Here is a 69282-nt window from a genome sequence, read left to right on the forward strand (position 1 = left end):
CACTGTGCTAGTTCCTTGGACAACCTCCCTTTACCCAATTCTCACAACAGCCACCTTTTCCAGAAGAGATACAGGAAGGTTGCATAATTAAGTCGCACACAGAATAAAGCAAAGCCAAGTCTGTGCTGGTGGCACCAACTTTAATTTTGTATATTCCTTCCACGCAGCAAGCTCAGTAAAGATTGTGTTGAATGAATGCAGAGTAGATGAGTCATTTGGATGTACAATTTTTTTTTGGATGTAATGGATTTCATAAACATTTCTAAAAACTATGCTCCTCAAAGAATACCACTAAGTAAATGACTATCCAAGCTACAGACAGGAAAATATATTTTGTGAAACATCATACAGATGGGTATGCAATTTTTTTAAACTACAGCTATTACTTGATAATGATTTCTTGTAGTGTATCTGTGTTAGCACTAATTTTAATCAGTGCGATCGAAAAATAACAGACTGTTCTAGATTGCCTGCAAGAAAAGAACTCAGCTCTCTTGCCTGTGTCTAATAACCTTGACTAATATCTGGATAAAAAAAGCTTACTATGACTCCAGATGAATGGTAGTAGAACCCACCGAGCTTGATGAGTCATCAAGATTTTGCTAACTTTTTCATTTATCTCCCTCATTCTACTTAAAAAAAAGAAAAAAAATCCCCCAAACCAAAAAAACCCAACAAACTGGAGTATTTTAAAGCAAGCCCAGAGACTGATTTCATCATGAACATTTCTGTAATTGGAATAAAAAGGCTTTTGAGTGGCCTCGTGTTTCTTTCTTTAGATCTGCTCATAGGAAGCAGTGATGTGCGCGTCAGCCTGCTCCATGACCTGAAAGAGGCCCAGGAGCGGAGGGCACGTTCCTTCCAGGCTCTGCAACTTGTTTTGCTCCCAACCCAGGGCCCTCCTTTGCTGAAACTCCTCTGGCCTCAAGATTTATACTTTTTTTTTTTTTCAAATGCTGAAAATAAAAAATATCTGGCTTCCTCTAGCTAGAGACATCTGGGGAGTGTTACTTCTGAAAGTATTTTTGGCATGAAAACGTCACCCAAGTTGCTGGAAGTGATTTGGAAATTTTAAGGTATTGAAAGCATCTGACTAGTGTGGTGGTTGAGGCCGAGTGGGTAGAGGTTAATTATTACACTGGCTGGTCATTTCCCATTAGGATTCTTGCTCCCTGTGTTGTGTCTTTATTCTTAGGTCTTAAGGCTTTAGGTCAAGGATTGCTCCCCAGGCTGGTACATGGAAAGTGACAGAACAGGTACCTGGAGGGGACGAGTGGCCTGGGGGTCTGATAAAGGGGCGAACCCACTGCCATTGTTCCCCTAACCCTGCCTGGCTCCCTGGAAGTCCAGTATGTTGGGAGACCCACAGAGGGATCCTGGGGAATGCTAGGCTCCTGTGTTTGCTGATGGGCTCCCCCAGATAAGAGACGCAAGGTTCTGCCTCTCTGAGTGCCACGCAAGGTACCGGGGATCAGGCTAGACCAGCTGAGATGTTTCTCAGGATGAACCATTATACGAAGAACACAAGGAACGAGTGGGAATCGCAGCTAAGTAGGAAGCATCGGGGTCCAGCAAGCAGGTGCTGAGAATAGCCTAGGCCGGGGGGTGGGGGAGCAGGAGGCCATTGGGAACAGGCTGGGAAGGGGAGAAGAAGGCGAAGGTGAAGGCCAGTGGTTTGGACATTGCTTGGGGGTGGCGTGGTAGAGCAAAACATCCTCTGAACCAGGACCCATGGATTCTTGTTCTTATCCTGACTCTGCCACTTACCATTTGGGCACTCAACAACTCAATGATGCTGTTGCATTTGATCACAGGAGAATGCTGCCTAACCTTTGAAGTGTTGTATGTACGTGACCATCATGACCTCTGCCTACCTGCTCCCTGGGTGGAGACGATCTCATGGAGGAGATGCGAAAGTGCTTTGTGTTATGATGAAGTACATACATGAGCATGTGAGCCTCATGGGAATTAGCAGGAAGAGCATGGATACTGTGCTTCCTGATCTCTTGGAAATGTGTGCCATTTTGCAGTGACTCATGAAAGAAGCCACGTCTTCTCTGAGATGCCAAGTACAAGAGTGGGAGCAGGGGCTCAGATACAGCCTTCTTTTTCACCAGTTAGGAGACGAGCAAAGCAAAAGAGAGTGAGGTTCGGGGAGGTAATCAAACTCTTAGGGTCAGCTAGAAGGGCCTTCAAAAATGACCTTTCAGCCTTCTTGTTTTATAGATGGAAGTGAGCCCCAGAGAAAGGAAAAGAATTGCCCAAGAGCACACAGCGAGGTGTGGCTTCAACCCTAGGCGTGTGTGTTTTCCAGATCTGCACAATTCCCATGCTTGTTCCCAGCCAGGGACAGTCATGTTCCCCCCACACCCTTCACTGAACAGCAGGTCTGGCTCCCCCAGGCAGCCTGGAATGGGAGCCACGGGGCATGTAAGTTAACCTGCCACGCTGCCCTCATGTGTAGTGAGCAGATGGAGGAGGCATTCATTTCATCCTCGAGGTCAGAAGCCATTTTAGAAATCAGAGGCAGGGGTTATCTCCTGGTGGTGGGAGTATCAATGATTTTTATTTTATCCTTTATAATGTTCAGTTTATAATGATAACGTTTTATCCTTTATAATGTATAATATTTTATCCTTTATAATATCCTTTATAATGTTTTATCCTTTATAATGTTTATAATATAAAATATTACAACAAACATTTATAATTTTATAAACCCCACTCCCTCCAAATCTTATTATTTTTTTTAAAGATTTTATTTATTTATTTGATAGAGATCACAAGTAGGCAGAGGCAGGCAGAGAGAAGGAGGGGGAAGCAGACTCCCACCGAGCGGAGAGCCTGATGTGGGGCTTTATCCCAGGACCCTGAGATCATGACCTGAGGCGAAGGCACAGGCTTAACCCACTGAGCCACCCAGGCGCCCCATCCCTCCAAATCTTATATTGAAAAAGAAGGAAGTGGGAGGGCTGCGACATGCCCAGGTCTGGATTGAGGTCCGTTGGGCAAGGCCAACCAGTATCTGTCACACCAGTATCTGTTCCCCGAGCTGGGAGAGGTCCTGAGGTCATCCACCTCTCCAGCCTGGCACACAAGGCCAGCCAGGTAGCATCTCCCCACCTCCTGAAATGTCCTCCTCCCAACACCACTGCCAAACTGAACTCGTTAATAGGGTCCAACACAGTTCTGCTAGGTCCGTGAAGGTGTTTTAAAGCCCGCCTTCCCCCACTGGGACGAGCATCTTTCTCCCTCCTCTGACCACTAGTGGCACTTTCTTTGGATCCGTTTTGTCATCCTTATCTGCCTTGTCCTGGAGTCTTTTGTAACCAGGTCTGTCTCTCCTGCTGGGCTGAAGCCTCGAGGGTTGGGCCTGCATATCATTTATCTTTCTGCTTCCACGGATCTCCCCAGCCTGACACTGGGGCTCAGATCAATGTTTGCTGAACTGAAGCGAATTGAAAATACAGACTCCTAAAGGAGGATATGGCCATCCAGTGGTTTACAGCAGGGCTCCTCACCCTTGGTGCCCCTGCCCTTTGGGGTCCAATAATCCTATGTGGTGGGGAGCTATGGTTTAGTAGCGTCCTTGGCCTCTACCTACCCGATGCCAGCAGACACCCCCGGTTGTGACAAGGACATGGCTAAATGTCCCCTCGGAAGACAAAGTGCCTCCTGTTGAGAATCCCTGGATATGGTTGATACAGGGTGTTTCAGAAACAACCCCTTGGGGTAGGAATTCCCATTTAGCAGATGAGAAAGTCAAGGCTCACGCAGAGTTCGGATGGGGAGTAGAGTCTTGCCCATCCCACGACCCCGAGACCCCCACAGAACCCCAGTAAGGTCTTTAATTCTGTGCTTTGGCATGCCCACTCCACTCTCACCCTCCCACCCCCCTGTCCTGGGTTCCACCCTATCCCCTTCCCCGCTGCCTGTGCCAGGCTGTGACCTACTGGTTGACCCCGCTGGTCCATGCAGACTAGACCACAGGTGGAACCTCAGCCTGCACTCTCTTCTCCAGCACCTTGGCCTCCTCCCCATGCTTGAACACACTGATGGTGACCTGCCCCGTCTCAGAACCATACTTATTCTTGACGAAGACACCGTAGCGCCCACTGTCCTCACTGTTGACCCTTTCGATGGTGATGGTGACCTCCGAACCCCTCACTTCCATGCGGTAGCGGTCAAGGAAGGTGACAGGCTGGTCATTCTTCAGCCAAGAGATTTCAGGGGTGGGGTCTCCAGAGATGACACAGGTCAGGCACAGGGTCTGTTAGAAAAGACAGGAAGGGAATGCTCCATCTCACCTCCTTATAATCATACTTGGCATTCACCTTCACTCCCCCAGACAGCTCCCAGTACAAGTTGCTCCTGGTGATAAATTTATTATGTGAGTTCTATTATAACCCATAAAAGGATAACATTAAAGGGAGAGACATTTTATTTTAATCCCACATCCTCCATCCTCAAGATTTCTACAGGAATGCTTACTAGTTAGAATTTCCATCATTACCCTAGCAATCATCTGTCCCACACTGGCCTGAATTTTGCTTTATTGCTTTTTGTCGCATATATGCTGTTATGATTTTACTATGCAAATAAGACTATATTGCCTTAATAAGAAGATTTATGAACTGGGTTTGAAAATTCTCGAACAAGCTCTAACACAGAGCACTATAGTGTGGGGGTCGAACAGGCTCTGGAGCTGGGCACCGGCAGACTGACTCTCAGCTCTGTCCCTTCAAGCTGTGTGATCCTAGGAAAGTCTCTTGACCTCTCTGGGTCTCAGTTTGCTTCGCTATAAAGGGTGACTAATGGTAGTAATAATATTCTATTTCCTGTGGCTGCCTTGATGGTTAAACAGACTATAGTATGTACACATACAGGGAGCAGTGTCTGGCGCAAAGTAAGCACCATAGAGACATGAGCGATCATTTTCTAGAACACGAGACTTGCATACTTTCAGGTCAAGAGGGGCTTTTAGGGATCATGTAGTAGAACTCCTATGGGAATGGAAATGGAAGTTCATAGACAGAAGTCTGTGATGCCCAGGGCCACCTGTAGAGGTGGGGTGAGCACCCCCATGGGCCTGACCCCAGGCTCAGTGTTTCCTTGTGACCAACAAGGTGTGGTCACTTGGCCCGGCTCTGGCTCTTTCTGCCCTTGAATCCATGGTGCTACTTTGTACCATGATCTCTGATGGGTATAGAACAGTGGGAGTATAGGGTGGGCCGGCCGGCCGGCCAGCCACGGACTAGGGTCGCTCACTACCTTGTCTTCCATGATGGTGGCTACATCTGGCAGGCCCCTCACCACTTTGGCACGATCTGGAAGGGAAAAGAGAGACTCCAGTGATGAATGGTTTCCTGCCAGCTGCTTCCCAGAATCAGGTTCCACAGAGCTGGGGTTTACTTTTAAGCCACGTTTTCTTTTCTCCCTTTTCATCATTTTGGGTGGAAATCTTTAAATTTGCATTACGTGTTTCCTTGCCTTTCCCAACAGAAGATGGGGGACATACTGTGCTTGTGGTATGGACTTGAAGTGATCCTGGTAATGACTGGTACCTGGAAGGGACAGGGAGGTGCCCCTGCCCTCAAAAGTGGGGAAGGAGGAACTGGCTGGGGACACGTGATGAAGCTCAAGCAGGTGGATTTGGCGGGGGTGTTCCTGTTGCTCGAGGGCAAGCCAGGTCCCTCTGGGGTTGGGCCTGTGTCCCAGACCAGGTGAGGCCTCAGTGTCCCCACCAGCCAGAACCAGCTTCAGCTCAGAGGCTGTCCCTTCCCCAGACGTCATGCAGAGAGCCCGCCCAGCCTCATTCCTGTCTGCGCCCGGCTGCTGCCCTTGACCTTGTCCGTGAGCCTGCTCGGTCCACACCCACCATCTCCCTGATCCTTGGACCCTTATCCATCCATCATCTGCTTTTGGGCTGCTGCTGCTCACGGCTGCACAAACCCCATGGGGAACTAGGACTTTAGACGCCTGTTGGGAGGTAAACTCATGGGAAGGTGCCCCAAACCCAGACACGGAAACACCAGAAATACGAGGGGACTTACTCTTCTCAATGATGGCCAAGGCTCTGAAAAACAGAAATGGGTAAAAGTTTGAGTTCCATTCGTGAAAGATCAGGCCCGCCCCGGGCAGGGGTGAAGGGGTGACGAGGGAAAGGTGGAGCTGGCCCAGGCTCCCAGGAGGGGGTCCTGTACCCAGCTCGTGCCATACCCCCAGGGGCCTATGATTCACCCAAGAGATGCAGAGGGCACTTACTTCAGTCTCTGGTGCTCAGCCAAGGCGTCGTCAAAAGCTGCCAGAAGGAAAGAGGGGGAGGGGAGGGGAGGGTCAGCCCCTCAGCCCCTGTGACCTGCAGGAACAGGGCTTCATGATGACTGTTCCTCCGCTGCCCTCCCTGTCCTGTGTTCTCTCAGGGCACTGCCCGGACTGGGTGGGGAGACAGGAGTCCCCTTCCCCGCAAAGACATAGGATTCTCTAAGCAGGTTTCTCTGCGGACAGACAGGTGGCTGGCTCACCTTGTCCTGAGAGATCCGTTGAGAGCTGCCGGGTATCCTTCCCTGCGGCTATCTCCAGGGTGTATTTGCCCTTGTCTGAGTCTTTCGGGTCCAGGATGTGGAGCCAGATCTCATCCAGGGTGGTTCCAGCCCTTATCCGGTCACCGCTCTCCAGGCGCTTTTCTCTGGGTATGAGGACAAAGAAATGTGTGACTTGGCTCAGCTCATCGTGCTGGCTGGCTGTGGGGCTACAGGCACTCCCTGCCCCAAACTCCTCTCCTGGGGTTTCGTTTCCAGATCTGTGAGCTGGCCAACCATCCATCCATCCATCCATCCTTCCATCATTTATTCGTTGGTTCATTCATTTGTTTGTTCAGCAAATCTGTGGCACATCAGGTAAGTTCCAGTGCTGAGTCTACCTGTGACATGTCCTTCAGGCTCCCGGGTCAGTGCCTACCACCTCCCCCACCCTCAGGGGTCACTTCCCCACCTCTTCCTTCTCGGCAGCTTAAACCCTTCCAGCGTTTCTTTGAACAATCATCCTTCCCCAGCCCTTAAAAACCATAGAAACTCCCTTCTTTCTTTACTGAAATGTCATTCCTGGAGACACTTGGTCCATGTCTTCAGTGTTGGGTCACAGAGGTGACACCTCTGGTCTCGGTCACTAGGCTCAGTAACTCTAGTTGGGAAAGGAGCCCTCGGCTTTGGCTCTCACTCATTTGACAAACTTGACCAAGTCAGTCTAGCCTTTTCCATAGGGCAGGTGCAGTGATGTCTGCTCTGCGAGGCTGAGGCATGCAAATGACAAGCAGCCTGGGAAAAGAATGCTCTCAAGCTGTCTGTGGTCTCTTAGCTCCTAGCTGAGTCTCTGTGGATAACTTATCCATCCTGCCTTCATGCCCTGGCACTCAGTCAATCGTCAGCCCCACAGGTCCCTCTGCCTGCACCTCTCCTCTCAGCCTGGCTGCCTGAGTTGCCTGGGGCTGCAAAGACCCATAGGGGCACCGTGACTCCCCTGACCATCTGGTCTTCCTTTCCTCCCCCAGTTCCCAGATGCTGCTTTTAGACAATGATCCTTCTGTGGCCACGGATGTTCAGGAAAAATGGTTTTATCACTAGGGTTCTGACCTTTGCTGGGGAACCTCCCTTCTCTACCTTTAATTGCTGTTCCCTATCCCCAACTCCCTCTGCGGACAGCACGACTGGTGGGAGACCCTGTGTCTGCCAACCCCTTGGGACTGGGCTCTGGGGCAGATGCCCCCTGTCCTTCCCCACCCTCTACCTCCCTGGCCTGCAGGGAAAGGCCGACTTACTTATGGAACCAGGTGGTTCTCATATACTGGATGTCAAAGTACTTGACCTTACTGAAGATCCGGATCCCCTCCTCGGTCCCCTCGATCTTCAGTGGGGTCGCAGAGAGGGCTGGGGAGGCAAAGGAGAAGGCCAAGGTCCTTTGGGCAGAGCATTCTGGGGCCAGCCAGCTCAGCCCTGCTCTGGGGGTGTGGTGGAGGGAATGTGGCATTGCGAGGAGGCAGGGATTCTTTGAGGTTGGAAACGAAACCCAGGCCCAGTAGCCCAGGCTTGATGGAGGGGCCCTGGAAGCTCTTTGCCTCAGGACAGGGCTAGCGAAGCAGGGAGTGGGGCTTGCTTACCACCAATCCTGCCCAGCTCAGTGAAGATGGCATCCAGGGCTGGAGGAAGACGGAGAGAATGGTCAGCTGATGTGGGGACCTCCCAGGGATGTGCCTGGGTATGTCCCTGGGAAAGGCTGGTGGAACCATGAAGAGCTCAGCACACAGGGGGCACAGCAGGATGACTCCCATGGCTTGGGGGTGGAGGGGGTCTGGGGCACTCACTGATTGATGGGGCAGGGGCACACCATGGAGGGAGGACAAATGGGCCAGCCTGACCATTTTCTTGAGGCTGGGCCAACCAGCCTGATGAGGAGTCTGGGGCCCAGTGTGGGGCAGGGGAGCGAACTCTGGTTTTGGCTCACTGTGGTATACTACAGAGAACGAGGGTGTTGGTGTCACAGACCAGGCCGCTGCCACTGACCAGCTGTGCAGCCTTGGGCAGGTCACTTAGGCTCTCTGTTGCCTCCAAGTGATATGGGGATCCCATAAGTTTGACCCCACATCTTCTGAGTCCGTGTGATTCCCTGGGTCCCCGTGGCCCATGTCTTTCCTCGCCAACTCCTACCTTCCCCTGTGAGGTCCAGAATTGTGTCATCCTCCCCTCGGTCATCAGAAACCGTTGCTCTATAAATTCCCTTGTCCTCTTTGGACAGCTGGAAAGAAAGATGAGAGATGACATGGTGTCAGCATGGGTTCTGGAAGGAGTACCAACCAGCCTGGACTCCGGGCCTGCTCCTAACTCTGTATGATCTCAGGCAAAATTCCCCCCTTTCTCCTCTCTGGGCCTCAGTTTACCCATCTGGAATGGATGATTGCTGAGGCTCCTTCTAGCTCCAGAGCTCTTTGAATCAGGTTTGGGTCGTGTCTGGGCCTCGGGGTGGGGATGAGGGGGAACTGAGGGCAGAAGCAGACACCCCACATTTGGAGTCACAGGAAGCTGCGCCAACCAGAGCATATGATGAGCTCTCCTTGCAGTCCCCTGAGCTGGACTCCTCCTCCCTGGAGGTCCCTGGATGGAGGGACCGGGGGACCCCTCTGCCCTTGTCCAAAAGGAAGTGTGTTATCTTTGGCCCAGGACAAAGGGCTTCTTTCTGGCTTATGCTTGCCATCCCCAAATGAAGTCTGAACTAACACTCTGCCCAGCAAGAACTTGGGTTGGACTTTGAAGCCTTGGGAAGTGCTCTCTGCTTCCCTGTCCCCTCCAGGGGGCCCTCCCACTTTGTCTCTACGTAGTGTGTTTTGAGGCAGAATCCAAGGCAGAGACAGCTCTTAACCTGGGGACAGAAGGGCTGAGCCCCACTAACCCTCTCTTATGTCTCCCCACCCTTTCCCCAGGGAAGGTTCCAAAGTCCCAGCCGAACCTGGGGGGAGAATGATTGGAGTGACTTCTAAGCCCACTCTCTAGCCTTGTGTCTTGGTGTGTAAACCCTCGGGGCCTCCATTTACTCATCTTTAGAATGGTGGCATCATCCTTGCCTGGCTATGCACTGTAGTCGCTGTGGGGATCAAGGGAAGCTTGATCTGGGAAGCCGGTAAGTTCTGTGCCAGCTGGACAGACTGTTAGAACAAGCCTCAGTAGCTAGGAAGCACCTACTTGTTGATAATCTCTGTTTAAGGAGCATGCACTGTGGTGACAAAGGCCAAGTCCTGGCTGGGATTTGGGGGGAAAGACCTGAAATCATTATTTCCTTCCTAGTCAGCAAACCTGCATATGCTCCAGTCCTCCTGGACACCCCGTGAGGCCACAGAAACCAGCAGTGGGGCAGAAAAGCATTGAATGTTTGGGAACAAGCCTTGTGCTTCTACTGTAACCAGGCCACCCTCCTCTGGAGGCCAGGAGGAGACTGTGGGCTGGAGAACGGGCCTCCAGCCCTGCTTTGCTCTGCCCAGCCCTGCCCCACAGAGAGAGACTTCCTGTCCCGAATCCCAGACTGTTGACTGAGGTAGGACCAAACCTTTGAGAGACAGCATCCCTTCTGACCCAATTCATGTTATAGATGAAAACCAAGGTCACAGAAGGACAGTGACCAGCCCCAGGCCACACAGTGGCAGGCCCAGAAATGGAATCCAAATGAAAGGAAAAATCAGTATTACTGTTTCTGACTTTATTTGAAATTTTGCTATTTCCTCCTCCATGGGCTTTTTTTTTTTTTTTTTTCATTAATTTTGACTAAAAAAAAAAAATACTGCCTGAAATATTAACTTGATTACTGAGTTTTCAGTGCCCCCTTACATTTTGTGCTCGAGGTGAGCGCCTCACCTGCCTCCCCCTGGCCCTGCTCCTGACTCTGTGCCCAGAGCTCTGGGTGCTGTCAGGGGTGTGTGAGCCCTGAAGCGGGAGCTGTACTTTTTTTTACCTCCTCGATGCACAGAGTTCCCACTCCAGTCTCTGGGTCGTACTGACCGTCCGGTGTCTCTCTCTTCTGGAAGAACCACTGGAAGCGGGTTTCCTTCTTGGTGTTGGTCGCCTGAGGGGCGATCAGCGAAGAGGGCGATCAATGAAGAGAGACTCCCTCACGTTTTCTCACATTTTTAAGTAAAAACTCATCAGCTCTTTTTTTCCTCCCACAAACCTGACTCTCTCCCACCCCCGTACTCTTAGCTAATTCCTTCCTAGATCTCCGATAGTCCTTCCTCACACCGTATCTCCTCTGCTGGTTCCGCATTCTGGATTTTCACTAATGGTGTTCCCTCCGCCTTCTGCTCACTTCCCAACTCCATTTGTCCTTGTAAGTCCCTATGCATCTTAAGGAAGCAAGGAAGATGTCACCTCCTCCAAGAGGCCTTCCTTGAAGCACCCCAGAGTGCCTCAATCATGATTAACTGATTTCCTGCACATGCTGCATCACAGCAGGAGACATGCTGTTTTCTAAGGATCCTGCCTCAGACCCCTGGGCTCCGAGAGGCCCAAGGAGACCCCACTTCTTCGTCTTTGTATGCCCAGGGCCTTGGGGAGTGCTTGGGGATTCCCGGAGAGCACTTGCCCCTGCCCTTCCTGCCCTTCCCCAGTCGTCTGTAGAGGCTGCAGAGTGCTGAGAAGGAGCCCCAGCTTTGGAGTCAGACAGATCTAGACTCTTCCCGCTTGGGTGTGGTCTTGAGCTCTTTCTCTACTTGTTTTCGGATCCATGTCCATCTCACAGACGATCGCGAGGCGGATGAATCCCGAGCACAGGGTCTGGGAAGGCTACTAATAAACGTCAGGGAGTCCCCCTCAATCTATACACCCCTCACTTGTTCCCAGATGCCCACGCCCCACAGAACCCCTTTGCCGGAGCGGCGGGGAGATCTGGCTGGAGGCTGATCCAAACCACACTAATTCGGCTCCGTGGGCTCTTGCGGGGGTGGGGGGCGTAAATTTTGTTTCCCAGTTAAATGTGGTCTCCCTGGGGCTACTTCTCCTCCGGGTCAGCCAAGCACAGGAACTCGGGAAAGTGGGCAAGGACAGCCACCCGGACGAGCCACACGCGCCCCGCCCTGGGCCAGGGGGCGGGGCTGGAGGCGGGAGCGGGGATTTGCCTTGCAGGTCAGCAGCACTTGGCAGTCCTCGGTGACCTTCCACTGCAAGGGCTCCACGAAATGCGGACCTGGGAGCGCAGAACAAACACGCCCACCGTCAGGGCGCCACCTGGTGGCCAGGTGGGGCGCAGCTAGTGATTACAGGCCCCTCAGACTCGGCCCCCACCTCGGCAGGGACTGCGGCGACGCAAGGGGGGTGCGTAGGGCACGACATTTAAGGAGGTATTACTCTCAGGGTTGGATCGACTCTCGGGGGTGTCGCTCTCTGTTTTGTTCTTGCACGGGGACAGAAGTGGATTGCATTGCAGTCGCTCCCTCTGGGACCCGGCGGAGCTGAGGGATGGATTAGCCCACCTATCCAGCACCCAGCAGGTCCCCAGCACGGAACACTGGCCTCTTTTGAACTCCCCCGCCAGCAATTCTTACCCTGTTTTCTCTTCCAGTCTCTTCTCTGAGCCTCTGCTTTCCTCAGAAGTTTGTCAAAATCTGTGAACACAGAGGAGCGAACTGGCCTGAGTGGGAGGCGCGCGGGTCCGGAGAGGGGCAGCGGGAGGGACAGAAGGCCCCAGGCCAGAGAGCGGAGGGCTGAGGTCTGGCATGTGGGGGTTGGGCAGTGGGCGTGGCTGACCGTCATCCACCAGCGCTAGGGTGATCTGGTTTTTGGCTTTTCCATCCTGGAGCTGGGCGGTGTACGACCCTTTGTCATCCTCCGACAGATTCTGGATGATCACTTCCACCAGGCCCTTCTCTCGGACAAAATTGATTTTGCGGTTCTGGGGAGAATAAACCCGGAGAATCTTTTTTGCCCTTTTCCTGTCCCAGGGGATTTGTGCTGTGGGGCACAAATCAGAGTGTACTTGGACTTGGGGGGTGGTATGTGCAGAGTGACAAGCCTTCTGAGGCCGGGGCAGAGTCCTGGGAACACCTGTGGGGCCCAGCAGGCACAGGAAAGAGTCTTGGGTGCTTGAATTAATTGCAATGAATAATAAACCCCTGCCCCCCACAGTGCCACATTCTCTACTTCTTTCTACAAATCCCCATAAACGTATGAAGGATAATATGAAAAATGCCTGTGAACTTGCTCCCCAGAACTAACACTCACTTACATTTTGTTGTGTTCTAACAGTTTTTAAAAACTTTATTTTCCTCATTTAGGATTGTATTCCCTCTGGATTTATTTGTATGTATGATTTGAGGGAGGCAGCTAGGTTTATTTTATTCTTCTGTAGGGACGACCAATAGTCCCAATGCTGTGCATGGCAGACCGCAGACTTGGTCACACATCCTCTACCGTGTGCCAAAGTCATGATTAATCTTTACGCAGAACTTTTGGATCAGTTTTCTCATTTGCTTCTTCTGATTCTGGGACAACCCACTATCGCTGTACAGATACAGAAACTGAGGCACAAAGAAGTGAAGGGCACACGGCCCACAGGAGGTGGGTAGGAGTCCTGAGCTCCCTTTTCTCTTTTGGAACCAGTGCCCCTCTCTGTAACGCATATCCTCTGATGGTAACTTTGCCACCCAGAGATGGAATGTGCAAATAATCAGATGTCATGATTGATCTCTCCTGAAATCGAAATCGCCATGTTTGTAAAAACATGATTGATTATGGGCAGTTCATGGCTCAGTCTAATACAACCTACACACATGATTCCGCCCTCCCCCCCAGGAAAGCAATGTAATACCACAACTGTCAAATGAAGAAGAAATAAAAGCCAAATAAAATGTATTTCAATAGTAGCTGCTCAGACATAATTTCACTCATGTGCGCTGCTTTATAATGAACTGGTTTGAATTTAAGGGAAGTTAAGTAAAGCAAGAAGGTCAAAGTGATTTGTATGAGAAGTAGAGGAAAATGAATGAAAAAACATAAGTAAAGTGGCTTATAGGAAAAAGTCTCTGTTCGGTGTATATTAAAACTGTGCAGGAGCACCTGGGTGGCTCAGTCAGTCGAGCGTCTACCTTCGGCTCAGGTCATGATCTCAGGGTCCTGGAATCGAGCCCCACCTTGGGCTCCCTGCTCAGCGGGGCGTCGTTTTCTCTCTCTCCCTCTGCCCCTTCCCACAGATTGTGCTCTCTCTCTCTCTCAAATAAATAAAAATAAAATCTTTTAAAAACCCGCAAACTATGCAGAAGTCCTTTGTATTTATATTACCAGCTTAGGGTCTAGGCTTGGATAATTATGAGCATGAATGTAGGTTTTTAATCTTAAGAATGTCTGGTGGGGCATTCAAGAGTGGTGTGTCGGGGGGCATGGGGATTCTTTATCTGTGGGAGAGTCCCTTGCATTGGCGGGCATCTAGCCAGGAGCCTCCCCCACCACCAAAGGCCAGGTGTCCCCACCCTCAAGCCATCCCTAGGACAGCCAAAGCATGTGGCTGTTTCTGAAATGTCCACTAGGGGGCGGTGCTGGGCTGTGGCGAACCACCGCCCCTAGAGGCCACGTCCGACGCAGCGGAACCTCCCAGAAGCAGTCTGAACCCCCAGTTACCGGCGAGCTGAAGATCTCCTTCTCATTGAAGATGAGATGCAGCTCAGCAGCTGGAGATAATTTTTCTACTTCCAGCCACAGCCGCACCTCTCCTTGTTCAAGGATGTCGACGTTCCAGCCCGAGATGAGCTTGATCGCTGGGAGGCAGAGGACACGGAGGGGGTGGGTGGGGCACCGGTCTCCCCTCTGCACTCCCAACCAGCCCCACCTTGAGCACACCCTGGGCATTTAAAGGGCAAAGTGCCTGAGGCATCTGAAGGCCTTGCGGCTCACTCATGTTGCACTGATTTATAATGATCTGGTTTGAATTTAAGAGAAGTAAAGCAAGAAGATCAAGAGCTATTTTGCACAAGAAGAACGGGAAAGTAGAGGTTTAAATAATCCAAAATCTGAACTACTAAGGGGCCAGGGATAATGATTATAAGGAGACAAAACCCCGTCCCCGCCCTGCCCGCCACCCCTTTCCCACTCAGGGAGGGCTGACTCCCTGGGCCCCTGACCCTCCAGCCCCATGACTCTCCCGTCCTCTGCCCCTCAGCTAGGTTCTGGCTCTTGGCCCCATTCAGCTCTGCTCCCGACACCCCAGTGGGCCCAGCTTACTTGGGTTTCTGATCTCATGGCTCAACTTCTTCAGCTTGCCCAATTCTGGGACAGGAAGGAACAAGGGGAAAAAAAACAAACAAACCAAAAACAGAGAATGAAATGCCTGAGCAGTGGGGTCCATGCAGGCCATCCCAAGAGACTCCCCCCGCACCTCAACCGGGAGTCACTTGCTACACAGGGGGTGATGGTGAGCACTGTGGGGCTTGGCCCTGGGGCACTGACGGGGATCGGGGGATGTTGCTGCGGGACACCCTGAGATCAAGGGCCACCTCCTCCGAGAAGTGGGTGCCCACCAGGGCCAGGCACCACATTACCTCACTTGTCCTCACACAATGCTGTGGGGCGAGCCCTATTGTCCATCACCACCCCCCCGCCCCAGCTTCACTGGTTCCTGAGCCTCAGCGCTCACCCACCGTACTCTGCTGTCCCATCTGCTGTCCCATCTTGGAGGGTCTAGCCCCCACCCTGAGCACTTAAGTCTACAAGTCTCTAGAGCAGCTCGGTGGCATGTTGTCTCTTCGCTTACTGCCTCTTTGGTTTGGGTTTGCCGATTTGTCTCTTCTGCTAAGCTGAGCTCTGGACCTCCAGGAGTGTCTGCACATGGCACATAGTAGGTGCTCAATAAATATGTGTTGATGGGGGCTCAGCTGTTAAGTTCTGCCTTGGGCTTGGGTCATGATCCCACAGTACTGGGATTGAGCCCCAGTATCCGGCTCCTTGTTTGGCAGGAAGCCTCCTCCTCCCTCTCCCACTCCTCCTGCTTGTGTTCCCTCTCTCTCTGTGTCTCTCTCTCTCTGTCAAGTAAATAAATAAAATCTTTAAAAATATATGTGTTGATAGAAGAATTGGCAAGGGTAGAGCCCATACTTCATCTTCCCTTATAAACCCCAGCGTCCTTAGTATGAGTCTGGACTCGTGGCAAGTTAAAACAAAATAAAACAAAACCCAAAATGTATCCTGTGTGTGGACGGCTTTGATGTGCCTAGAACATTGTATTTGAGTAACAAAACCACGGGGTTTATGATCTCCCATTACAGGTGAGCAAACTGATGTCCAGAGAGGTGACATAACTTGCTCAGGATAAGAAAGCCAGAGAACGATGGAACTGGAATTGGACCCTGAGCCGGTAGCTGTCTTCTGCTTCTTCACAAAGTCAGAGGGTCTCCTAAGCAATCAGCAGGGAAGGCCCTGGGAGGTCCCCCAGTGACTCTGGAGACAGCAGAGCGTGAGTCTCGTCAGTCCTCAGTACTGGTTTCAGTTCTGCTTAAATTATTAAACGTGGATGACCCTTGAGTCGCAGCGTCTACTCTCGGGTTTGCCACAGTCCCCACTGCTCCCTGTTGTCATCCTCGCTGCTCAGACCAGCTGCCATCTGCAATTTATCCTGACACTGCACTGTTGTATTTCTGGGGCTCCAAAAGAAGGGGAAAGGATCCTGGTACCCTTGCTTTTATAGGAAGTAGAAAAAGGAAGGAGAGACCTGAAGGACGTGAACTCCACCAAGTGGGGATTTTTGACTGTTGCCCCCCCCTCCCCTGGTGTAATGCCCAGTGCCTAGGACAGTATTTGGTTTAGCGTAGTGCTCAGTGAATCCTGATTAACTGCCTGGCTGACTGAATGGGTGGGTGAGGGCCTACTTCTCCGGAAATCACTGCTTTATTAATTTTTGTTGCTTCTCTCCAGCTTCTGGGGCCATTTGCATCTGGGACTCTCAATCAAAGCCTCCCTGGGGAGGTGGTAGTAGAACAGAGACATCACCTTCCTCCGTCAGTGTGTGGCTGGCTGAGATGTCTTCATCAGCATCAGTGACCACGACGGAGTAGGTGCCCAAGTCCTCAAGGCCAGGGTCTTTCAGGATGACCTTGGATCTGGCAGACAGAGGAGAGTAGAGCCTCAGTGAGGCGCCTTGTGCACTGGAGGCCTGGGAGCCGGGGGCCCTGCACCCCAGCCACAGCTCCGGCCATGTTAGGCAGCAGGGATGGTTGCCTCCTTGCATCCCCGTGGGGAGCCCTACCCAGGGCAGCTCTGGCTTAGCCCCTTCAGTGGCCCTGTGGGCCAGGCTCTCTTCTTACTGGCTGCACTGCCCAGTCTCTCCCCCTAAAACCCCAGGACTCCAGTCATTGTCTGGACAGGGCTGAGGCCAGAGCTGCTGAGGGTGGGGGAGTGAGACATGGGGCAGCTGACATCTGGTCCCAAACCCCTTCTTTTACAGATGAGAGTGCTGGGCCCAGACAACTTTCAGGAGCAAGTCACCATTTGCAAGTGTCCAGGCTAGAGACCAAGGGCTTCGTGCTTCCCTGGAAACACAGGTGCAAAGGCACACAGCATTCCTTGCAGAAGGAGAATCGCTAGTGAATGTTGTCCTTTCTGCCCTTAAATTCACTGTCCCCCTTCTTGCTCCCTCAGGTGGTATGTGGCATCCTTGGTGAGGGACCGGGCAGCCCCTGGCAGGCGCGTTATCCGTGAGTTCCGCCAGGTGGTCTCACCCATGAGCTTCTGCAGACTCACCTGTGGACCAGTTAGACCACCCCCTCTCCCCTCACTTACTTGTTAGCCTTCTCCTCGATCTTGACCCTCTGGGGGTCTGGCGGGCCCTTGTAGTCCTTGGACCACTGAAACTCTGCTGAGTCAGGGGCCTCTGGAGCTTCGAAAGCCAAGTAGATAAGGCCTTCTTCATCCACACCAACCTTGATCTCTCGGGCATCTGAGGGCAGGATTCAAGGGCGGGGGCCAGGAGATATTTAGAAGTGACAAACCAGGTCATACACCTTCCATGGCTGCCCATGGCGCTTGAATAAAATACTAATCCCCATCCCCTTGCCATGGTCTCCAAGACCTTGTGATCAGCTTCTTCTCAACTCAAACGTCACACCTCCTCAGGGATGCCCTCCCTGACTGCTCTGGCTAAAGTAAGCCCCACCCCGCCATACCACCCTGTTCATTTCTTTTATAGTTCTTACTAGCCTCTTGGATCATCACCTTCATGTCATTATTTCTCTGCTTCCTGTCCATCCTGCCCCTCCCCCAAGCTTGAGCATGCGCCTTGCTTTCTCGTCACTGTTGTGTCCCCAGTACAATGTGGGTGTCCCCCAAGATTTGTTGAATGAGTGAATAAGTAAAAGAATGGAAAGACAATGTGCTTTATAGTTTGCAGAGTTGAGTGATTCCATCATGGACCAGCCGTGTGACTAGATCACTCAAATTCAGAGCTACAGAAAAATCGGTTCTAAGGTGGGGGCAATGATTCCTCACGCAGGGGCTTGTGGGGAGGGCCAGGGCCCTGTGAGGATCTGCCTTAGCACCTGGTGTGGGTGGTAGGAGAGGACCTCAGGAATTGTGACTGCAAGAGAGACAAAGCCTCACGGGGCATCTGGAATGCAGCTGGGTATTATTTTAAACATCGAGGAAGAGCTGTGTGAATTTATGAATACAGCGTATGAAAGAAGGGAGAAAGAAGTGCTCGTATCTTGGGATCCCAGAGAAAGAAATGGGAGTGGGGCATGGGGGAGAAACAGGCAAGAAGGAAAGTCAGAGCTGGGTGACATGTGGTGGGGGGCAGCAGGACGGGGTCCCCTCCTGCTAATAGAATCATATGCTCCTCCCGACCCTCCTCTGACCTCCACCTGTCCTAGGTGGCACAGCCCGGCCCTATGGGGCTAGCACCTCTGTCCGTCCCTACCTGGCTTGTCTTCCAGGAGTATGGGGTCAGTGGGCATGGATGGTTGTCCCGGACCTGCCGAATTCACAGCCTGAACTTGGAACACGTAACTCTTCCCCGGCTGCAAGTCAGAGATCTGGGGGAGGTGGAGGGGTGGGCAAGTGTGAGCACAGAGGACAAAGAAGACCAGACCTTTCTCCAGCCATGGCTTTGGGCTGGAGGGAGCCCCTCCCTCCTGGGACTCAGCAGGGAGCAGGCTGCCCCGGGGTGCACTCCCCGGTCCCAGGTCCCAGTTTGTAGTGGGTCCCTGCATGGGTATTACCTCCCACCCCCGTGGGCCCTGGAATTCTGCCCGCTCAACTCATCACCTGCCTCTCCACAAGAAGACACTCTCCCTTCCTGCGCCCCAACTCTCCTCCATCCATCACCCCAGAGAGACGCCAGGGGACCATCTCTGACATCTTTTTCTGGAGCCCTATACATCTAATCAGTGAGTTCACATTTTATTCCCCTAACATGTCTTGAACGTGACTTCTCTCCATGTCCCAGCCATGGCCCCAATCCAGGCTTCATTTCTCCTCACCTGATTAGTCCAGCAGTTTCCTAAATGCTGTCCCTGACTCTAGGCCCTTCTTCCCAGTCAACCTTTCCTTCTGCCAATTTTTCTAAGACGCCGGTCTGTGTTGAAACCTTTCAGTGGCCTTCAGGGTGAAGTTCAGATTTTGCAGTTTAGTCCCTGAAGTCTTCCTAATCAGGCCTTAGCCTCCTGTGTTCTTCCTCTCTGGGGGTCCCCTTTACTCCATGGCTCCCTCCAGGTGCCCATGTTCATCTCATCTGTTTCCCCTTTCATAGTTCTCTGCCTTTGTCCTTGCTGAGCCCTCTCCCTGGAATGCCCTCCCTTCTTTCTCGGTCTAGCCAACGCCAACTTGTCTTTGCCTGCTCAGCTCAGGCAGATCCGAGGATTCCAGGAAAGGCCTCTTATCTTCCTCCATGGAACTCCCAGAATCCTGTTGGACCCCCTCAGTGGTACAGTGCACAGTCTGGTAATTGCCTGTTACCCTAAAGACCAAGACTTATTTAACTCTTTCTGTCTAAGACCTGGTTCCAGACCAGGCGCTAAGTTGGTGTCAAGAGGCATTTAGTAAATGACCGAGTGAATGCCAGTCAACGACCCGCACTGCAGAAATGGGCCAAGTAACCGAGGCTCACCCAGCCCTGGCCTGGGCTAACCTATGTGGGAGGCAGAGGGACCGTCCATCTCACAGGGCTCTCTCGGGCCAGCTGCCCCGGGGCTGGCTGATTTAACCGCAGGGAGCCTGGCCCCATGGGGCAGAAACCACAGAGTCTTAGAGCATCCCCCTGGCTAAGGCTTGTTTTCCCTGCTTCTGTTTTAGGTGGGTTTACTGTTATTTTTTTTTGAAATGAAAGATTTTTTTCCCCCAATATAAAAGACATACACAATTGTTGGGAAAATATTAAAGCAATAAAGAATATAAAAGGAAGGGTTATAGCCTCCCTGGCAGCCCCCTCCCCCCAGAGATGGCCAGAAATATCAATTTTGTAAAGATCTGTTTAGACTTTGAAATGCACATAAGCCGTGAGAAATGTGGAGTGCACACTGTTTGTTAGTATCTTCTTTCCGCATTATTTTGGGCGTCTCGAACTTGCCTTCTTTCCTCTTTGGTGCTCACTGATGGGATGCACATGTGTGGTCTTGAAAACCCCTCACCCTCCCGCCTGCTGGAAAAACACCTCATCGAAGTGAGCTGGAGAAGACATTTCCCCTTTCCCTAGAGCTCCAGAAAACAAAATCCAATCCACATCACAGAACTGTCCCCCCCACCGTTTCTCAAACACAGGCGAGCTGTGAGTCAGGCTGGCCGCAGAGCTGGGCGCTGGGTGTGCGGCAGTGGGGGTGGGGTGGGATGGGGTGGGTGGTGGGTGGGTGCGTGGGCGGGGCAGCTCCCCCAGGAACCCGGAGGTCTGGATTCTCACTGATGGTCTAAAGTTGTGATTTGTGTCCGCTAGGAACACTGCAATCGACACTTATTTTGTTTTCCGGCATGGACAATTTCTGTGAGTTAGTGGAAGTTAAAACGACCATCCCAGGTGAATAACACCGATGATTCTGCTAAATTTCTTATTTATCCCAAGAGTTGAGAGTTTCTCATGTAAATTAAGAAATAGCTATCTGCGTAGATGTTCGTTAATGTATGAAGTACATATGTAGTATCTTTTCTTTTCTTTTTTTTTTTTTTTAAAGATTTTATTTATTTATTTGACAGACAGAGATCACAAGTAGGCAGAGAGGCAGGCAGAGAGAGAGGAGGAAGCAGGCTCCCGGCCGAGCAGAGAGCCCGATGCGGGGCTCGATCCCAGAACCCCGGGATCATGACCTGAGCCGAAGGCAGAGGCTTTAATCCACTGAGCCACCCAGGCGCCCCTGTAGTATCTTTTCTAACATGAATAGCCTACTTGTATTCTGATTTTTTTCTTAGCCACCTATGATGGATATATTTTCATGTCAAAACATACCTGCAGGTCCAACCCATTGTCCTTAAAATACCATAGTCTTGATACTACTGAGCACAGGATTCCGTCTGAAGGATACACTGATTTATTTAAGCGAAGCCCCTACGGATGGACATTTAAATTGTTTCCAACTTTTGCCTTGATAAATAATGCTGCAGTGAGCATCTTTGCCCTTGGATCTTTGCCCATTTGCTTAATTCTTTCCCTACAGTCCAATCCCAGAAGCAGAATTCCTTGCTCAAGGGAGATGCATGTCCAAGGCTGACCTACCTGGCTGATGGGGGTTTAGGGAGGAGTCTGCCCAGCCTGGAGCAGGTTAAGACAAGCAGCCATCCAGCCAGCCTGACTGTCAACTTACTGCGTGACCCTGGGTGGGGCTCTTCCCCTCTCTGGTCCTCCGCTGACCTTAAGTGAGGGCAGCGATCTCTGAGGGTCATGCTGGCTCTGAAGTTCTGTAATCCTGCCATGTCCAGTGGCAGGGAAGGCTCAGGGGGTGTCAGGGGGTGAAGGGGCAGGGACTCACCCTCAGGTGGGTGCCAGAGATGAGGTCTGGGGTGACCGGCTTCCATTCTTCACAGCCTTCCTCTTGGACACTGATGCAGTAGCCCGAGACGGGCCCGGCCCCGGTGTACAGTGGGGGCTCCCACTTCAGCATCAGGGAGGTGGCCCGCACCTCGAATGCCTGCACATCATACGGGGGGCCTGTGGGAGATGGGGCAGAGGAGGAGTGGGACAGCCAGAGAGGTGGGCAGCGAGCTGGGTGGTCAGTCACCAACCCTTGTCAGTCTGTCAGTTACAACCGGGCCAGGAAGTGCCTGTTCTGGGTATGGCAGGGACCTGGCAGGTCTTGGCTTCATGACAAAGCTTGGTCTTGACCTGGGCCTGAGATAGGGTTAACTCTTCAAAACAGGCTTAGCCTCACTTTTTCCAGAAGTATCCGTGATCTTCCCCTTCCTTATCCCAGGGGGCTGTAACCGTTCTAACACCTTTGCTTTCTCAGTGATCAGTGTAGGGGCAAAGGTGTGACCTCACTGGGGTTCGTGCCCCAGCTCCACCTTCTCTGGCTATGGGGACTCTGGGCAAGTTATTTGGCCCCTATGTGTCTGTCTCCTCATCTGCAAAGTAGGGATAATAATAGTTCTTAAAATCCAGTGCTATTATGAGCATTGATGGCAAAACTTGTGGAATCTGTGGTACATGGTAAGTACCCAACAAATATCAATTGTTCATAATATTGTCTCAAGCATCCCATCTACTAATGATCTGCCATTTGCTTGAAAAAACCAGCACTGAACTGAACAGAATGATGGAAAGTTGTGATCCTTCCTTCCTAGGGAGGAGGTGAGGGCTCATTTGGGTAAAAGCTAACAGGGTTGTGGGAGTGGTGTGCAGGGTGAGGGTCACCCTAGCAGTGTGCCCTTGGGGTTTGACATTGGTCTGTGGCCAGAGCCAGAGCTCCGATGGCGTGCTGAGCTAGGGGATAATTATTGCTAAGGTTACAGAGCCAGTAGATGGCCAAAGTCACGGGTCCTCTAAGGCAGGGTTAAGACTGTCTGTGTCAGAGTTTATGGGGTCTCTTGGTGGAAAGGCCAGTGGTCTGAGGTCTGGAACCAACAGAAAGCTCAATGGTGCTCATCTCACTGGTTGGACTTGGGGCGGGGGGTGGGACGGGGGCAGGTGCTGGACCTCTCACCTGGTTGGGGCATCGTCCACTCTTTGCACTCAAACAGGCTGCTGGGCGCCGACAGCTCACCAACCCCTGCCCAGTTTGCTGCGCGGGCACGGAACTCATAGAAGTGGCCTTCACGAAGGTTACTGACCTTGAAGAACAGGGACAGACGGTGAAAACCAGGGCTGGGACCAAAGGGGAAAGAGGTATGGTGGCAGGGGAGACATCAGAGCAGGAAGTCCAGGGGGCCTTAAATGAGATCAGTTATGTGACTCTGCACTTGAGAATTAGCCAGATTATCAGGCTCAGGGAACCTGAGGCCTCTCTTGGCTTTAGGACCTCCAATAGTGACCTCGGGTCTCCACCTGCCCCGGCCAGCGGCCCATTCCAGGCTTACCTTGCAGACCCGGCTGGGGATGGGCTGCTGGTTGACTGGGTGCCAGTCCAGCTCCTCTGAGTCATGCTGGTCCAGGAAGTAGCCCAGGATCTTGCCACCTCCACAACGTTTGGGGGGCTTCCACCCAATGACCATATCATTCTTCCCACAGTTCAGGAGCACAAAATGGTATGGGGCAGATGGCGTGGCTGTGGGGGGGAAGCAGGTGAGGACTGCTGCTTCCTGGGGGTGGCCGGATGGGGCAGGGGGTCCCCAGGGAGCCAATAAGCACCCCCAGTGGATGCCCACCCCTGCTTGGGGTGGGGTTACTCGCTTAGCCAGGGGCATTTGCTGGTAACCTTGACTCTGCTCCCTACAGGACACCTGGGTCCAGAGCTGGTCAGATATTGTCCTATGATCTCAGGCCATTATCCTTTCCTCCCAAAGGAAAGGAGGAGGTCAGGATCTGCTCTAGATCCCCTCAGAAGACGTACAGTCCCTTGGCCTCTGGGGTTACACCCTCCAAGATATGATCTATAAGCCCTTGCTCTCTGCCCAGCCCGGGGCTGCCCCCAAGAGACTTGCAGGCTGCACCTGCCCTTTGGACTTACCCAGAGCCTGCTTGACCCTGATGGGTTCAGTGGCGGGTGAGCTCTCGCCTACCCCAGCCTCGCTGACTGATCTGATGCAAAACTCGTACTCCTTCCCCGTCCTTAGCCCGGGAACTGTAAACCTGGAAGAGACATGGGCAAGCTTTCAGGGAAGGCCAAACAGGTTGCAGACATCCCTGAACTTTCTAGAACAACTTGTGGGATAAGTGGCCCCCAGCAGTGGGATTTGAGGGTTTGGCACTAGCTCTTACCTAAAGATACGGGCCCTTGCCCCCACAGTGGTGCCCGCACCCCAGAGAGTGATGTTCTTAAGATTTGAAAGGCTGGTGGAAGGTGATCAAAAGGTACAAACTTCCAGCTCTAAGAGAAATCAGTACTCGGGGTGTGATACACACCACAGCGACCATAGTTAACCCCACCGTGTGATAGATGAGAAAGCTGTTAGAGAGTAGATCCTAAAAGTCCTCATCACAAGGAGAAATCATCTCTTTCTTAAAAAAAAAAAAAAAAGCATTTTATTTATTAATTTGAAAGAGGGACACTTGGGTGGCTCAGTCGGTTAAGCGTCTGCCTTCGGCTCAGGTCATGATCCCGGGGTCCTGGGAACGAGGCCCGCATTGGGCTCCCTGCTCAGCGGGGAGCCTGCTTCTCCCTCTCCCACTGCTGCTTCCCCTGCTTGTGCACTTGCTCTCTCTGGCATATAAATAAATAAAATCATTTTTAAAAATCTAATTTGAGAGAGAGTGAACAAGAGAAAAAATACAAGTGGGGTGAGGGGCAGAGGGAGAAGCAAACTCCCCACTGAGCAGGGAGCCTGAGGCAGGAATTGATCCCAGGACCCTGGGATCACAACCTGAGCGGAAGGCAGACACTTAACCTACTGAGCCACCTGAAGGCCCCTCTTTCTTTATTTTCTTTTTATTGTATCTATATGAGATGACGGATGTTGACTAAGCCTCTGGTGGTCATTATTTCGTAATATCTGTAAATCAGACCATCATGCTATCCTCCTTGAACTCACACAGTCATGGCCCAGGGAGCCAACCCCAGACCTGTGCCTCCTGGCGCATCTCCAGGACTTTGGGCCTCGTCCCTGACCACGACAGTGGCCCTTATTCTGAGTGCTGTGATTCTAAAGCCTGGCGTCCTTTCCAAGGCCCCCAAGGAGAACTGTCAACCAGAGACCTACATCCAGATACACTCTGGTTTAGAGAAAAATGTCTTCATCCTGTCCCTTCTTGATGAAACCCAAACGGCAGACCCCTTTCTCTCTTTTTCCTTGTCAACAGCGTCCTGCAGCAAATCCGGCCCTACAGGGAGCTTCTCCCAGCCAGGCGTCCCTGACGAGACCCGAGGACTGAAATCAAGTGCTGATGGCTGACAGAGAAACTAGTTCGCTGCTCAGGGACATGCACTCCAATGGGGAACATGCCTCAGTAAGACGGACCAGGCACCAAGGGGACAAGGCTCAGGGAGGACCTGAATGGGTGAGGCCAGGGGTGACTCCCTAGAGACTGGCCCCTGTGGACCTCAGAAGGTGACGATGACAGCAGTGACTGCAGCCATGTGCGCGCATCTAGCCACGGCTCGTCCTGTCATCTATGTAAACTCGGGCCTTCGTCACAACACCCCTGTGTTTGGAGATGAGGATGAAGATGAATGTTGGAATGTTGGGGGGGGGGATCTCGAGGGATCAAACTGTCCCATTTCTTCATTTTACAGGTGGGGAAGGCCTCCCCCAGAAGGAAAGAGGCGAGCCGAGAGCACACAGCCCATTAGGAACAGAGTCGGGACCGCAGCCCAGGCCTCCTGAATCCCAGCACAGAGCCTGCCCTTCTGGTACTCATCCATTCAGACATTCGGATGCTGTCTGAGCACCTCCAGTGAGAGCCCGGTGCTGTGGGGCCGGCCATAGGGCAGGGAACTGGACTCCCACAGCCCCATGGGCCTCCCTTGATGCCTTCACACAGGCAGCACTCCCGGGCGGTGGTGGTTGCCTCTTTCCAGCCATGACACGTGTCTCAAATGGCAGGCACGCACAAGTTCTCTAGACATTCCAGAGGAGCCCGTGCCCCCTCGCCCCACACCATGTGTGATAAGCGTCCCAGACATGCCACTCCCTTCCAGTGACTCCCTCACGGAAGCACACCAAATGCAAGCCGGGGGGAGATGTTCTATTGACAACCTGGTCAAATCCGTCCGAGTCTGTAAAAACTTTGATGATTCTCCCACTTGGGATCTTTAGCAATAACAAGTTGTGAGTGACCCCTCACAGCTGACCATGAGACGCCAACGACTTGTGGGGTTCAAGGTCCTGTCCCTTTTTCTGGGTCAGATGGTCAAGGGGCTCCTGGCCAAGGGGGACCCAGCTGACTGTGCTCAGGGCTCAGCCAGCCGGCTGATGGAAAGGTGGGGAGAGCCCTTGCCACCCAAGCCCTTGACCCTACAGAGCCTCAAAACGTGAGCCCAGAAGCCTCGAGGTTCATTGCCTACAAGGACCAGGGGCTTGTGAGGCGGGAGCTTCAGCGGGGAGGGGAGTGTGGTCCTACCTAGCTGAAAGCGGGGGCTCTACGGCTCCCCCAGGCTTGCCCAGGGGAGGCAAGTGTCAGTGCAAGAGCCCCAGGCAAGGGAGGGGTGCAGGCAGAGCCTGAACCCTGGCCTCCGTGGCCGCATCCTCTGCCTCTCTCTGTCTCTAAGCTCCAGGACGGACGAGACTCAGTCCATCTCCTCTAGAGACAGCATGCCCTCAGCCAGTGTGTGCCGAAGACAAGGTTGTCCTGGCCAAGTCCCAGTGTCTCCATGACTAGCTAAGGGAGTCTGGGCAAGTTACTTAAGTGCTCTATGCCTCCGTCTGAGAAGAACTCAGAACAGTGCCCAGCAGCACACTGGCAGGTGTGGGCAGTCCTTGCGGGAGGGGTGGGGCAAACTCACTTGCGGCCCTGGATGGGCTTGTTGTTCACTGTTTGCCACTCAGATGATCCCGCCTCCCGGGAGTAGATGTAATAACCCAGGAGATCTGGGGCGTCTTTCAAGGGCTCCCAGGTCAGGGATACAGATGTCTGCGTGTCTCGGAATGCTTGAACTTGGGCTGGAGGAGGGAGAGTAGCTAAAAAACAGAAACGTGGGCTGTGTGAGGATGCTGGCCTAACAAACTGGGGAGGGGAGGGGAGTGGGGAAAGGCTGGGAGAACCCCCACAACCCCTGCAATCCAGGGAGCGGGGACGGGGGTGGCAGTCATGACCCGGGAGCCTCGAAGGGGGTGGGGTGCCCTTCCTGGGCCCTGTTAGTCACAAGTCCTCTCCCCTCTCACCTCCAAATATCTCCGCTTCCTCACGAAAGCCTCCATTCATTCATCTTCAGTCTCTGTCCCTTTCCCCTCCCCGGCCACTCTTTTTTGCTTTTTTGGTGTTTTCCCATTTTTGTATAATAATCTTACTTTTCTCATACAAGTAAATGCTTTTTCTTTTTTGTTCCCTTCCCTCCCATTCCCCCCCTCCTTCTTCTCTTCTTTCTTTTACTAACGTGTACTAGAACTTTGCCCTAAAACTCCCTTGTGCTTCAGAGACTATGATCACACATTCAATCATAAAACGCTCAGAGATCAGACCCCGAATCACGGCTAAATGTTAACTGGGCCAGAATCAAAGGAAAACATCACTTGCTCACCAACCCGTTCATATTTGCTATGACTGTATATATGTATATATATATATACACACACACACAAATACACATATAATACATATGTATATACATACACACACACATATATTTCCTATATTATTAGAACAGAGCAAATCTAGGACTTTGCTCTCTCCCCCAGATGGACCCCGAAGCCCACCAGGCTCCCCTGGGCTCGGTAGTGCTGCAGCTGGGCTCCTTAAAGGGCCAGTCTCAGTCGTGACAGCTGCAGGGAACCTTCTGATCTGATCTTATCAAAACTCAAAGTGCCCCAGAATCCGGAGGCCTCAGGAGAGGGAGGGGCCCCGGAGTGGGGACCAGGATGGAGCTGCACCTGGGAGACTCAGAGATGGAGGTGGGAGCCATAACCAGGCCTTGGGAACAACATATTTGGTAGCTGAGGACAGCAAGGTTTGCGGGTGGGCAATGACTTGCCCAGGTCCACACAGTGTGGCTACTGAGAGGCGTCCTGCCTGGGGAGCCAGAGCTTGGGGTGGGACAGCGTTAGAGGGACCCCCTCCTGCTCACACTTGGCTCCTCGCTGGACCAGCCGGATTCTGCAACATGTGAATTGTTGAGCTGGAAAAAAATCCCCGAACTCTCACGAGCTCCCTACTCAGAGAGATGCGATTCCTGGTGTTCTGAAACTTGACAGGCCTGAGATCATGTTGCTTTGCCGTTTCAAGATGGGAAGAAGGGGTCAGGGACAGGGAAATGAGCATGGCTTTGTCCCGGTGGGCGGTGGGGCCCCGGCCCTGGAGGCTGACAGCCTGGCCTGGCCTGGCCTAGCCCCCATCTCCGGCATCGCATCAGTACCTGGCTTCCCCCTCAAGGCGATGGGCTCGCTGGGCTCCGAGGGATCGCTCATGCCATACTGGTTTACGGCTCGCACTTTGAAGACATACGACTTCCCTTTCTCCAGATCCAAAAGGGCGAACCTTGGGGATTTCACAGGAGTGTCTGTAGGGATGGCCTCCCAGGTGCCACTACCTATGACTGACTGTGACAAAGGAGAGAAATGCGCATTGGTGAAGCAGCTGCCTGGGCCGGGGCTCTGTGCTGGGGGCTCTCATTCACTTCTGACCCCCGGCCCTGGCTGCCTCTGAACACCGAGCTCTGGACCCTTCTGCCTCCTCCACATCTCTGCCCGGTGCCTACCGAGCATCTCACATCCGTCATGTCTGGAACTCCACTGTGGATCTTCTCCCCAAATCACCCACATTTGGTTAATGGGACCTATCCTTCCAGTGGCCCAGGCCAAAAAAATCCTTGAAGACATCTTGGACTCCTTCCCTTTGTCCCTCCCACCCCAAATAGGCAAATCCATTTGACCCCACCTTCAGAATTCATCCAGAATCCCACCCTGGCTTACCACCCTGATGCCCTTGCTACAACTTTGATCCAAGCCACCATCATCTTTTACCAGAGCTACACCACTCTTTTCTCCAAATGATGGTCGAAAGGATCCCTTCACAACACAAGTCAGATCACTGTCCCCAGCTGCCCAAAACCACCATCTCCCTTAGAGCCAAAGCATCTCCATGGCCTGACCCCTGCTACCTGTCTGGTCACATTCACTCCCTCTTTGCCCTGTGCCTCCCTGCTATTCCTGATGGCGCCTTGCTTACCCCTTTGCCGGGGATGTTATTCCCTGCAGAAATCTCTGGTGGGCTCCTCCTTTCCTTTAGGTTTTTATTCAAAACTCACCTTCTCAGGGAGAACTCCCAGCCTTTAATCTAAAATGTCAGCCACCCCTTCCCCGCTTTTAGTCTTTTGCCTTTGTGCCTACAGCTAGCTAAGGATTTTCCTGATTTATCTACTTTACCATCAGTCCCCACACCCCTGACTCGAAGCTCAGCTCCATGAGGCAGGGGTTTGCCTGTTTTATCCACTGCCACGTCCCCAGGGCCGGAAAGAGCCCTGGCACATGGGAGGTGCTCAGTCTATGTTTGGGGGACCCATAAATGAGAAAAGGAATGAATTCTCATGATAACTTGAAGGGGGTATTAATTTCCCCACCAGTGAGAAAACTTGTGCTCAAGGAGTTTAAGTCCCTTGGCTGAAAGTCATGGATCTAATAACTGGTGTATTCGGTATTTAAGCCCAGGTGTGGGTGTCCACAAACCTGTTCACTCTCCCCAGCATAAGGGACCCAAAAGGTAGCCACAAATTCTGCATCTCTGGGCAGATAGAGGGTGACGAGCTGAGGGCAGCGCAGGTGCCAGGAAAGACCCAGAAGCACTGGGGGATCTCGCTGACCCCGCCGTGCACCCCATCTCCCTGCCTGCCATGCTTTCCCCTCCCAAGGCCCACCGACCTGCCAGGAGTCCAGAACTCAGCTTGGCCACACACGCACACACACACACACACACAAACCCACAATAAAACCAGCAGACATTGCTGAGCACCTCCTGTGTGCCAGGTTCTCTATTCTAAGTCTGTAGGTGCCTTACTTGGTCCTTGTATTGGCTCTATGAGGTGTGTATGGTTATTATCTCTCTTTTACAGAAGAGGAAACTGAGGCACAGAGAGACTCCATAATTTGCCCAAGGTCACACAGCTAGTAAGTAACAGAAACAAGATTTGAACTCTCCCCCCCACCCACCATGAGTGTGCCAAAGGAGGCCCGTATGAACAACCAGAGGTAGAGATTCCTCCCTGGGACTTTCACTAACCCTGTACTGTCCACCTGCTGTGTGCCAGGCCCTGTGCTGGGTGCGGTGAGTAATGAGAAGCAAACCTCCTCTCTTCCTCTAGGGGGTTAGGGCCAACAATGTGTCCTTGGGACACGTTTTCAGGCCCGGAGCTGCTGGCCTGGCTGCGTGCGGCGTCTTATTTCAACCTCCATTTGCCGCCGGAGGAAACTGAGGCTCAGGGAGCTCAGGAACCTGGCTTGCACAGCAGAAGCCAGGATTTGAGTTGATCTTAACACCACGCTGTTTTTCACCCTGCCAGCTGCCTCAGCTCTGCTGTGAGATCTACCCTGCATGCACAAATGGCCCACACCCCCAGACACCTGCCCCCACCCCATCTGGGTGGGAACTGCCTCCAGGCGCCCCGCCCCCGACCCCCTGCTATGGGAGGGCTGCCCACTGTGACCCTGGCTCATGGGTACCCTCCCAACATGGCCATGGCCAGGAATTCCTGCTGGACCCGATGTGTGGCCCCATGCCAGCCAGACCCGGGGGCGGAGAGATACCCAGGAAATGGTGGATTGTACTGTTGTCACTGTCGTCTGTATGTCCTAATTCTGGGCATTTTCATGAACAGTCCCAGGAGCTGCTGCTAGTCATTGGCCGCACGGGGCTCAGGTCACTTTGGAAGGGGCCCCCATGGTGGGCTATTCTCAGCCCTTCCAGGTACGGATTCTCCTCTAGTCTCTGAAAGCCACCCAGGGACACCGTCTGCCATCTCTCCAGCTGTCCCCCTGCCCATGCCCCCGATGCCTCCCATGACCTGGCGTGTCTGCTTTTCAGCCCAGCCTGGGGCTGGGGCCCGTGGGGTCTCTGTACCTTCTCCAGAGTGTATGTCAGGGGAGCTCTGCCCCGAGGCCTTGGCTCCTCCCAGCTCAGAACCACGTAGGCCTCACGGATCTCACTGGCGTGGACGTTGGTGGGGGGTGAGGGGATGGTCACAAAGTCTGGAATCAGAGTCATTGAGGAGGAGATGGGGTAGGCCCTCAGAGACCCCTCGTTTCATAGAAGAGGAAATGCGCCCAGAGAGGGGCGGGAACTTGCTCCTTGTCATCCAGCAGGGCCAGGCAGAGCCAGGGCCACAAACCACGTCTCCCGATGTCCTCCCCAGGACTTTCCCCAACATGCCGCCTCCTCCACAAGGGGCACGGCAAGACGAGCCGAGGTCACCTAAGGACCCAGCCTCCTCCAGATGGACCTCACCCGCCCTCGCCTCCCCATAGCCCGCACACAGACACCTTCCGCCTCTCCGCCACTTTGTTTCCCCGAGTTTCCAGAAACATAAAGGAAGCTGACTCACAGCTCAAGGCAGAGTGTCAGGAGGTTCACACGTACCTTCAAAATCATCTGTGTTGACTATGATCTTGTTTCCCAGGTCAAAGGAGATCTCTAGGGTGGAGAACGGAACATGTTGGGGGAGAAGCAGAGGGTGCAGGGTGTGCGGGGGTGGGCCCGGGTCAGGGAGGGTCAGGGCAGGACCTGTCCATTCGGGGTGCTGATTCCTCACCCTCTTCCCAGTCCTAGCCTTTGGGCCCGTCATTGTGTGACCTCAGGCAGGTGCTCTCTGAGCCCGCAATTCTCCAGGGTCCAAAGTGGAACACTGCTGTTCTAGACCCTGAGAGATGCCCTGTCTCCTTGCGACAAATGGGGACAGAGAAGTGATGGGCCTGGGGTCGGATACCTAGGGTAAGGCGGAGCTGGGAGGCAAACCCAAGTCAGGGTGACCCCTCAAGGCTGAAAGGGTGGTGCCCGCACCTCCTCCTCCCCCATATCTCTCCCAGCTCAGGGCTCCTGAGGCAGGGCTGTTTTTCTCCTTCAGGGTATCTGAAGAAGGTGCTGTGGTCCCCCCACAGATTAGCATCTCCTGTGGACAGATTTGTGTTTCTTCCGTCAGACTAGTTGTCCCTTCCCCCTCAGGCTAGGGGTTCCTAAGGACGGCACTGTGCTTCCTCCCACAGCCTAGGAGTTCCTGAGACTGTGTCTCCCTCATCAGACTAGCAGTTCCCGAGGGCTGTGCCTTGTCTCCCCCCAGCCCCTTGGAATAAGGCTTGGAATGGGGTATGTGCCACCTGTGTCCTGCATGCGGCGGTCCTCAGAGTGCCCTGATGGATGCTCTAGAATGTTCCTCAGGGCCTCTGCACCCACCTGTCTTTCTCCGGTCTTCATCATGGTCGCGCATGACAACCAGTTCTGATGCCTTGGAGGGGAGGCTGCTGCCTGCTCTGCTGACGGCTCGCACCCGGAACCGATAGCTCTGACCTTCCAGAAGGCCTTGGATGGGGCACCGACAGATCCCGCCGGGGGCCTCGTGCCAGGGCACCCACTGCCCAGACTCGCCCTGGCACCTGTGGGAGAGAGGCCCTGGCTTCAGCCCCTGCCCCCGACTCACACCTGCTGGGTCTGAGCCCCTACCAAGGCCATTCCTTCACCCCAGGCTACCAGTTCGAGTCCTGCTCTCGAAACCTCGTGAATGATAGAACTCGGATTTTACCCAAGGGCTGCCCACTCCCTAACTTGGTGTGCAGTCCAGATGGACCTTCTGAGTTTGGGCTCTCTGTGCCATCCGGGTACCACTGTCCTCAGGCGGTACACTGGCACGCGCTGCCAGCTGGATGGGACAGTGGGCTCGTGGGGTCTGAATCCTGGCTCTACCACTGAAAAGCAATGTGACTTTGGGCAAAGTCATCACCCCATGTGCCTCAGTTTCCTCATCTGTAGAATGGGGCACCACGGAGTCCCCTGCTGCCCTGGAGAGGATCGCAAGGACTCAGTGAGGGTGGGCACTCAGCTTCAGTACCTGCTGTGAGCCCCTTCGGGGCAGGGCCATCTGTCACCTCAGACTAGGGCCAGGACCTGGCAGATTGTGCAGGGGGTGGGATGTTCCGGGCCCTCCCCTCCCCTCCAGGTCAGTGCTGTCCTATCTCTGTCTGTCACTCAGGGAGGAAGGGAGCCAACATACCTACTCAGGCTCACTTCCAAGCACTTCATGTTTGCCCCTCCCAGGGTCCACACGGCTGACTCCAGTGGTGGAATTCCAGGTTTCGGAGGTGACAGATTTGGAGGTACGGATACCTTTCTCTTGCCTCTATATCACATGACCTGGTCTCCTTCCCTCCCGGTTCTGAGGCTAGGCATGGGGCTCCCTCTATCCCATGGCCCCCGCTCTTATTCTCACGAGGTCTCCCCCGGGGGACTCTGACCCTCAAGAGGCTGACTCACAGCTCGATGGAGTAGCTGGTGATGGGGTGGCCCCGGGTGTCGCTGGGTGGGGTCCAAGTCAGGATGAGGCAGTCTCTGTTCACATTCAGGCATCGGACATTCAGAGGGGAACCCGGGGCCCCTGGCTTCTCGGCTGCAGCATCTGAGACCCAGAGTAGGGTGTGGGGGGAGGGGAAGAGGAAGGTTCCTCACTTGGTGTCTCTTTGGCCACGGAGCCTCTCACTCCCTCCCAGCAACCACTTCGGGGGGACCCTCCAGGGCTCACTTGTGATCTTGTGGTCCTCAAGGACCTGAACAATAGCTTCCTCCCTTTTTTTTTTTTTAAGATTTTATTTGTTTATTTGACAGACAGAGATCACAAATAGGCAGAGAGGCAGGCAGAGAGAGAGAGGGGGAAGCAGGCTCCTTGCCGAGCCCTCCTTTTTAACAACAGCATCTGGGAGGCTGTGGGAGTACCAGTCATTAGGGGCCCATTCCACTCTATGCCCCTGAATGATCAGTGTAATGAAACTCTGAGCCCTGCAGCATCCCTCCATTTTGTGGTTGGGAAAACAGAGTCTCAGAGGAAAAGTGACTTGCCCAAGGTCACCAGCTAATGAAGTGGCAAAGTCAGGATTTGAACCTGAATCAGTTTAAAGACCATGAGGCAGAACTTACCAGGTACTGGAATCATCCCAGCCCATGCTCAGCGCTCCCTCCACAGCTCCCACTGGGTCTGAGACTCAAGCTGTATCTTTTTGGAGGGTCATAGAATGCCAAAGGGATTCTTAGAGACTCTCACTCAACACCCCTATTTATAACAGGGAAACTGAGGCCCCAAGAGGGCAGGGAAACTTGCTGAAGGTGCCACAGCCAATCTGGTTGCTGGGCTTCAGCTACACCTTTTACCCTCTAACCCCCCACTCACCTCTCACAAACACGTAAGCGCTCTGCTCCTGGAGCCCCAAGGGGGAAGGCACCTGGACTGTGTAGAGCCCCTCATCCTCCTTATAGGCACAGGACACCTTCAGGGATGCCTGGCGGTCTTCGTAGAGGATCTGCCAGCGTCCTGAGGGTCTCAGTAGTCTCCCTGAGGAGAGGAGGGGTCCAATATGGGCCCTGGCCTCACCTGGGTACCCTTAGATGGTCTGGGTTGAGGCAGCAGTGTGGCTGGTGTATCTGGTGTGGCTGGTGTGGGTGGTGTGGGTGGTGGGGCTATAGCCTGAGGCTTAGCTGGGGAGTTGGGGAGGGGGTGGTGACCTCCAGGGCTCTGCCAATGTGGCCCCGAACTCTCCTCTGCTGAAGGTTTGGGGAGTGGGGCCGGGTCCAGGGAAGGGGACAGTGGCTCAACATGGGAGTGAGCATTTAGAGAAGTGGTCAGAGGCCCAGGGAGGAGTTGGAGTTGCTGTGAGAAAGTGGAAATGAGAGACGGGCCCTTTTGTGAGGGTCAGTATCTCTGCATGGGGGTGGGGGGGGTCACTGTGGGTGTTGGGGGCTCAGTGGGTGGAGGTTGTAAGCTCAGTGAAGGGAGTAGGGGCTTGCTGAAGGCATGGAGGCTCGGGAAAGGGGTTGGGGGCTCACTGAGGGAGTTGGGGCATCCATGCAGAAGGTAGAGGGCTTGTTGAGGGGTGTGGGGATCAGTGAGGAGAGTGGGGACTCAGCAGTGTAACCTTAGTGAGAGGGACGGGGACTCGGTGAAGGGTCCTCCGAGGCTCAGGAAGTGGGTCCTGCCCTGAGGCCACACTGTGGGGCCGTCCTGCTCCGTGTTCCCCTCTCCTGTCAGGACCTCCATTCTGGAAGATCTACAGGTTTGGGAAGACATCTCAGCCTTATCACAACTGTCTCTCAGGGCTTGCTGTGGCTTCCCCACTCTTCTGCCTCCCCCACCTCCCACCCCTCTACCCCCAGCCCCCAGCAGGTGCAGTCTCCCTAGGGGTGCTTGCCGGCCACTGTGCTCCTTGTCCTTTGGCTACAGGCCTGGTCACAGGTGGGGAAGGAGGTTCAGACATCCTTCCCCTCCCTGGCTATCAGTGGGCAATGGCTGTGACTGTGCCTTGGCCTCCCCTTGCCTCCCAGATGGAGAGCAGCGTGGTCCCTCTCTGGCTTCCATCTCTGCCCCTGAAGGCTGAGGACCAGGATGGAGTGGGGGGGGGCGGGGCTCACCATCTTGATGCCACTGGATGTTCTGCTCAGCATCCAACACATCTTCTGAGAATAAGCAGGACAGGGAGAAGGGCTCCTTCTCTCGCGCGAAGACTGGCTTCAGCACTGATGTGAATTCCACGTTGGGGACCAACATCAGTCCTGGGGTGGGAACAGACGTTAGGGCAGCAGTCTTCAGAGGCCACCTAGCCTAGCCTAGCCTGGGACATTCCCACTCCTCTGAGTCAGGATGCATAGTTTCTGGGGTGCTCTTAGCCAGGAGGGAGGGGCCTGGTCCTGGGGGTGGGTGGAGGTGGGGCCGAGATTTATTTAGGTGGGATCAGATGAGCCAGAAGAGCCGCTATCCAAAGGCCATGTCCGTTTGTCTGTTTGGCTTTGCCTTTCTCACTCAGTTTTTGCCCCTGGATAGCTCGGCGGTTGGGGGCCGCTCTGGGGTGCCTGGGGACCCCCAGAAGCCAGTCTGCAAGTGTGAACAGCTCATAGGCAATGACATGCCTCTGTGGGCAATGGTTGGTTAATATTCTGAAGGGGGCTATGGAAGAAGGTATGACAAGGAACCCAGACACCCTCTTCCCCGAAGGCCATCGCTCCCTGAACCTCCTTACTTTTAAAGATCTCCGAATCGAAGCCAGCATCCTTCCCCACGTAAGCTGAAAATCCAAGGCAAATGGAGTTTGAGAAGGTTCAGACCTCACATCCCTATTAGATGAGAGGCATGTGGGTTTCTGTCCTGGTCTATTGGTGGGTCTCCCTCTGGCCGCTGGAAGTTCCTTCACCCCTCTGGGCCTCTCCTTTCTCGGTAACTTGGGGGCAGTGGCTCCTCGCTCCTGATGGCGGGGTTCTGAATAAGTGAGTTCACATGAACAAAGCCCTCAGCCAGAACCAGGCACACAGTTAGTGCTCAATAAATGGTGATTTCCATCCTCTGCCCAGACCCACTGTCAGGATCACACAGTCTGCATAGAGGCCAGCTCTGGTCAGCATGGGATTTCTGGTGGGGGCAGCGACCAGGGGAAGGGCAGCGCTAAGACTAGGGCCATCTGGGGGCTTACGGGTGATATCCAGGGTGATGTTGACAAAGACCACAGAGCCTAATAATAGCTCTCATTCACATGGGACATATTAACTCACATATTATCCTCACAGTGCCTTGTCTGTTGGTGCCATTTCATCCTCTTATACAGATGAAGAAACTGAGGCATAATCCCTCAGCTAGTACCCCAGCAGCCTGAAGCCATGATGAGACTGGTCCCTGGTAAGGCCCTTCCTGAGTGATGCCTGGATGGGGCTGGGAGGCTGCCCAGAGTCACACAAAGTCAGTGAAAGACTCAGGATTAGAACCCAGACCTCCTGCTTCCCAACCCAGGGCCTTTTATCAGTTGTTATGGAGACGAGAGGAGGGGAGGGATGGTAATGACTGTGAGTGGATCCCCTTAGTAGAAGGCTGGCTGGAGTCTGAGGGTGGATCCCAGAGTTGCTGGCCTTGTTGGAGAGAGGGATAGGGGTCTGGAAGAAGGGATGGGAAGGATGGGTGGACAGAGGGAGGCAGGGCCCTGATGCAACTTGACCTTGGTCTTGAATCTAGGCACAGCCTATAAGGGCAGCCCAAATTCCAGAGAGAGCTGGACTGGCGGAGGGGACAGCTGCCTTCCAAGAGCTATTTGGGGAACAGGGCAGATGGGGGGAGAGGACTGTGAAGGACAAGGTCTGATGAGAGGAAGGAAGGGGGCTGGATGCCAGCCTGTCTGCTGACCAGGGAGTGTGTGTGAGTGCGTGCGTGTGTGTGTGTGTGTGTGTGTGTGTGCATGTGTGTGTATGCAACCTCTCTCTCAGGGGCCACGATGACAAGGCAGCAGTCTCCTGGGCCCAGAGGCATGGCCTGCTGGCTATGCTCCGCCCTTCTCATGGTGTGGGGAAGAGAGAATTACGGCTTCCCCAAACCTACTACAGGCCACGCTTTACCTCTACTATCTCATTTAATCCACCTGAGCACCTGAGCGAGATGGGGGGAGACCCCCTTTACAGTCGAGGAAGCTCAGAGAAGTGAAGTGAGGTGCCCCAGGCTCACACAGCCGGTCAGTGGCAGAGCCAGAATGTGGATACGGGTCTGGCTGACTCCCGAGGGTCTCCCCTGCCTTGTGCCATCATCTCAGATGCCCCTGGGGGAACCCCACCAGTCGGGAACTGCTCCATTGGGAAATACGCACCAGAACCCAACTGGGGCAGTGAGGTCCAGAGGGGAGTTGGGAGGGCTCAGCCTTTCCCCCTAAGGACCCCCTCAGGAGGGCTGGCAGGACCAGGCCACCCTCCTGGGGGCTGTAAGCTGGGTCCTGACCCCCAGCCCAGCCCAATGAAATGAACACGGCCTTTGGAGATAGTTGTACAGGTTGTGCAATCTGAGGGACTCTCCTTTGTTCCACAGGCTCCAGGGAAGTGAGTCTCTATGGCTGTCTTGGTCACCCGGTCCCAGACCCAACACAATAGCCCTGCATCAAGGGGCCTCCCAGGCCCAATACCCCTGCATCAAGGGGCCATCCTCAAGTCTAAGCGCAGATTCACGTCCTCCTCTGCTCACCCTGGGTGTGCTGTGGGCTGGCCTGGCTGGTGGGAATGGGAGTGCTTACTTCGGACAAGGACTTTGGCGAAGGAGGAGGCCTGGCCATAGGCATTCTTCACCTTCACAGTGTATGTGGCTGCGTCCTCCACGGTGCATCTGAAAAGGAGAGAGGAAGGGCCCCCCAAGACTGCTGGGCTCCATGGGAAACTCAAGTCCCCACGTGTGGGTGGGAGAGGCAGGCATTCACATGAAGACTTGGCAGGAGTGTGGGGGGGGTAACTTTAGGCTTTGGTTCAGGCCCCAGCTCTGAAAAGCTGTGTGCCTTTGGACTGGCCACTGCCCTTTGCTGGGCCTCAATGTCCTTCTCTGAAGAACTAGGGATATAACACCAGCCTAACCCAACTCAGGTGAAAGAACTGTGAAAATATGATCGTCATTCCTGAGTTGGTAGGATCAGACAGGTCAAGTTACTTGCCCACAGTCACACAGCACCCAGAATTCAACCCAGCTTCAAGGTGACAAGTTCTGTCCCAGGCATAGACTCCTGCCCTGTCAACACCTCCAAATCAGAATCCTGGAGCAGAAGCGGGGCACGGACTTGGAGCAGGAGCGGGGCACGCCTGCCAGTCTGTGCCAGAACTGGGCCAGATGCCCAGGTGTTCTCAGTCTCAGTCCTTGGTCTCATCACTAGTCAGGCCAACCCCATCTCATTCCCAGAGCTTGTGCCGGGTCCATCCCAGGGCTACACTGGGGACAAAAGAGTCACTGGGTTGTGGCCATCTGGCCCCATCAGCAAGCAGAGAGGCTCCTTGGTATCCCCGCTCTTACCCTGACTGCTCGGGGTGGGAATCTGTCTTGCTTCAAGGACTGGGCCCACCTGCCTCTCTAGGCAACCTTGACCCTGCATGCCTTCCCTGATTGCCCAGCCCACGGTCCCCACCCTCTGTGGTCTCCTGTGGTCAGATACTTATGTCCATGTCTCCCCACTTTGCTTCTGGAGGGTAGGATCGATGTCCTGTCCAGATTTGTGGCTCTGAAGCACAAGTTGGTTCAGATGGAGGGATTGGTGTATTGGAAGGAACCCAGCTGGGGGGAACGGCCACAAACTCAGGTTCTGCCCTATACAAGCCATGCAGGACCCTATATCTTTTGGAGCCTGGGTGTCCTTTACTGCACCACGGACAAGACTTCCCTGTGGGAATGGTGATGAGCAGAATTAATTGTATGTCTGTGTGTGTGTGTGTGTGTGTGTGTGCGTTTCCCCTCACACAGGGCTTAGCACCTGCAGGAAGTCAGCACGTGGTAGCTCATGGGAGCCCTAATGTGTGCTTTGGGGGGCACTGTGCTCACAGCCCCTGGTGCCCGCACTCCATGCGTGCTGCTTCTGCCTTCATTTTTTTTTTTTTAAAGTAGGCTCTGTACCAATATGGGGCTTGAACTCACGACCCTGAGATTAAGATCTGAGCCAATATCGAGAGTCAGATGCTCAACTGCCTGAGCCACCCAGGAGCCCCACTCCTTCTCCCTTCAAAACCATGTTTAAGACTCACTATCTCCTGAAAGGCCCATCCAGCTCTCTCCCCTCCAACCGCCTCTCCTTGCTCCTGTGCCTGTGTGTGCGTGTGTGTGTGTATGTGTGTGTGTGTGTGTGTATTTTCTCTCCCCAGCAGGGAGCACTCTCAGCATTCCCAGCTCAGCATTCAGTCCATCCAGCTGGCCTCTGGCTCCAAATTTCTTCTCGTGTATTCCAGGGCATTGGAATGACATAAGAATATCTGTTAAATACTGATTTCCAGTCCCCATTCCAGAATAAGACCCACTTAATCTGACTCTCTGGAGGCAAGAGGAGGCCCCATGTCATGAATCAGTGTTTTAATGAGCACCCCAGATTCTTCTGAACACGAGGCTGACTCAGTTAATAAGGATTTGAGGTCCTGCTCTGGCTTTGGGTGGGGTGGTTGGGGCTTGGAGGTCATGGGTCTCTCTAGGGGTGACAGTCTCACCTTCTAATCTCCAGCGTCAGGAGCCCATAGTTGTTGGTGATTCGGTACTTCCCGGCGGGAAAGAGGCGGGGATCGATTCTCATGTCATTTTTGTACCTGTGGGGATACAAAGGTCTGTGGCAGGCAGTGTGGCTCTGAGGGGGAAGGACCCGGAGGCTCTCAGGCCTGGATTCCAACCTCAGCTTTGTGCTGTTTACTTGTCTATGGGACGAGAGGCAGCACCTTCTCTGCTCTGAACCTCAGTTGTCCTCATCTGTGAGATGGGAGTAATAAGAGCACTAACTTCATAAGGTTGCTGGGAAAATCAAATGCAGCAAGGTATGTAAAGCTTTCTCTAGTGCCCTGAGCACTGGCCACACTCCGGGGTTCATTCTCCTTCTGGGAAGGGTGGGGGGACAGAGAAGATGGAGCCTATAATTAGTGGCAGCTGCCCTCTGAGGGGGTTGCCACAGAAGGTGCCCCATTCTTCCTCCCTTGTCAGCCTCTCAGGAGGACGATTCTTTATCTTGGCTCTCATTAGGGTGCTTTGAAACAGCTTGCCGGGGTTCTGAACAGAAGCCTTTGGAAATTTGTATAAGAAGCTGTTCATTGGTCTCCAGTGGCCATTCTCTCTTCCTTCCTTCCTTCCTTCCTTCCTTCCCTCCTTCCTTCCTTCCTTCCTTCCTTCCTTCCTTCCTTTATTTCTTTTTCTTTCTTTCTTTCTCAAGTTGGCTCCATGCTGGGTGTGGAGCCCAACACAGGGCTTGAACTCACGACCCTGAGATCAAGACCTGAGCTAAGATCAGGAGTCCAGGAGGCAAAACCACCTGAGCCACCCACGTGCCCCTCCCTCTTACTCTAAAGGAACAGGATTCATCACTGAGCCACCCAGTGTGACAACAACTTGCTGCCCTCTTTTTCTTTTTTTAAAGATTTTTTTTTTTTAATTTATTTAACAGAGAGAGATCACAAGTAGGCAGAGAGGCAGGCAGCAAGAGAGTGGGGGAAGCAGGCTCCTCACTGAGCAGAGAGCCCAATGCAGGGCTCGATCCCCAGACCCCTAGATCATGACCTGAGCCGAAGGCAGAGGCTTAACCCACTGAGCCACCCTGGCGCCCTCCTGCCCTCTTTCTAATAGATGTGGCCATGTGACTAAAACTTGTCAACACAAAGTAAGCACAAGTGCCATGTGGCCGCTACTGATGACCCTTTGCCCCCTTCTATGTCATAGTTCCCTCCATGTGACGGCAAGAATGTGGCCCAGACGGTGGCCATCTTGCACAAGGAAGCCCAGGGCTGTGCCCTCCAGCAGTGAGGGGAGCAGAGTCTGTGAGCAGAGTCACACAGCTGCCCCAACCTGTCCAACTCAGGCGCGCAGACAAAAGAAAAATAAACTCCTGTCTTATTAAAGCCATTAAGAAAATCTCCGTGCCCAGCCTGCATCCCAGATCATTCTGGAGTCAGAATTTCTGGGGATGGGGCTCTGTCCACAGCCCCTTGTTGGGGTTTGAGGCCTAAGGAGTCACGGCTGGTGAGTGAAAGTCTGTGAAGCCTGGGAGGCCCTGGTTCTTGACCCAGCTGGCTGTGTGACCTTGCCCAAGTCAGTCCCCCTCTCTGGGCCTCTGTGTCTGTGAGGCTGTTGCAGGGACAGTCAGCCCCAGTGGTGTTTGAGGTCGAAGGGAGGCCGCAGCCGAGAGAGGGCGCCCTGGGCTCAGCGCATCACCTTCCTGGGACTCGGCTCCCCCCGACACCCTGTTTGTGTCCATGGCAACCAAACAGTGCCACACCCACACCCCATCACCACCCCCCTTCCAGGCTGCACCCTCTTCTGAAAGAAGCCCAACTAAGTCTTCTTTGGGGAGGGCAGTGCCTTATCTTGACAACCAATCTTTCTACCTCTCCTAGGCCTGGGGGCCAAAGTCAGTTCCCCCTACCCCCACTTATCAGGAACATTCCAGACACCTCGGCCTGGCCAGCTTCCAACTTTCAAAGGAAAAAGCAGCAGCTGCAGCTCTGGGCAAGGCCTGGACAGCCAGAGACCTCGGTGTTTATCTTGCCTCTCGCTGGGGCCCTGTCTCCCACCTCAAGGCAGCCCCTCGAAGACACAGGCTGTGCTGCTGACCCTACGGGACAGCCAGCCATAAAACAGTGCCCAGATGACAGAGGCAAGGCGTCAGGCCCACAGCCTGGTTCAGAGAGGCCCTCATAACACAGTGAGGTTTTTATTATTTATTTCAATGTTTTTTTCTTCACAGATTTCCGTATTGGGTTTTACTTTTGAAGGCTGCTGGGCCTGGGAGACTGATTCCGATATCATCTAGAATCATGGCCAGGGCCCACCTCTACCACCTTAATGTGGCCAGACTGGGCCTTGCCTGACTTGTCCTGTTGTTGTCCCTGCATTCAGGAAGTGCTCAATAATTGCTGAATGAATGTACTCGCCTGACGAGCCTGGGTGCGCCGGGATCTTCCTTTTGACCTGGGGGAGGGTGTCTGCCAGGAGCTGGACAGAGCATGGGGGCCAATGCCAGGACAGTGCATGGCCCTGCCCAAACCGACCGGCCGACAGTGGAAAACTGGATCCCCAAAACCAGGAGCACCGGGGGCCACCTGTGTTGCTCCTGCTGGAGGGGTGCCTGGCCTTGCTTCCACCACTTACCACACTCAGCTCCCTGCTGTGGCAACACTGCTGGCAGGGAGGACGGGAGTCTCTTCTCTGAGAGGCTCCTCCGGAATGCCTTAGATGTGGGCCTCAGTGCCAGAGCAGGGCAGGGCAGGGCGGGGCCACCGGGCAGGACAGCTGAGGCACTGACCCCCTCCTCAACCCAGGCCAGCTGGCAGGAGTAGCCCTCCTACCTGGCCAGCCGCTTGCAGCCAGGGACTGCCTTGGTCCCCATAGAAATACAGTGCCCAGCATGAATTCCAGCTCCCCGCACCCTTTTGTGAGTGCGTGTCATCTGGCAATGACCAGCCCCGAAGCCCGCTTCCTCGATGCCTCTCCTGATTGCTCCTGGCCTAAGTGCTTTCTCTGTCTCTGACTTCTGAAGCATTACATGTGCCTCAAGGAGGAACAGCAAACCCAATTTTCACTTTCGAACTCTCTAGGCTGGTAGCAACACCGATGGTTGGGAGGCAAGAGACCCAAGTTTGAATTCGGACTCAAACTGGCTATGTGACCTTAGACAAGTCACACTACCTCTCTGACCCATGGGTGGCCCCAGGGCTCAAAGGAGAAGAAAGTGGTGGGTCAGTAAATGTGGGTTCAAGGACACAATGTTGCTTTTTCCTTCATGATCTCTATTGTTTGTGTGCTTATCCTCTCTCTCCTACTAGACCACAGCCTTATTCACTCTCAAGATCTGGCTTATGTGTCACCTCCTCTGAGAAGCCTTCCTGGATCCTCCAGGGGGAGGCAGCCACCTCACTGTCTTCATCTTCACTCTTGTATTCCCAACTGCACCCATGAATGTACTTCTCTGTATGATGACATTTCTTTTTGGGGCTGAGCGTTCTTTGAGGGGAGGTTGTGTCTGGTTCATTTCTATGCCTCAGTGCCTGAGTCTGGGCCTGGGGCCGATCGTTCTCCTGGTAGCTATTTGTTGAAATCCTCTCCTTATCCCCCAGTATGCCTGACCCCGGATCTAAGACCCAGAGGGAGCCCCCTAAACAGTGGGAGACACTGGCCGCCTCCCTTCCCCTCCCGTCCCCTTGGTCAGCTTCTGCTGTGGTTACACTCCCGGGAATGGTGTCTTCTACTTTCCCAGCCCCTCTTAAGCTCTGAGGCTTCCCCATAAGTGTGGCATTAAATCCTCACCACATGCAGGCTGGGCAGGAGGCCTTCAACCCATTTTACAGAACAGGAGAAAGGAACAGGACCGGAGAGGTTGAGATGTGGCTGGAGCCGCACCCTGCGTTTGTAGAGAGAGCAAGGTCTGGACACAGGGCTCTCACTCCAGGTCTGAGTTCCTCGCTGGGGGGTTGGGGGTGGGGCTGCCCTCCCCGCCTCCCGTTCTGCTCCTCTGCCCCCTGCCTGCCTCCCGCCATCATCTTCCAAGCCTGGAGATGCCCAGCTCAGAGCAGCTGCCTTCTGCCACCAGAGTCATATTTTTACAAGGGCTGGCTCCCCAGTGGCCGCGTCTTCCTGCCCCAGGCTGGCCTGGAGGAGGCTAAGAATAACCCATCCTGAGCCTTGGAGCAGCTGCTGTTCTCTGGGGGGGAAGAAGGGGGGGGGGGCGGGCCAAGCTCAGGGTCTGTGGGGCTGCAGCTTTCCTAAGGCAGCAAGAACTTCGGGGGGAGGAAGTGGGCTCCTGGAAGGAGGTGCTGGGATGTAAAGTACACTCAGTTAACCCTGCAAGCTCAGAGCCTGTGGGCAAGTGAGGACCCCCTTCTCTCCTGCCGCGGTGGCTTACCAGGTGACCTGGGGTGGAGGCGAAGCCTGGACAGTACAGGTCAGCAGGACCGTGGTGTGCTCCCAGACGGCGTGGGAGCGCAGAGGGATCCAGAACCAGGGCCCCCGGCCGGAACACAGCTCCCTCAGCTCCTTGGCCTCCCGGACCTTCTCCTCTGTCTGGAGGTGGGAGGGGATCTGTGAGTCCCATGAGCCAGGGGATCACATCTCCCCATCTTTGCAGTCACTGTTCCCCCCGAACACTTAGGCTCTGGGAGTGTCAGCTGAGCGGCAAGGTGGCACAGAGGGCAGGGCATGGGCTTTGGAATAACTGGCTTGGGGTCAAGGCCAGATTCTGCCACTTCCCGCCTGTGAGACCATAGGCAAGTCCTCAGTTTCCTTATCTGTAAAATAGGCGTGATAATAATATTCCCCACTTTCCTGTGGGGTTGTAGTGAGGATTAAGGGAGTTAGTATGTGAAAAATCACGGGCAATGAGAAAGCCCATGTGAGTGTTAGCTATGCTCTCCTGCCCCGGGAGGGGGCACCGAGGCTGGCTTCAGATCCCTGATGTTTGTCAGGAATAGTATTTCCAGAGGTTCTTCTGGGAAGGTCACTTTACAAGCCCAGTCTGGTTTAAAATCCCCACCTCATCCCTGAGAGTGTAGACACCACACACATCTGTTTTATAGGTGAGAAAACTGAGGCTCAGGAAGGGTCAGCTGCTTGCCCCAGGTCACACAGCAGGAGGGCAGGGACGCCAGCCTTCAGACCCAGTCCCAGACCAGGGCCTAGACTCTTTCCGGGATGTCCAGCTGCCCCTTGGGAGGAGGGCAGGTGAGGTGGGTGGCCCGTGATGGGTCGCAGGTCCCCAGACCCCCTCACCCGCTTCCTCAGCGCCTTCCGGTCGCGTCTCTGGCGCAGCAGCCACTGGGTCTGCAGGAAGGCGATCTCCGTCCTCTCCCAGTCGTTGCCAAAGCCCACTCGCTTCTGTCCCCGCTCCTCCAGCTCCACGGCGGAGGTCTGGCGCCTCAGCTGGGACTCCCTGCGTAGCAGAGGCCGGCAGCGGCCGAGGGCCCAGGGCTCGTGGGGACACCCTGGCCAGGGCCACCCGGCCTCCCCACGCCAGCCTTGCCAGCTGCACTTTAAGGTTGTTGAGGACAAGAGCAGCTTTTAATCCTCTCTTGCTTCCAAAATACCTGAATGCCCTGTTTTCAGTAGGTGCATAATAAGTACTATGGCTATAGTTCCCAAGGCCCTTTCACAAATCTTTGTTCCTCTTGTCTTCACGACGACCAAGTGGACAGGAGTAGTCCCCCTATTTTATAGGGCAGGGACTTGCTTCAAGCTGCTAGGACCAGGAATTGGGCCTTCTAACCCAGGACTCGGCTTCCCGATGCTCTCTGGCAAAGCCCCATGGTGAAGTGTGGCTCCCACCCTCTCCCACAGGGATGGGCATCACTACTGCCTGGGGACCCACCCAGAGAGTGGTCTGGGCCCCTGTGCTAGATATAACTCTGGGCAGAATCTATAAGTCCAATGTGGGAGCCTAGTAGAGGCAGGGGACTGGCCCTTTCTCAGCCCAGCGCTGTCTGAAAAGGTCACCTGACTTACCGAGATATCTCTGAGGAGGCTGTCAGTGCCAGGGCGGCTGCAAGGGCGTAGTCTGCGGCGCTGAACTGATACTCTTCCTCACTACCCGGGGAAAAGGGAGTTAAGGGCTGGTATAGGATTGCCTGGAGATCTGGCCTCAGTGTTCCTGAGTTTAAGGCAGCATCTACCTAACCTGTCTCAGGACACTAGCGAGCACAGCTGTGCCTCCCCCCTCAGACTGGGACCTCCACAAAGCAGGGCTATGCCTCCCCCCTCAGGCTGGGATCTCCACAAAGCAGGGCTGTGCCTCCTCCCTCAGGCTGGGATCTCCACAAAGCAGGGCTGTGCCTCTCCCCTCAGACTGGGATCTCCACAAAGCAAAGCTGTGCTTCTCACCTCAGACTGGATTCTCCAGAAAGAAGGGTCTCCAGACGACAGTGTTGAACCTTACCTCAGACTGGCTTATCCCGAAAGCAGGCTATGCCTCCCCACTCAGACTGGGGACCCTTCGGGGTGGGACAGTGGCCTGGGTGGGGTCCCTGATGATCCCACCTGCTGCGGAAGGTCCTCCTCCGCACTGAGGAACCCATGTGCAGGCTGTGCTGCCGCTCCTCCTTGTGCTCCTCCTCCTGGCGGTGTTCCAGCCGGTGGACCTCCACGGCCTGGGGGGGCCGGGGCTCCCCCACATTTCCAGGGCTGTGGGGCAGAGTCATGGCTGCGAGAGCAACAACCTGCCAAGTGGGGCGCACGGTCATTCTACCAGGCACCTGCCCATCCCTTCCCCACATGGTCCCGGGCATCCCTGGGAAGTTTGGGGGGTGGGAGTTCTCGCTCCAGGGGGCAGACAGCAGGGAGGCCAGGGAGGGGGCAGGGACTTGGCCAACAGGACAGAGACAGGCTTCGCACTCTGAGCCTGGCTAGTGCATCAGTCCTTGCACTCTGCGGCTGCGTGAGCAACAGCTCTGCCCTCCCCTGCCTGTGACCTGGGCAAAGCCTTCCCTTTTGTGGGCCTCCACTGATGAGTGATCCAACACTGTGGTGTCCGAGGGCTGCTCTGTGACTCAAGATGGGCAGATGTCCTCACTCCTCCTGCACACGCCCACCCAGCCCTACCTCCGAGCCTTTGCCTGCACTGGTTGCTGCTCTGGGGGGAACCTTTCCCCCTTCTGGCCTGCTGAGCCCCACTCAGGCTTTACAGCCCAAGCCAAGAGAGCATACTTCCGTTGGTGCAAGGGTCAGAGGTGGGGACTCTGGGCGTGGTCCCACTTCTCATTCCAGCTACAGGTGTGTGCCCTTGGGCAAGACTCTGTGACTTAGTTTCCTCATCTGTGAAATGGGTCTACTGACTTTCCAGGATGGTGGTCAAGGTTGGAAGAGTGCTAGGAGCAAAGCAAGTGCCATGGAAGCATTAGATATTAGCATGATTTTTCGGAGTAACCCTGCCGAAAAACTACCCACCACCTAGAATTTTTCTCTCCTTTAATCCTTTTTATGCTTTTTCTGTCTGCACTCCGCAGTCTAGCTCTGATTCAGAAAACACCTCCCCTTATGAAATTATTTCGTATTTGTACATCGTCACTCTCCAACAAGACTATAAGTAAGTTAAAAGTAACAACAGTGAGTGTTTTCAGTGTGCTGGCCCCATTATCTTCCCGTCTTACTGATGAGGAGGGAACATGCTTGTCCAAGTTTACCCAGCTGCTTGAGGCTGGGACTATGAGCGGCACCTGACTCTGAGCTCTCTTGACATCTATGACACATGTCTACTTGAGACCGGGCCTTGACTGTGGCTGGGCACACAGTAGGCCACAGGGCCGTTCTTCTCATAAGGGCATCATGATGGAGGGCTCCCCCTTTATATTCCTGAGGCTCAGGTCTGGGCCACAGGTGGTACCCAGTCAGGGCTGGGTTCAGTGAGTGTGGAGGGAGCCTCAGGGATCAGGGAGTGACTCCATGGGTGTGGAGAGGCAGGCAGAGAGAGTGGGAGGCCCAGGAACAAGCTGTTTTGGGTTCTTGCACAAAGTTCTTGCCCCAGTCTGGGCCGTGGTGTCACAGCTGGTCTCCGAGGGTCCCTCTGATGCTGAGGCTTTAGGATTCGGACCATAGTCCTTGGAGTGACTTCCATATCTCCTTCAGGTGGGAGTTATGGACCCCCGGGAGGGTCCTTGCTGGGCTTAGACCTGATACTGTCCTTGGCCCCAGTCTCCCTGAAGGTCCTCCTGGCAGTGGTGGAATGTGTGTGTGTGTGTGTGTGTGTGTGTGTGTGTGTGTGTATGTACTGCTTCTCTAAGTCTATAGCATGGGAGATGGGCCTGCTGGCCTCATTAGAGCACCATGGCCCTGTGGGCCTGTCGTGGGGTGTCAGGGGGGACAATCTCTATGGGCATTTACCCTTTCTAGTTCCCAAAAGTGTGCTCCCTTTTAGTATCTGGATTACTGCAGTGTTAGCCAGAACCAAAGCCTGCCCCAAGCCTCCTTGGTCTCCTGCAGATGACCTGAGCTGAATGTAAGAGGACTGTCGCCACTTGGGCTTCCCATGTGGCCCCCTCACCCTGAGGAACAGGCTCTGCTCGCTCCCAGAGAATGACTGACCCAGGCTCATTCTGTGCCTCCTTCCTCACAGCCCGGGGAACTGGCCTCGATGGGGAGGCCCCCTCCCCCCACCTTTCCTGGGACACCATGGCCCTGGCTCCAGCAGCTGAGGAACGTTCGCTGGCATCAGCTGCTGGCTCCCTTCCCCGGATGCTCTGTTCCTGATTAGCACCGTGGCAGGGGGGCGGTGACTGGCACCCATCCCTGACCTCCTGGGCCTCCCGCAGCCAGACCCCCCCCCCCACCCCCAGCCTTAGCAGATGAGCCATCAATTATTTTTAAAGCACTGACTGCTTGGGATCAAACAGCAGTGGGAGTGAAGCAGCATGTGCTCCTGGCGGGGAGGGGTCGGCGGGGTGTGGACCGCAGGGAAGCAGCCCCCTGCCCTCTCCCAGGGGTACAAGGCCTGGGTCACAGGTCCCGCGGCATGGCTTCCCCTTTTCTCCAAAGCCGCGGTCTGCTTTCCCACCAGGCCCTCTCACGGGCACGCCCAGAGACCAGGGGCAAGGAGGCTGAGCCCCTTCCTCAGGAGGGAAAGGGCAGGGCACAGCGGCTGAGGGACTGGCAGAGCCCGAGGGCAGAAAGCTGGGTCCCAGGGGCCGGCTGTGCTCTGTCAGCTTCTGAGTCCAGAATTCTGACCCTGTCGTGGAGTGGCCGAGGCCACCCCTTCCCTCTCTGGGCCTCGGTTTCCTGCCAGTGAGCCTGGGCTGGACGCGTGCCCTCCTGGCCCTGAGAGTCAGGCCTGGAGGGCTTCCTCCCTTTCCCCGCCTGCCTGGTGGGCCAAGCAGGCCTCCGGAGGCCAGGAGTCCGTTAGCTCTGCCGGGCCTGCCAGCTCACCCTGGGCCCGTCCACTCTGCGGGCATTCCCGATCGTCTCTCCAGCAGCTGTCACATCACAGAGGGCTCAGCAGAGACGACGGAGGGCCACACGGAACAGTGAGGGGACGAGGGTCGCCACAGTCCCCTCCGATTGTCACTCGGGGGTGCTACCTAAGCACGCGTGTACTTTTTCTTCCCAAATCCCTCAGGCTCCTTTCCCAACACACACACACACACACACACACACACACACACACACCCCACTTCCTAATGGAAAACTGAGGGGCTCACTTTCTGAAGGTTTCCCTGCCCACCCCTGATCCCTGGAGGGGACTCACAGAGGCAGCTGCGCCCGCTCAGGCGTCTCTGGGGAGACGATTCCAGAGGATGAGCCGGACCTTGGTTTCTTCTTGCCCTGGGTTCAGCAGGGACGGGGAGAAGAATGTGATCCTGGAGCCTGCGTGGACCTTAAATATAGCAGCGCTGAGACAGTTGATGACAATGGATGGGAACTATTGCGGGGGGGTGCAGAGAGGAGGGGCTGTCCCTCCAGGCCAGCCCTGCTCAGGCGGCAGCAACAGGTGGAGCCCTCCCCACCCCCACCCCAGCCTCCGCACAGGGCTCCTTCCCTCAGCGGGATTCCTTCTGCCCAATTCTAGAGCCCACCCTCCCACCTCCAGCCCCAACTGAAGTAGAGGGAAGGTAAGAGCTCAGGCCTGGTTGGAGGGAAGGCAGCTACGGGGTGGTCTTCCCTGCTGCCGGGGTTTTGATTGGCTCCTTGGGGCAGACACCCAGCGTCTCTAATCTAACCCCACCATGAGCAGTGGAACTCTTCGTGAAGACAGTGGAAAGAATGTGACCTAAAACCAGTGTTTAGTGCTGGTACCATATCACTGGTCAAAATGGAAGCAGCTTGCTTCTCACGCCAGGCCCTGTGTTGCGTGGGCTGTGGCCCGGGCAGGGGCCTCTTCCTTCACGGGCGGCATTTCTCGGGGTTCCCGAGTGGCCACTCTGTCTTCCCAGCCTTTGCCACAGCCCCTCCTGAATCTCAGTTCTTTCCCCCCACGTTCGTTCACACCCACCCTTTGCAGGCAGAGGGGAGTAACACCCATGGTGTGGAGGAAGCTTTCATTTAGGTGGGGAGACAGGCAGGAATGGAGGCGGGAGGTGATCAGCAAGGTACCCCTGAGCCAGGTCTTGGGGATTGACCAGGTTTGAGGAAGGGGGTGTCAGCTCTGGTCCAGAGAGCACAGCTCCCCTCCCTGGCCTCCTCCTGGGGCCGGAAACACCATCGATCTTTCTAGTGTCTCAGGGACAGCTCTCCAGAACCGGGGGCTGGGGGTGGTGGGAGGAGGGAGAGGGAGAAAGCGAGAGAATGCAAGTGAGCTCTTCGGCTAAAATCTTAATCGCCTGCCCTAATTGAAACCCTCTTTCTAAACTCTCCTGCTTCTCCCCTTCCTCCCTGGGGGCAGTGTTTAAGGCCTCTTCTGGGGAGAACAGTTGGTGTCTGTCTTCCTTCTTGTATGGAGCTGACCTCAAAAGGACTTTCCAAGACCCACGTGTATTCACTCTCCGTGAGGTGTGAGTGTGAATCTGTACATACAGCAGGGCGGTGTGGGCTTCCAAAGCAGCAGGAGACGGACATTTAAACTGGTCCCGTGACTGCCTTCCCCCCAAGGCAGCCTGGTGGAGGGGCCAGAGCTACTGGCCGTAGGACCTTGGGTGAGTCACTTCAACCTCTCTGCCCCTGTTATCTGTACAGTGGGCTCCACGATGCTGGTCTTCCAGGGAGATTGAGAAGATTGGGTTAGGGCACGTGATTACCCGGCTCCCTGGAGACACTGGCTAGATGAGAACGCCACTGATGATTCCACAGCTCTAGAAATGCTGATAGCCTACCCTCCTTCTGTGTGTGGGATTCCCATTCAGCCCAGTGACGCCCTCCTTCCTCACTGGGGCAGTGCTTGGGGGAGGCCCAGAAGTGTCTTAAGGAGCACACAGCCAACCCCGCAGGTCACAGGGTTGAGCAGAGGTGAGACTTGGAATTCTACAAACCTCGGTTGAAATCCCAGCCTCTGGCCCCTGCGCTCACTAATGGAGGGACCCTGACCTCCTCTCTGGGCTAACTTAGTTTCTTTGTTGGTGAGTTAGAGGTAAGTTCTAAAACACAGGAAGCTCGCCTGCCTGTCTTGTCCACTGCATCCCTAGCCCCGAGAACAGCGCCCGCCCTACAACTAGTCCCTTCATATATGCTTGCTGAAGAATGAATGAATGAATGAATACCTATCTTGCAGAATGGTAGTGAGATTCAAATGAGGTTAAGATGCATAAATTGCAGGGTACAGTAGCTGGCTCCTCGTGGTAGTACCCCTCAATATCTCCTTCTTTCTCCCCTTTCCTTCTCTTCTTCTCCCTTTTATTGCCTTCCCTGGAAGTATGAGCATTAAGGACAGTTGTTCAAATTCACGTACCCAACATCTTGACCTTCCACGCCACTATTTCAGACACCAGCCTTCCTTTCCCCCTGCTTCTCTCCCCTCCCTCCTTCTGTCCCTCTCCCCACTCAGTTAATTCTGCACTTTCTGGAACGTCGGCTGGGAACAGCCACAGGGGACCAGACTTGGCGGTGACACATGGTCATGGCCTCCTTGTTCAGGCTGATGCTCGGACCTGGGAGGGGCACAGAGAGACTCAGCCTCTGGGACCCGGGAGGAGCTCTAGTCTCATGGGCCCTATCTTCTGAGGGGGAACTCGGGCAACCCCTGTATGTGCCCGGGGCCAGGGGTGTGGGAGGGCAGAGGTCTGCAGACTTCACGGGTGGAAATACCCACCGAGTAACCTTGCCCCATACCCCCATCCAGGGGCTGGAATAAGGGCAACTCCTGGGAGGTGATTTGAAGCAATCCACAAGGAAACTGTTGGTATGAGGACCTTGTTCCCTCCACTTGCTTGAGAGGCATCACCAAAGGTGTTTATTAGAAATACGGATTCCCCAGGAGCCATTGATTTAGCGGGTCTGGGTGGGGCTGGGGAAGCTGCGTTTTTCATATGTTCCCAGGGGATTCTCACAATGCGGCAAGTTTAGGACACCAATGTGGGCAAGTAACCTCTCTAAGCCACATTTTCCCTCGCAAAAAATCAATAATGCAAAGTTCCATGGCAGTTTACAGGGAGGATGAGTGAACCCCTAAGCGACAGGGCTAAGTTCTTCCTTCTTTTTTTTAAGATTTTATTTATTTATTTGACAGAGATCACAAGTAGGTAGAGAGGCAGGCAGAGAGAAAGGGGGAGAAGCAGACTCCCTGCTGAGCAGAGAGCCTGATGCGAGGCTTGATCCCAGGACCCTGGGATCATGACTTGAGCCGAAGGCAGAGGCTTAACCCACTGAGCCACCCAGGCTCCCTGAGTTCCTCCTTCTTGCTTGCAGTCCTGCTAGCAGCCGCCACATCTGTTTACTCCTGCGAAGACTCCCTCGGCAGGGCTAGGTGCGGCAAGGCTATGCAGATTCCTGGTAATGGGGTCAGACCCTAGGATACTTGGGGATGCCCGCCTCTGCCCAGAGGGGCTTCAGGCCCTTTGCCTTCTGGCTGTTTCCAGCCCTATCTGCCAGCCTGGGCTGCCTGCTTGGGAGGCTCACAGGGCTCAGAGCCATTCCTCTCTCCCCTTAGGCACTCAGACTCCACTCTCAGAAAGTCATGGAGTAGCTGGGACAGCTGTCACCCAGAGGAGCTTAGAGAGCTTCTCAGCCCTTTTATGGCCTTAAAAATAGATCTCTGTGACTCCCTGTCCCACTTACCTGGTGAGAACAGTCTGGCTGTTAAGTTGTTTCTCATTATTGAAGATAGTCAACCTTTGGCCAAGTTCACCCCAAGTGACAGGAAGTAGACTTGTTTGCAGTGTGGGGGAGGGGAATAATCACGGGGCAACCTTAGCGGCTGCTGAGAGCCGCTGAGGTGGTCAGGAGGGTGGCCCACCCCTCTGTTATGGAGATATTGGATCTAGACCCGTGACCCTGAAGAGATGTTAAAAATTAATAACAAGCAGATAAGAGCACCACCAGCTGGTGCTGTGTTGTGTGTGTGGGGGGGGGTGAGGAAGAGGTGGGAGACACATCTGGGTGCAGAGAACGGAGGACATTGTATACTCGGGAAGGTCATGCTGAGGCAACAGATGTTGATCTTATTTCTCAGAAATGTTCAGAAGAGGTTTTGGGACAACAGGGTGTCAACAGGTCCTGACCCCTTAAGGACCCCATTGGGGCCGCCTTCCTTGCGCCCCCTCCATCTCATCTCCGAGAATCCACACTAGTGTGGGACGCTCCTTCTCGTGAGGAGGATGGAAATGCTGGGTTTGAGCTCCAGTGGTGTCAGTGTCCCGGCTTCAGTGGGAGACCCCCTAGCTGGGTCCCTTCTCTCTGGACCTTGGTTATCTCATCCTAGGGTCATCTGGGAGGTGAATGACACAAAGGACATGTCAGCACGCTGTAAGCACAAGCAAGGAGCCATTTCCTTATGGGAGAGCGGCCACAGGGGCAGAAAGGCAAGTGAGCGAGCACCGAGTACCGAGCACTGAGCACCAAGTACTGACCACCAAGTACCGAGCACCAAGTACTGACCACCAAGTACCGAGCACCAAGTACTGAGCACTGAGCACCAAGCACCGAGCACCGAGCACCTCACTGCCTCTGCTGAGGGGTGGGGAAGGAGATCTTCAGGGAATGCCACCGCACTCCCAAACAACTTCCCCCTGCAACCTCAGAGAGAAGGCTCCATTTGTCTTTGGACCCTGTTTCCAGAAGGCCCTGCCGTCCTTCCACCTCCCCCAAGTAGTCCAGCCCCTCTGGCCTGGCCTCGAGCAATCCTGAGAAAATCAGGATAATTTGAGCCCACGAGAAAATGCCCCATGTGAAGCCACCCTGAGCTGGGGGAGTGGGTCACTCACTGTGCGGCCTGATTACAAAAAATCACAAGGGGACGTAGCTACATTGATTGGGCACTGCCCATGGGCCAGGCCCCATGAAGTGCTTTATAGACATTGTTAACGTCATCCTCACCACAACCCCGTGGAGTCGGTCTTATGATCCCCATTTTACAGATGAAGAAACTGAGGTTTTGAGCAGTGATTCATTTGCTTGAAGTCATACAGCTGGTAAGTGGTAAGGTGGAAATTTGAACCCAGATGAGCTGAACCCAAGGCTGTTTTCAAAGTCTTGAAGTGCGTACTCTTTCTTGGGGGCCATGTGCCCCCCCCCCGTTTCCTTACGAATCCTGTTCTCCGGAGAGGGTCTACAGCTTCTGCGGGCTAGGAAGGCCTGTGTGTTCTCCCTCACGGGTAGGCCTGATTTTCCCCTGGGGTAAAGCCTCGGGCAGAGGAGCCAGGTTGAGACAGTGTGGATTTTCAACAGCGGCTTGGTGGGGACTGAGCCCCAGGCTGCACCCCTCCCTGGAGTCTTGCCATCGTGCTATCATGGGCCAAGTTCTGGTTTGGCCCAGCCTGCTGTGGGGTGTCCTTTCCAGGCTCCGTTTCTCAGGAGGAGGTAGAGACCTCACTCTCTGTCGAACTAGCTTATGAAACTGGCTGGGAGTGGGGTGGAGAACTTCATGTCCAGCCTCTTAGAAGCCGGCGGTGCTGTATCTCCGTGAGGTCTCCATGCATTAACACCCAGCACTCTGATGGTTCCCTCCTGCCCCGCGGAGCTCATCTGCACGTGCTGCACACTCAGAATCCTCCAGCCGGGAGTCCTTATCATGCCGCTTTGCTCCGACACCTCACTCAGCCGTGGCAGGGACCCCGGGTCCCTCTTTCCTCTGGTTCTTTCAAGAGAATTCCCCTGAGGCAAGGCTGCAGAGCACGTGGCAAGGTTGGGGGTGGGAGTGATGGCCGAAGATGTGAGCTTGGGTGGGGACAAGGAGGAAGCCCCCACCTGCCCTGTTCTCTGCTCAGGCCTCCCACTGCACGGTCAGGGCCAGGCCTCTAAAAAGAGAGTCCAGTTCTGTGGGTGGCTCCAGGTCTAAGGCCTGAGAGGCTGGGCTCTGGGCCTCCATCCCAGACTCAGGACCCTCGTCCTTGGGACACACGAGGGACTCCAGCAGGCTCCAGGGACTTGGTTCCTGGTCTGTGGGGGAACATGGGAGGGAAGGAGTGTGCAAAGGGAGGGAGACCGGGTGGCCCTCGATCTGGACAGAGGCGAGAAGGGGGAGCTGGCCCTTTAGGTATGATGGTGTCCCTGGTTCCCCTCTATGTAGTACCCTGGGGTCAGGTGCTCTGTCCTTGTGAGCTCCCAGAGGCTGGTGGAAGAAATTTGCTTCTTGGGGGTCCTTCATATCCAAGGAGGTCACCCCTTGCAGAGAAAGGCCATCTGGGATATGGGTTTCAGCTGGTGCCTTTTTCTGGAGCTGACCTTTAGTCCTGCGGTGTTGGCGACTAGAGGGTGTTACAGGTGGGGAGTCTCTGCCAGAGCCTTCCCCGCAGGTCCCATAGGAAGGCCAGCGGTCTGGAGCAGTCTGAGGTGTGTAGGAGGGAGGCTGAACCTCAGCCATGGCCTGTGCAGCGTAGCATGGAGTTTTAGCTTCGGGGGTTACTTGGGGCGCGTAGGATGGGGGCTTAACTTCAGGGGCCACCTGGGGTGCGTAGGACAGTGAGGAGAGCGTCTGCTGAGGTGGCACTCCAGAGGCCCGGAGAACGGAGACGTCTGGCTGCCCAAGATAGGCGATCTCAGACACACTGTGCCGTGGTGGGGCTCCTGGGGGCTCCCTGGGCCCGGAGACCTTGACTTGGGAGTACTGGACGGGCTGGGCCAGACTGCTGGGGCTGCTCAGGTCAAAGACGGGGATCAGCACGTGCTCCTGGATGAACCGCAGAGGCTGGAAGGTTAGTACTCGCTGGACGTTCTGTGTGGGGACAACAACAGTCAACCCATTAGGGCGTGTTGTAAGATCCCTGAGGGGCCGCGGGTGGTTGGGTCCTCTGTGGGGAGGCAAGGGGGGATGGGGTAGACCCCTGGGGGGACTTTTCAAAATGCACATGCCGTACATCCGGTTGGTTTTCCAGAGACTCCTCTCAGTTCTGGGCCTCCCTGAAGGTGGAGGCCGTCCCTTCTAATGATCTAGAAAGTAGGTGACTCAGATTGGAGGTTACCTTGGGGTACACTCTCAAGGTGGTGGCCCACACAGCTCCTCACTCATGGGTCCCTAAAAGCTTGATGGAAGGGGCAGTTGTGAAAGGATAGCAGATAAGGGGAGGCCGGGAGAGTTCTACAGGAGATAGCTCATGTGGGCTTTGATATTGAGCAAAATGCCCTCAGGCTCCCCTGTCCCTCACATGATAACCAAGAACCAACTCCTAGAGCCCCAGACCTGTCAGATCGGGCCTCTGCGGCAGCGGACCTGCTACTTCAGCAGAGAGCCAGTGCGTGCTACCATAGTGGGGCTGCCAGTGGGACTTGGGTGCTTTATATGGGGCTTAGTCCGCACAGGGACCCCTCAGTCCCTCGCAGAGGTAGAGGTTCTCCCAGGTCCCACGTTCCCTGCCTAACGCGGGTGCTTTCAAGACAAGTGGGTTTCTACTCCAAGCCCACTAGTTCCAATCACCCACCCTTCTCCAATACACCCTGCTGGGCCATGTCTTCACCAACTTTAGGTTGGAGAGGAGAAACGAGGCCGAATTTTCTACCCTGTGTGCTTATTCCTGCCCTTGAGGGAGAGCCAGGGGTCCCTGGGCCCATGTCGTCTGCTGGTTTGGGGATCTGCCCCCCTTCCCACCCTGGGACCTCTTTTGCCCCAGGTGCAACTGCTCACCAGGGAGTTGGGAGGCGGAGGCGGCTTGGAGACGTATCTGTAGCTCAGGTAACAGAGCCCCGCGACGACGAAGCCCATGGAGAAGAGGATGGCGCCCGAGAAGGAGTATGTCCACGTCCGATCTAGGGGAGCACAGGGGCCAGAGCAGGGAGACTGAGGCCAGGGACTGGTCTGGGCCCGGTCCTGTGTGGATGCTGTGGGCTGGGTGCTTTTCCTCCCTGCCCTCTCTGGCCAGGCTTGGGAAGTCCTCTCCTGCCCCCAGGGTGTGCGGGGCTGGATCAGGAGCATGAGGAGAGGGCCGCGTACTAGATGTCTAAATATCCAGAATTTATAAATCGTATTCGTATATTCAGTAACATATGTGTATTCTCCTGCCCTGACAAATACACTTTTGATCACAACCTAGAAGGCCAGGTTTGAGTTTTGAATTCTTGGACTCCTTGGGGTCCTGTGCTGAACTGTGGAGGGACAGGGAGAGCCTGCCATGGTCCCCTGGCCTACCTTGGCCCCATCCCTCCCTGCCAGGGGTCTCGTGCACGTGGATGTGGACTCCTCTGCCCACACGGCCCTCCATTCCCCTCAATACGGAGCTGCCTGTTGGCCGCCCTTTGGGCTGAGGTTCTGCACACCAACAGAGGATCTCCTACCTGGAGGAGGGATGCAAGGAACAGATCCGTTAGACTGGACACAGGCTCAGGGCATTTGTTCAGGGAATCTCGGGGTTCTAGGAACCCAGAGTGTGGCCTAGAAGGGAGGTCACAGGCTCTAGTGGGACCTGTGCATTTTGACCTTCAGACTCCTCTTCATCTTGTGGGCAAGGCCATGGCCAGAGCAAGTCCAGAGTGGAGCTTTCTAAACAGGCCTCTTTTGCCTGGGTCTGAGGTCAGCACGGCCTCCCTGCAAGGGGCTCTGGGCAGAGGCAGAGCCCCCTGCAGGGAGGCTGTGGCAATGGGAGGGGCCTGCCCTCTTGGCCCTGCTGCAGAGGTGCAGGGTGGGGGGCGGGTGTTAGGGAAGACCCTGCTCTGGAGGGAGCCTGGGGCAGCACCACCCTTTCTCAAGGGGAAGCAGAAGGGCGACTGAAGGCTTCAGTGTGGAGCCTTCTCCCTGTGGTCCCGCATCTTCAGGATGGCAACAGCTGGTTCTTGGTGTGACACACTTCCTGCCCCCGTGGGACTGGTCGGGGGCATGGGTTGAGGAAGCTATAGTTGGGTTTTTGTTAAAACTACTGACTTGTGCTCTCCAGGGGTTTGGACTCTCCAGGCCACCCTCCTTTCATTCCTTCTGGTGGCTTCAGCGTGGGGTGCTGGTCACCAGCTGCCAGTGACCTTGGCAATCGCTGTGAACCCTGGGAATCGCTGGAGCTTCCACTTCCAGCTCCTTCCCAGCCCATGAGGCTTGGGCCTCCCTGGGTCAGCTTCCCACTTCAGTGACGTCCTGTCCCCCGTCACGTAATACTCCCGTTGCTACTCCAGGGAGAAGACTCAGCCAGAAAGTTTCTACGTGACATGCCTAATGGTATGGGAAAAGCAGTGCTCCTCTGGCGGGGTAGGACAGGGACTCGGACCACTCCCATGTGCCATTTCACACATGGGAAGGCAGGAAGAAGTAATGGAAACAGCTCTGGAGTGTGTGGTGTTAGAGATCTGGTTCAGCCACCGTAGGCTGAGAAGCCTTCTCTCTGTTGCACGACCCTCTCTGGTCTACTCTGTATTAAAAAGAGTAGCCAGTAGTTATGGAGCTCTTAACTGTTTGCACAGTGTGGTGTGCTTTACCTATGATATCCCACCAAACAGAGAGGGCCAGAGATGCTCTCTTCTTAGGGATGATGAAGCTGAGTGTCAGAGAGGCTGAGTGACTTGACCAAGGTCACACAGCTACTTGTGGGAACCAGGCTTGTCATGTACACCTACAAAGCTCTCCTCACAGGCATCGCACAAGGATGCCTTAGTTGCCTAATCTGTAAGAACTGGATATGGGGTGAGAGTCCTTTCCAGTTTCAAGATACTGGGATGTTACTCCGTGACATGTCTAGGAGTAGACAGACATCCCAAGAGGGAAAGTGGGAATTCTGGACTCCAGACATAAGAACAGACCACAGGCTATGGAGTCAAGGGCAGGATAGATCACTCTGAAGTGGAAATAAGAGGAATAAATGTGCAGTAGAGAGGTCTAGCTTTGAACAAAATTGCAAGGTGCGGTTTCAAGATCAGATGAACTAACTGGGTTCACTGAGCAGCTGTGTGGTTACTGTTGAGCCTTTCAGCCTCTCTGAGTCAGAGTTCCTCCTCTTGGGGATGTAGCTACCCCACCTACAGGGTTCTGATAAAAATTCAACGGGACAATGTATGTGGAACATTTAACACAGTGTCTGGCAATGGAGTGGGTACTTAATAAATGGTAGGAACTGTTAGTCACATACTTTATTTTTAAGGATGATGTGTCTTCTCTATGTCAGCAAGAACTAGCCAATAAGAAATGTGATTTATATGAAAGCAGCTACGGTCTTAGGGGGGAAAAAAAGTATCACATCAAGAGCTAGATCACGTAAGAACAAAAGGATAAACGTGGAGTGGTCTTCATGTTGTCAGAAAGCAGGGTTGGGGGACAGGCGGGGTCAGGAATGGGCAAGATTTTTCCGGTTCCTCCAGGGGAGAGGGTCCCAAATCATATACAGGCTCCCAGCGTGGTGCTTGCAAAGTCAGTTTCCTTTTCCAGTTCTGCTCTTGCCAATTTCTATTCTGGTCTCCCCGGTGGCGCTTTCCCCAGGAAGGGCATGCCTCGTGCAAGTGGCCAGGGCTGGCTGCTCTACCCGGCACCTCTTCCCCTGAAAATTCATGTACTGGACTTGGCTGCAGAAGTCAGTCTCTTGTGAGCTCTTGGGGCGACTGGTGCGTTGAGTTTCTGAACAATACCAGGGACCAGAACCTATGCGATGACGATTCTACCAAGCAGCACTTGACCCTAGGACTCTGCCTCTAGCAGGCACCCCGTCTCTGTTCATCAAAACTGAAATCGCCTACTGACATCATTACTCTGAAGCTGATGACTAAGGAGGAGACTCTTTTTCCCAAATCCACCGGACCTACTACTATCACTTTCATCTTCTAAACTTGTAGCCCTGAGCATTACAACATTTCTATCTCTGTGAACATGAACGCTAATAAAAATATCATATGCTGCTTAACGATGAGAGTCGAGTTTCAGTGTGCTAGAGGAAGGGAGCATGGGGCACCATCTCCCTGAGCCGATGACTCAAAACGATTTCGATGGTAGTGCCCTGGTGCTCCTGAATTCAGCCTAGTCCTATCCTTTGCCACCTGCGTGTCCTTGCGCAACTTACTTAACCACTCTGAACCTCGGCTCAGTAAAACAAAGCAATAATCACAGCCGTCTTGTAGCTGGTTCATGAGGATTGCACTTAGTGGTGCCTGGTCCCTGGTTAGCCTTGCAGAAATGTTAGTTCTCAGGGTGCCTGGGTGGCTCAGTCGGTTAAGTGCCTGCCTTAGGCTCGGGTCGTGATCTTGGGGTCCTGGGATCAAGCTCCACGTTGGGCTCTCTGCTAGGTGGGGAATCTGCTTCTCCTTCTCCTTCTGTGCTTTCTCCCCCCTCTCTCTTTCTCAAATAAATGAATAAAATCTTAAAAAAAAAAAAAAGGAAATGCTAGTTCTCGTCACTGTCATCACTGTTACTACTCTTTGACTTTGGAAGATATTGAGGGAACTTTTCTCTGCTTTCCCTTCTGCATATTATTTCCTAGGATATCTCACCTGGGTTAATATTAAGCAAATTTGCTTTGCCAGGGTACACAGAAAGCTGGCCAGGGACAGGAAACCCAGTGGGCTGGAGGGCGGGGATTAAACGTGTTTAATGATAACCCATCAGCTAACTCAGTGACGGATTAATGAAGACTGAATTTGGTAACACAGTAATAATCCTGCAGTTGTGTGAGCACTGCCAAACCTCACCTGGGTTACAGGGAAAGAGAGCACAGGGCGGACATTTGAATTCAGGAGTCCTGCCTCCCTCTGGTTTCCGCTGAACTTACCTGGCAGTGTCTTCACTCGGCACACGTAGGGGGCGCTCTCTTTGGACCAGTTTGGAACAAAAATCATGGTGGTCCCAAGGAACTCTGTGTCAGGGGTCAGGCCAGTGAACTCGTAGTCTCTCTGCTTTCCTCCAAGGTGCTGAATTAGACAGAGAACCCAGAGTGACTCCTCCTAGTCATCAGTCTCCACTTGGAGCCCAAGTCAGCCTGCGCACACGTCTGCTGGGTCACTGTGCTCAATACAATGGTGCCACCAGCTACCCAAACCAAAAACTGGTGGGTCAGTCCATAATGCTCTGTTCCTATTTCCCTACCTTCTGCGCCATTACCATCAACATCATCACCATAACTACCACCATCACCATAACTATCACCATCACCACCAACATCATCATTACCCCTCCTTCTTCTAGCTCTTCTCCTCCTCCTCCTTCTTTATCAAACATCAAAAAGCCCTGACTATCCATCCCTCTCTTGCCTTCCTCATCGCTTCTGCCTTAACTGGGCCTCACCATCTTGAGTCTGGACTCCGGCAGTGGCTTCCTCACTGGTCACCTGTCTCTGGTTTTGCCCCTGTCCACCTCCATATTCATCCTAGTGCCAAAGTGATATTTCTAAAAGAATATTATCATTCCAATGCTAATTCCAATGCTCCCCTATTTAAATCTTTTGATGGCTTGGCCCATATCATGAGATAAATCCCCAGTCCCCGTCTCCCTGTCCACTTCTCTCTCTCTATGGTCCACCTGGCTTATGGGCTCCACCAATGCTGACCACCCATTGTTCCTGCTGCATCTTGCCCGTTGAAGAGCCCTTGCTCCTTTGCAGTTGCTCCTTCTGCTGGAGCTGTTTTTTGTTTGTTTGTTTGTTTGTTTTTGTTTTTTTAACTCTCGCTTTCTGGTGTGTCTCTAACCTCTTGACATTGAACTCCTCCTTTGGCTGCCTTGTTCCATCATTCTGGTACTCATCCTACTTCTCTCTTCGGTCTCAGCGCCTCAATTCTGTTGTTATGCAAGATTTACTCTTCATCCAGTTTTTTCTCTCTCCACTTACTCTCTCACCGAGTGATCTTATCTGGCCCCATGGCTCCTGAGATCACCAATGTGTAGAAAACTCCCAAACTTAGCAAGAGCTGTCAGGTTGGACATGCACTTCGAGCTCACTGCTGGATGGCACCCTGCGGGCATGTCTAACTCAGCATGTCCAAACGTGCTGATGTCTTCTAGAAGTCTGGGTCCCACCCCCTCCCAAACCTCAAACCTGCACCTGTGTGTGATTCCCTAGCTCTATTCATAGCATCTCTCTTGTTCCAGTATTCAAGGCCCAGAACTTGAAGCCATTTCTGGCAAAGCCCCCTTCACATCTCTTCTATCTAATTGGCCTTAAGTGACCCATAAACCTTCCTTTAAAGGGCCAGGAGTTATGCTCTTAGACGTTCAAAAACTAAGAATTTTCTTCTTTGGTTTTTTGCATTTCAGGTACATCTTCGCTTTTCTGGGCACATGGAAACCAGGGTTTAGGGTTATTTTTATTTTTATTTTTATTTTTTGAGGGTGGTATAAGTGGGTGAAGTACAGAAATAGATTTCATGACTTATTGTTTTGTGTCACTCATATGATTGAAAGGGCACACATTAAAGATCATGTGACACAAACCAGCAGAGTTGCTATGGCCCAAAATTCCTCCTTTCCCAGATGTTGTACTGCCTCTGGCCTGCTTCAGGTCCAGTGATTTCCAGCCCCTACTATTGCAGTGGGCCCTAACTTTCTACCCTGATCTCTCTTTCATTTTCACATTCAATCTCTCTTCTTTCTGCTCCCAGTAATTTACAGCTTCTTTGGATCAACCCTCCCTAAAGCAACAACTATAAACTCTGGCCAAAATAAAAACCACCTGTCGGCACTGGAGAATAAGCAAAAGCAGGCAGATATTGGAGAAAGGAGGCAGGGAAAGTCATTGGGTGAATTTCTCGTCTTTTAGGTTGAAAGCGGGCCTTCGCCTTGTGGAATGGTTTAAACCTAAATAGAAACCTTGTAATCGGACTGGTTTGAAAAGTAAGAAGACAGAGTTCTGGGCAATCCTAACAGCTAGAAAGTGAGGGGAGAGACTGTAGATAGGAGAGATCCACAGAGAGGGAGGCCCAAGTTCTGAGTATAAAATTGGCCCAGATCCCAGCTTGGCCCCTAAAGCAAGTAGGGTAAACTCCAAGAAGCCCAGGTAAAGGTGAAAGAATGGGACTGAGATTTTGGAGTTTGAAGTTCAGCCAAATTATCTATCTGCTAAAACAAAACAAAATGAAATAAATCAATAATCTTCAGAGGAATAGAACAGAATCAAGAGTCCCTCAACTATACCATTCACAACACCCAGGCTACATTCCAAAGTTGTTAGACATGCAAAGTAAGAGAAAACATAATCCACATTCAGGAGAGAAGACAATCAATGGTGACCTACTCCAAGATGACCAAGTACTGGAATTAGCAGACAATGATTTTTTCTCTCTCTCTTTTTAAGGTTTTATTTATTTATTTATTTATTTATTGGAGAGAAAACGAGATTGAGAAAGCACAAGCAGGGGCAGGGGCAGAGGGAAGGGCAGAGGGAGAGGGAGCAGGGAGCCTGATGAGGGGGCTTGATCCCAGGACCCTGAGATCATGACCTGAGACGAAAGCAGATGCTTAACTGCTTAACTGACTGAGCCCCCCAGGCACTCCCAGACAATGATATCCTAGCAGCTAGTATAAATATATACTAGTATAGTATACTAGTAGTAGTATAAATATAGTATACATAGTATATACTATATATATACTATATAGTATATATAGTATAGTATAGTATACTAATAGTTGTAGAAATATATTATATATAATATATGGTGTATATATAGTATAGTATATTATATATAGTATAGTATAGTATACTAGTAGTATAAATATAGTATATAGTATATATAGTATAGTATACTAGTAATAGTATAAATAGTATAAATATGCTCAAGGAAGTGAAGGAAAATGTGCTTAGGAAGGAAAATGACTAGGAAATCTCACTAGGATGTAGAAACCATGAAAATTGGGAACATTAGAACTGAAAAATATAATATCTAAATAAAAATCCCACTTGAACGGTCTTTTTTTAAGATTTTTTTTTAACTTATTTATTTGACACAGAGAGACACAGCAAGAGAGGGAACACAAGCAGGGGGAGTGGGAGAGGGAGAAGCAGGCCCCCTGCTGAGCAGGGAGCCCAACGTGGGGTTCGATCCCAGGACCCTGGGATCATGACCTGAGCTGAAGGCAGACGCTCAACCACTGAGCCACCCAGGTGACCCTGAGTGGTCTTAATAACAGATTGGAGTTGAGAGAAGAGTCAGAGCACTTGAAAACAGTTTAATAGCATAAGAAGAATTAGCAGTGATGCCCATGGAGCTGTGCACTTTCAAAGGGAGGATTTTGTGGGATGTGAGTTATATCTCGAAATAAAAAAGGGCAGGGATGTCAGAATGCTGTCTTCAAGAGATGCACTTTAAATATAAGACACAGTTAGAGTGACAATACAGGGAGGAAAAGGGGCTCCTTGCTCTGCAGGAAGCCTGCTTCTCCCTCTTCTTCTGCCCTCCCCCACTGCTTGTGCGCTCTCTCCCTCTCTCTCAAATAAATAAATAAATAAATAGACTCTAAAAAAAAAAAAAGATGCACCAGGCAGATTGTGAGTGTGAGAGGCTGGAGTGCTCTATGAGTCACAGGTATTCATAGAACAAGCGGACTTCACTACAAAGAATAGCACTGGAGGGAAAAAAGGACATTTCATAACGATAAAAGGGTCGATTTATCAGGAGGCTGTAACAATCAGAAACCTGTATGTGTTCGAGAACAGTGTTTCAAAAGGCATGAAGCAAATCTGCACAGAATTAGGGGGAACAGAGACCAATCCACAGTGCTAGCTGGAGATTTTTAACTCTCAGCAATGAAAAGAACGATAAATCTCCAAATCAGGAAAGACACAGAAGACCCGAGTCACATGATTAGCCACCTTTATGGAACGGATATTTACAGAGAGCTCCGCCAGACAATTGCAAGACACACATTCTTTCCAGGTGCACGTGAAACGCTCACCAAATGGGCCAGATGCTGCACCATAAAGAAGAGCCTCAAACAAGCCGAGTGTGTTCTCTGACCACAAACTGAATTAAGTTGTCAGTAAGATACTCACTGCAGCCCAAATATTTACTAATAGGTAGTGTGATAAGGTCTTGTCCTGCTCAGTAATCTCTAGTTGCTCCCCTGACTACTGCCATGGATAGAACTTCCTCTGTCTACCACCCCAGACCTCTACCTCCCAGCCTGTCCGCCCAGGCTTACCTCCTTTGCCTCCTCTACACCAGGTCTCCAGCGTCAGGGTGGGTAAGAAGCACTCCAGCTGCCAGCTAAAAACTCAGACCCTAGAGGTGCTGTTGCAGAATTGCATTGAGTAGACTAGAGGAAGGCCCAGGCCCCTGCATTTTAAATAAATATTGCTGGAGATTCTGATGCCATTTGGGGCCAGGTTTTGAGAAACTGGTCTGCATGTCTCCGTGCTCCAGCCAGGCTGGGCAGTTTTGTGCTTTCCAGGAAGCCTTTAAGTTTTCCCGCTTCTCTCTCTCCGATCATGGTGGGGCAGTCTAGGGCAGGGAGGGGGAAATGTGGGCTGTGGACCGTGCTGGATCTGAATTTTGACTAAGCTATCATTTGCTGACCCATCTTGAGTAAGTGCCTTAACCTCTCTGAGCCTCTGCTGTCTCATTCAGAAGATGGAGAAGGTAGCCCCTACCTCACAGGGTTGTGGTGAGGGATAAATGATAGAGTAAGCGTGTATTATTGACTGCCTCAAAAGTTGGTGTTGGCACCAGAAAGTTTTTCTGGAAGTTTTTCCAGAACCTTTGGGCTGCCATCTCCCCTCCCACCTCCCTGCCCCTGCTCCACTGCACACAAATCTTTATTTTCCTCTATCTATAGCTATTTAAAGTCTTATTTAACTCCTTTCCCATCTACTAGATTATAAACCTCTTAGGAATAGTCATTCAATGGAATTATGGACCCTGGCGCATGCTAAGGAGAAAACACATGTGTTCTGGATACAAAAGAAATACCTCATCTATTATTTGACCATTTATGCCCCTGCCTTCCAACTTTCATTGTTGGTGATCTTAAGACGCTGCCGTATCCAGTTCCTGCCAATGGAGGAGAACCAGCAAAAAGAACTGCAACAGTAGAAATAGATTTCAGCATTTTCCAAAGTGGACATCTGAAGATGTGAGTAGAGGTTGCTCTCCAGAATATTATAAGGCATTAGGCAAAAAAAAAAAAAAAAAAAAAAAAAAAAAAAAAATTATGCAAAATAAAAGGAGTTTCTCTGGTCAAGAAATTTGAGAGAAGTCATATTCAATGAAATGACACTGGAGTCTTGGCTTTGCAGGACTTGTCAGAGACTTTAGCAGGATCTTGCCTGTGTGATCTACAAGAGGGAGGGCTGTGTTTTGGAAAATGTTAATTTATATAAAACATCTCCTTTCTACTTGAAGCCATGCAGATGACGGAGAAATGAGCTCCCAGGGAGGGATGGACCAGAGACACATATATATTTACCATTTGGTAGGTGTGGTTGACCTGGAGCTCTAAACGGTAGAACAGGTCAGGGAAGATGTCCTCCAGGGTGAGCCGGTGGCCATCCCCTGCTTGGATAGGTGTGGAGGTGGGATGGATGACCATCTGGATGGATCTCACCTTGGGGATACAGGTCACTTCGGGTGGCTTGATGGTAGCTGGAAAAGGGAGGGAGAAAAACAAAAAGAAAAGGCTAGAATTAGCCAGGAGTTTCTGAGGTTGCCCTGGGCCAGGGGACATGACTGACTGCCTCCCCTCTCCTCTCACCCCAACCCCAGCTATGCTTCTGAAAATAGCAGCTAGACAAATAGGTGAGAAGAGTAAAGTGCTTCTAGCAACCGGTGTTTGGGTTTAAAGCTGGCAAAGGGGTGCCCAGAAGTGAATGGGAAGAACCCAGGGAGAGAGGCACTGGCCTCCTAGCCATGCCCCCGTCCCTGCCTCCACAATCCCTACCTTGAGTCCGCCCAGAGCACCCTTTCCCTTGGTCTATTGGCAATGATATTTTGGGGACTGATGGTTCAGCAGCATAAACTAAGTCATGTTCGGGGCACCCCAAATTATTGATTTGGCCTCAAAGGCCAGGCCTGAGACTTCAATCTCTCTCAAGACGTGATCTTCCAAATAACCAAATAACCTTTACTGGTTTATAGACCCTCTTAGGAATTTGATGAATGATATGGATCTTCTCTTCCCCAAAATGTACCTATACAAAAATTTGACTTGATTTTGGTGATTCATGAGCTGTTATTCCCCATGAAGCGAATTTATAAAATTCCCTCAAGGGCCCATTCATCTCCGAGATGGATGATATAGGAGCTAGAAGGATGTTCACTTCAGTTTTGTTTACAAAATTGAAAAACTGAGTTAAAGTCCTCAAAAAGGGAATTGGGGACATAAATTAAGATAACCTCCACAGAACAGATCATTTTGCAGCCGTGAAATGTCAGGTTGCGGAAAAGTGCTCAACGACGTGGGCAAATGTTCCTGAGGGGCGTTGTATGAAAACCCCCCAACCAACCAGGTCACAAAAGAGTAGAGACTGTTGCTAGCAGCTATGGTGATGTTTTAGTGTCCATGTTATTTTGGGCTTCTTTCTTTTTTCTTTGTGCATTTCTATATTTTCCAGATTTTCTATGACAAATATGTATTAATTAAGTCAAGAAAAAAAAATAACTTGTTTAATTTTCTTTTTTCCTTTCTTGGAAAGCCACCTGGCTGTGAAGTCCCTTAGTGAACACCACCGCCTGCTCAATTTGCATGGGGAGTTTGGTGACTCATATTCATTCATTCATCAGTTATGTTGTGGGCCCTGCTCCATGCCAGACCCTATGCAAAGGACCGAGAACGTGGGATTCCACTGCCTCAGAGGCAGGTGGGATACAGGCAGGCAGATGCCATCTCTGCAGATGGGGATGGGAGCTATGAAGACAACGTACAGCTGACCGTGACAGAGAGTAGCAGGTGGTGACATAGTGAAATGAGGTCGTTGGGGCTGAGAGTGGGGACACCTACTTAGGAGGTGATGTGGAAGCCCAGACCAAGACTAAGGATTAGAAGAGTCAGGGCCAGAGTAGGGCACTGAGTTAAGAGCCCTTGGTTGGAGCAGAGAGGCCAGAGGAAGGTGATCTGACCTTGGGAGGCCAGGATGGAGCTGGAGAAAGACGGCTGGCTGTGCAAAGATGCTCTCTAGTTGGGGCGACCATCCCTAAAAGCCACATCTCGAACTGTCCCCTGCCCTTCGGGGCCTCCCCCCGCCCCTCCCCTGCAGTGAGGGGTGCCCACTCACTCTGTTGCAGTGAGGTGAACCGGTCGGTCATCTTGGTGACTGACCGGCCTCCCGCGCTGATGGCAGTTACCCGGGCGTAGTAGGGCTCCATGAAGTTGCCCGTTTCCATGGTCAGGTTGCAGGATTTCCGGGTGATCCGCTGGCAGCCCTCCTTCACCAGCCACTTTCTCTCCCCATACCTGTAGGCACGGGAGGGGCCGGAGCACACCTTGAATGATTGGACCTGGCACCAGGCCTGCGGTTTATTAATAATGATAATGATATCTAATATTTACTTAGCACATTCTGTGTCCCAGGCCCCTTCTGTGACTGATCTGTTAGTCCTCACAATGATCCCGTGAGGTTCAGACATGGTTCTCCTTCCTTTTCGAATAAGGACGCTGAGGTTTAAAGAGGTAAAATTGGGACCGGTGTGGATTTGAACCCAGCCAGTCTGAATTCACATTCTGGGCTCGTCATTACCAAAAGCCTTTGAAGCAGGCACTATTATCCCCGTTTTATGGATGAGGGAACTGAGGCTGGGAAGTGACTTGCCACAGGACGAAATGGCAGGATCAGCGATGGAACCCAGGTTTGCAGACCCCTAAGCCCATGCCAACCTCCTCCTCTGTGCAGGGAGGGAGACGAGAAGGAAGAGGGGCATGGGCTTGAGGGGGTGGACACGACTCTTTGTTGACCTAGTTTCCCGGATAACAACAAAACAATTTCATTACCTGCCAGGCACAAGCCCTCATGCCTATCTTGTTTAAACTA

General features: G+C 53.3%; 2 protein-coding genes across 3 annotated transcripts in view; both read right to left on the reverse strand.

The window, feature by feature from the left end:
- Window positions 1-3925: 3925 nt before the first annotated feature.
- Window positions 3926-49747, reverse strand: MYOM3 (myomesin 3). Of its 2 annotated transcripts, XM_032863750.1 has the most exons (38): window positions 49599-49747; window positions 49280-49326; window positions 46403-46581; window positions 45872-45952; window positions 45143-45302; window positions 44280-44437; window positions 39892-39987; window positions 37956-38044; window positions 35937-35981; window positions 35332-35472; window positions 34097-34258; window positions 33190-33331; window positions 32116-32315; window positions 31306-31359; window positions 30790-30917; window positions 28094-28277; window positions 26528-26702; window positions 23597-23718; window positions 23007-23194; window positions 22634-22760; window positions 21464-21642; window positions 18430-18544; window positions 17298-17454; window positions 16509-16618; window positions 14748-14792; window positions 14148-14284; window positions 12282-12426; window positions 12080-12139; window positions 11654-11721; window positions 10495-10605; window positions 8703-8790; window positions 8156-8194; window positions 7817-7925; window positions 6525-6688; window positions 6265-6301; window positions 6054-6076; window positions 5272-5327; window positions 3926-4270 (listed from the first exon to the last, which is right to left on the reverse strand). In XM_032863750.1, exons 3-38 carry the CDS (start codon window positions 46561-46563, stop codon window positions 3980-3982), a joined length of 4347 nt encoding a protein of 1448 aa, XP_032719641.1. In that variant the 5' UTR covers window positions 46564-46581; window positions 49280-49326; window positions 49599-49747; the 3' UTR covers window positions 3926-3979. The 2 variants fall into 2 exon arrangements, with proteins under 2 accessions (XP_032719641.1, XP_032719640.1); XM_032863749.1 differs by lacking the exon at window positions 49280-49326.
- Window positions 49748-55045: 5298 nt separating this feature from the next.
- The window catches only part of IL22RA1 (interleukin 22 receptor subunit alpha 1), a 19308-nt gene continuing 5071 nt past the window's right edge, over window positions 55046-69282 (reverse strand). The window contains exons 3-7 of the mRNA XM_032863751.1: window positions 68530-68708; window positions 66726-66901; window positions 61102-61240; window positions 57057-57178; window positions 55046-56150 (exon numbers count right to left, since the gene is read on the reverse strand). Coding sequence (XP_032719642.1) covers window positions 55200-56150; window positions 57057-57178; window positions 61102-61240; window positions 66726-66901; window positions 68530-68708 — 1567 coding nt within the window. The 3' untranslated portion in view covers window positions 55046-55199. The remainder of the gene's footprint in view (window positions 56151-57056; window positions 57179-61101; window positions 61241-66725; window positions 66902-68529; window positions 68709-69282) is intronic.

This window comes from Lontra canadensis, unplaced genomic scaffold (assembly GCF_010015895.1).
Source record: "Lontra canadensis isolate GAN:19392208 unplaced genomic scaffold, GSC_riverotter_1.0 scaffold25, whole genome shotgun sequence".
NCBI lineage: Eukaryota > Metazoa > Chordata > Mammalia > Carnivora > Mustelidae > Lontra > Lontra canadensis.

What these genes read in the sequence shown, in the direction of transcription:
- MYOM3 (XM_032863749.1), bottom strand. Translation starts at nt 46,563, where the DNA reads ATGACTCTGCCCCACAGCCCTGGAAATGTGGGGGAGCCCCGGCCCCCC. An exon ending in GCCTCCTCAGAGATATCTCG is followed by an intron (nt 45,303 to 45,871) that starts GTAAGTCAGGTG and finishes TCTGCTACGCAG; the next exon opens with GGAGTCCCAGCTGAGGCGCC. An exon ending in AAGCCCATCCAGGGCCGCAA is followed by an intron (nt 23,719 to 26,527) that starts GTGAGTTTGCCC and finishes TGTCTCTTCCAG; the next exon opens with GTTTACAGTTCCCGGGCTAA.